Genomic DNA, 72,089 nt, shown 5'->3' with positions numbered 1-72,089 from the left:
TCTTGGAAACTTGCAACCATGTGCCCATTATCACTAGAGTTAATTCCTGAGATTCTTTTTTCTCTCAAATGGTTGTAGTATGTGGAACGCTCTCCCTCAGAAAGAGGTGGAAGATTGGGTCACGCAATACTTCTAAAGCACAAATAGACAGACCTTGATTCACAAGGGAGTCAAAGATTATGTGGTTTGGCAGGAAAGTGGAGTTGAGGCTACAATCAAATCAGTCATAATCTTCTCAAATGACGGAGACCGCAGAAGCAAGTGGTTATTCTTGTCCCTTATTTGTATGGGGACAGGGATGAGGGTGAACAGGTTTTCATGAGAGTTAAGGCATTAATTGAAAAGATTTGAATGGCCTAAAGTTTATGATACATTTAATGTGGAGATCTGGTAAGCATGCATTGGAATCATCAAGTTTGGAGGTATCAAGCAAATGCAAAGATATCCTTGGTCTCTCTACCAAGAAACATTATGTCTGGTTTGATGAAAACAACTAAGAGGTACAGGATCTAGTCAAAACTAAATGCAATACTTCTGCAAATTGAAATCTCACTACACTCCATAGCAGCAGTCCATCGAGAGGATGAAGGTACAGCATAAAACTCACCACAAAGAGAACAAATTGAGGAGTACAAAGAGGACACACAGATTCTCAATAAGATGTGTGGTTTTCTTCAGTGCTATGAAAATGATCTATGGCCCAAGTACTTAATGACTTAACCCAGTGAAAGCCATATACAGGGAACGTCGTCATCAAGTTTAGGAAGGCAGTCAATGTTGACTGAGAAAACATTCTGAAAAACTCTATAATAGAGATTTGTCTTTTTGACTGAATGCCCTAATTACGCCAAATTGGAGTCTTCTTTTTGTCAGAAGCAGGGAAATTATTGCAAGGGTTCTTCTCATTTATCTACCCAAGTAGTATAGAAGGCTGTTGTAGGCTGCAGCGGGACATTGACAGGATGCAGAGATGGGCTGAGAGGTGGCAGATGGAGTTCAACCTGGATAAATGCGAGGTGATGCATTTTGGAAGGTTGAATTTGAAAGCTGAGTACAGGATTAAGGATAGGATTCTTGGCAGTGTGGAGGAACAGAGGGATCTTGGCGTGCAGATACATAGATCCCTTAAAATGGCCACCCAAGTAGACAGGGTTGTTAAGAAAGCATATGGTGTTTTGGCTTTCATCAACAGGGGGATTGAGTTGAAGAGTCGTGAGATCTTGTTGCAGCTCTATAAAACTTTGGTTAGACCGCACTTGGAATACTGCGTCCAGTTCTGGTCGCCCTATTATAGGAAAGATGTGGATGCTCTGGAGAGGGTTCAGAGGTGGTTTACCAGGATGCTGCCTGGACTGGAGGGGCTTATCTTATGAAGAGAGGTTGACTGAGCTCGGACTCTTTTCATTGGAGAAAAGGAGGAGGAGAGGGGATCTAATTGAGGTACACAAGATAATGAGAGGCATAGCCAGAGACTATTTCCCAGGGCAGAAAAGGCTAACAAGAGGGGTCATAGTTTTAAGCTGGTTGGAGGAAAGTATAGAAGGGATGTCAGAGGCGGGTTCTTTACACAGAGTTGAGAGAGCATGGAATGCGTTGCCAGCAGCAGTTGTGGAAGCAAGGTCATTGGGGACATTTAAGAGACTGCTGGACATGCATATGATCATAGAAATTTGAGGGTGCATACATGAGGATCAATGGTCGGCACAACATCGTGGGCTGAAGGGCCTGTTCTGTGCTGTACTATGTTCTATGTTCTAGCCAAAAAGAGGTGGTATAATTTTCATATGGAGGAGCACCAAAAACATGTGCTCCACTGCACAACAAGAAAAATGCACACAACAGCATTAATATGTACACATTACTCAACCTTACCAAAGCCTTAGACAGTCCAACATGTAGACTCAAAGTTGGCTGCCTTCAGAAATTTGTCACAATGTTCCAGCAACTCCATGATGGCATGCAAGCTGTAACCCCTAGCAAAGACACCACCACAAACCCAACCTTGTGCAGACTTGCTTTTTTTTGAGGGGGAAAGAGGTGTCAAACAAGTCTTTAACATCACAGCATCCTTGTCCTCCATCATCCTTGCTGAAGTACAACCTCCCTCCTCCAACAAATTACTACAGGTATGGAGATAACTCATTTGAATTACCCAGGGAAAAGAAACTTAACAATCTGCACCATCTTCAATCCAGAATCACTCAAATTCAATCACTGAGCTTCACTACACAAATTATGCTTGCATACGTTCATTCATACAAACAAGGAACAAGAATAAGCCACTCGCTCTTAATGGCTGATCTGACTTCAAATTCAACTCTACACTGCCACATATCTCCATAAATATTCTGGCTCCTTGATCATCAAGAATTTATCTACCACCAGCTTAAAAGTATTTAAAGCTGTTGTTTCCACTGCCTTTTGATGAAGGAAATTCCAACGTCCTTTATCCGTCTGAGCAAAAGTGTTTCTTTATCTTTGACTTGAATGAAGTAGCTCTTATTTTCAAACAATGACAGCTTCTATGACAGAAACTGCTCCTGATCACTCTTTCTGAAGTTCTGCACTTCTGAAGTTTTCTGAAGAAGGGTCTAGGCCCAAAACGTCAGCCTTCCTGCTCCTCTGATGCTGCTTGGCCTGCTGTGCGCATCCAGCTCTACACCTTGTTATCTCAGATTCTCCAGCATCTGCGGTTCCAACTATCCCAGATCACTCTTGATTGCTCAGCCAGAGTACGTGCAAAACAGGCCGGAATAGAAAGGTTCAACTGCAACCAGCTTGCGCAGGACGACACTTTCCTGAAAACCAACCGAGACCTCCCTCTATGTTTATATAATTGCTCCTGTTCCTGAGCTTCTCATCTCTGTCAGCATTAGCCAATGTTGCAAAGTACTGCCCATTCCACAGGAAGTAGTTTAAACTTTCCCCAGTAATGAGAGCTATACATTCTTGCAAGACCAAATTTTGAAAGATGAAGCCTTGCATTGGTCAATTCCAGTTCAGAATTTTAACAAGACCTTAAGAATTTGAACACTTTCCTGACTGTACAATTTCTCCAGCCATGTGTTAACCCATTTCACCCTTCAATTTCTGAAGTCTTCATTCACTACCACATGGCACCATAGGGTAACGCAGTCTGGTATCTAGGAGGTTCTATTTTTTAAAATTCTTCCCCAGTTTCCAAAACTCTCGAATGAAGAATCTCACTGAAAAGGGCTGTACAGATACACAGAGATTTGGTAAGCTGAAGAAACGGTTATGTCGAAAGAATTCCAGTTATTTTCTGTACTCGCTCAAGTTCGGGAATAAATGAATTGACACCTCAAGTTAATTGCAAATTGTGTCATTATTTCTATTCATCAACAAGATGCTAACAACTGCACGCATATCACCATAACCATTGTTCATTTACATAGCTGATCAATACAAACTGGCACTACATTGTTGAAAATGAACTCAACAGTTGATCAGAGACAAAAATGTAACAGGAAAGAACAATTGAAAGAAAAAGTACAATATAAACTGAGATATCATACGACATCATGAACAAGCCTTATTTTGTTTAAGAGAATATAGATGTTCCTGGAAACTGCTCACTATCCATTTGTCAAAATATACCAGACATGAAAAAAAAATGCAAGTTGTATATTGCTGTAATTTGATCTGACCGGGTTTTGTATGTTGTTTTAATTGAAACAAGCACACAACATTGCAGGCAAATCACTATAATTGAAGATAAATAAACCAAACAACACATTTAAAAACTTCAAAACATACAGTAAAAATACAAATCAAACAATACATTAGTGTACCCCAAACGCCAGAGTGAATCCCCTTGTCTATAAGGATTTGACTGATCTGTGGCTTCAATTACCTGTTTTGGGAATCTGATAACCTCTCCCTGAAGTCTTTGCACAACTAAGGTTAGACTTTCACAGATTCAAACAACCTTTTAGGGTTTTAACCAAAAGCATCTGGTCTGAAATTTTTAACCCAAATTACCCTCATTAAGGTAAACACTTTCTCACCAGTCCCAAACAACCATCTTTCCTCAGCAATAACTACTTACACATCCAGTCTTGGTCAAAACTTCCTCAAACTTCCAATTTGAAACTAAAATGATTTTCTTTGAACTACAGCTATTTCCCAGAGTCAAGTGGCGGTGGGGGAAAAAAAAAAATCAATCTCTGACCCTGTAAAGTGAAATTGTAACATTCAACAGCTAACTTTGAGAAGTTTATAAAGGGTGAACAATGACAAAAATTTCCATTAGCCTCTGTCAGACTGAAAAAAAGTCACAATGACTACAGAAATATCTATAATTAGATCATAAAACTACTTCACACATCTGGCATAAAAGGATGACACATAGTTGTTGGATGTCAGAATCTCAGCTCCAGGACACCTCTGCAGGATTTTTCCTCAGGGTAGTGTCCTAGGCCGAACTGTCTTCAGTTGATTGACCCATAATCTTCCCTCCATCATAAGGTCAGAAGTGGGGAAAGTCGCTGATGATTGCACATCATTCAGCACATTTGTGAATCCTCAGTTACTGAAGCAGCCGATGCTCAAACACAGCAAAACCTAACTAAACACATCCAAGTTTGGGCTAACTAGAGTGTCACGAATATTATAATACATGAGCACCAAGCAATGACCATCTCCAACATGAGAAAATCTAACCATTGTCCCATTAAATATACGTGCTTGATCATCAATGAATCGCCCACTACCGACATCCTGGAGGTTACCACTAACCAGAAACTGAAGTGAATTAGTCACGTTAAAACGTGATCTGATTTGATTTATTATTGTCGTATGTACCTAGATACTGTGAAAAGCTTTGTTTTGCGTGCAGTATAGGCAGATCATACAATACAAAGTGTATTTGAGTAATACAACAGAGTGAGGAATACAATGTTACCATTGCAGAGAAGGGGCACAAAGAGTGAGATCAATGTTAAACTTAACAACAGTGGGGAAGAAGCTGTTCTTGAAACGATTGGTACACGTGTTTAAGCTTTTGTATCATCTGCCCGATGGAAGAGGTTGGAAGACACTATAACCGTGATGGGAGAGTCTTTGATTGTGTTGGAAACCTTCCCAAGGCACGGAGAAGTATAGATGGAGTCAATGGATGGAAGGTTATCTTGCATGATAGACTGGGCTGTGTTCACGACTCTCGCTAGTTTCTTACAGTCCTGGGAACAGCAACTGCCATACCCAGTTGTGATGCATCCAGATAGAACGCTTTCGATGGTGCATCTATGAAAATTGGTGAACCAGGACAGATTGTTGGTGATCATCACTCCAAGGAACTTGACAGCCTCAACCATCTCCACCTTAGCACCACTGATCTTGACAGGGGTGAGCCCTGCATCTTGCTCCCTTAAGTCAATGACCAGCTCTTTTGTTTTGCTGGCTTTGAGGGAGAGACTTATCTTTACACCACGCCAGCAAGCACTCTCTCTCCTTCCTGTATTCTGTCACGTTATTGAGATCTGACCTACAATTGCGATGTCAGTGAGCTACTGTAGCAGCAAGAGGGGTTCAAAGGCTGGGGATCCTGCAGTGAGAAACCCACCTCCTAAATCCCAAAACCTGTCCATCATCTACAAGATACAGGTCAGAAATGTGATAGAAAGAATACTACCCATTTGCCTGGATAGATGCAGCTCCAACAACATTTAAGAAGCTCAACATCAACCAGGAAAAAAACAACTTTGTTTCACAACACATGCACGAATAAAGCTCAGTAACAGCAGGTACCTTCTTCAAGATGCACTGTAGAAATTCACAATATCACCTTAAACAGTACCTTTCAAACCCACAAACACTACTACCTAGAAGGACAAAGGCACAAACACATGAGAATACCATCACCTGCAAGTTCCTTTCCAAGACACTCCCCGTCCTGACTTGAAAATTTCTCATTCTTGTTGCTGGGTCAAAATCCTACAGCAGCATAGTAGATATCACCTCAACCAAAAGGACTGCAGTGATTCAAGGCAGCAGTTCACCATCACCTTCTGCAGGGCAACTCGGGGTGACCATTAAATGCTTACTTAGCCAGACTTGGCCACATCACACCAGTGAAATTTTAAAAACATATATGCCACTTGTTCAAAACAAATATTAATATTTTGATAAATCACATAAGAATATCACAAAGTTATCCAGTCAATTTGTCTCTAGAGCATCAGTAATTCCAATGGCTCCCTACTATCTGTTCACCAGTTTTGCCAGTGTTTTGAAATCACAAAGGAAGAAAATGGAATAAACAAACTGATTATGTCAAAAGCAGGCTGCCTTATATTTGACTTTTGACAAATTTGCCTGTACTTCACACTCAAGAAAAAAATTCCCAACAATGAATTTCTACCATAATACATCATCCTGGTGATATCACCAATTCAATAGTAACATAATTTCTTGGAACTTTAATTCGACTGGAATAATTCTGTGTTACCCGGTTATTAAGCTGATCATCCAGACTTCCGTTATTCACAGCACAGTTGTGATCTTCAATACTTTCCTCGAACAAAGGATCACCACCAGTTGCCATCTTCAATTACTAGAAACAAGAGAGTTGGCATACTTTTTAGTGCAATGTTTGAACATAGAACATTACAGCACAGTACAGACCCTTCGGCACTCGAAGTTGTGCCGACCTGTCATACCGATCTCAAGCCCATCTAACCTACACTATTCCATGTACGTCCATATGCTTATCCAATGACGACTTAAATGTACCTAAAGTTGGCGAATCTACTACCGTTGCAGGCAAAGCTTTCCATTCTCTTACTACGCTCTGAGTAAAGAAACCACCTCTGACATCTGTCCTATATCTTTCACCCCTCAATTTAAAGCTATGCCCCCTCGTGCTCGCCATCACCATCCTAGGAAACCTATCCACCCTATCTAACCCTCTGATTATCTTATATGTCTCAATTAAGTCACCTCTCAACCTTCTTCTCACTAATGAAAACAGCCTCAAGTCCCTCAGTCTTTCCTCGTAAGACCTTCCCTCCATACCGGCAACATCCTAGTAAATCTCCTCTGCACCCTTTGCAAAGCTTCCACATCCTTCTTATAAATGCGGTGACCAGAACTGTACACAGTACTCCAAGTGCAGCCGCACCAGAGTTTTGTACAGCTGCAGCATAAAGATCAAACTGTCTATTTTGTCACTTAAGTAAGAAACATTTAATCAAAAATGCCCTGTAACACAGTACACCATTTAATGCCTCCTCTATTGGCTTCAACTGTGGCTAAATTGCTGCACCCTCACCTGAATCAGAAGGCTATATGCTGAAGTCCAATCCAGACTTCGGGACCAAATCTAGCACAAGAAAAGGAAGGGTGCCTTCTCATAGGAATTAAACTGTGGCTTTGTATCCCTATCAGGTAGGCATAATATATTACAATGCACTTATTATGCAAAAGAAAAGTTCACTTCTCATTCACCAGCAAAAACGTCTTACAAACAAAAACAGAAATTATTGGAGAAACACAGCAGGTTTGGGACCTTCCATAGAGGGAAAAGAGCATTAATGCTTTGAGTTTATACACTACATGGGTATTTGTTAGTTTACCACGCTACTGTTTATCAGACTTTAGAGTTTGTAAATTGACTGCCAACCTGCCTGAATAACAAGCTCTGAATACTTTGATTGATACTCATGTGCTTCAAGGCATCCTGACATAGTTAAAGGTACGATCATTCTCTTCATTTCCATCGCAGAATCTGCTCATGCAGGGATCCCGTTGGATAAAAAAATGTACAACCAACTAACTAGAAACAAGCAACTTAATGTGTTATTTTTTGCAAGTTTGGCAGCTGAAGAAACAGAAACACGAGATTCCGAATAACAACAACTCACCTTGCGTCTCCTTCCCTGTTGAAACAGCCAACTTGCCACCCGAAAGATAAAGCAAACCGTGGAACTCGATCTTCAAAACCGGGATAAAAATTTTGAAACAGCAAGGTGTGGGGGGGTGGGAAAGAGCTAAGAATTTATGTCCACGAGTTGTCCAATGTAGATCAATCGGGGTGGTGGGAATTGCGGCAGGTCGGCGGGCCCCTCACCGCGGGCAACGGGGAGCCCCAGGGCGAAGCGGAGGCCTTGAAACGACGAGGCGATCCGCACCGGGAGCGGCAGCTGCAGGAGCATAAACCCTTCCCCACTCCCCGCCGGCCCAGCTCGCAGTCCGCTCGCTCCTCACCCACCTCTCACGGGGAAGCGGCTCCCTGGCTCTGGGAAGGGGGAAAGGTCGGGCTCAGTAACGGATCGTCGCCCCGCGCCCCGCGGGCTCGAGCGCGCTCTCCCGCCAAACCAACCCGCCGCGAGCGCCGCCGCAGCCGTTACCGAAACCATAGAGATGGGGCCGGAAGTGACGCACACGCAGGACGACAACAACAACCACCACCAACCTGAGCAAGAACGGGTCCGCTACCGCTGCCACTTCCGCTTCCGGGTAAATAGATCGTGATCAATTCTGACCGCCCGGCAAAGTCAAATATTTCAACAAAACTGCAGAAAGTAACTTCAGTGTGATGTGTGGTGAAGGCAGTGTAACTGTGTCGATGATTTCAAAGAAGGCCTGTTCACTTGACCTTGGCTTCTCAAGTCAACATGATTTCGTGACAGGGAAACTGAGGACCAACTGTCCTTTATTTTCAGGGATTTTCCCTTGATTTTGATTGTCCTCCAAGGAGGCCTCATGCTCCTTATTTCTAGGCAACACATCCACCAAGACAAAGAGCCGGGGAGTTATCCTGCCTCTGACTGGTTGTATCTTTTCGTGAGCGTGCGAGCGGCGATCACAATATCCGTCCCCACCCACCCAACTCTCCGCGCGGTTGGCACAGCTTCCCCCTGCTCTGTGCCCACCAGAATATACTGTCTGACAGACCAAGCGTTCCTAAAGTCACAAGGGTTAAGTTGATTATAAGGTCGAAGAAGGAATTCTTTACCCCACAGAGTTGTGGACTGTAGATCACTAGGAAATCTGATCGGCACATCTGTTTTTGTTCTGACTATATGACTCTAAACAGTTCGAGGAGGTAGATGGATTTTTGTAAGATCAAGGGTTGTGGCCTGGAGGAGATCAGACATGATCTTGTTGAATGGCAGGCCAGACTTGGGAGGTTGAATGGTCTACTCCTGCTCCTGTTTAGGTTCTTACTTTAAGGTTCTGTGATCATTATCTAATCCCAGTTCTGCTCTGAAATCCCTACTCTGCCACATGCAGAAGTAATTGTCTCAGTTCCCAAAGTCATGTTTCCAAACCACCAAAAATGGTGGTGCCCCAATCTTACAAATGGAGGCCAGGATCACCACCTTAAAGTCCAGAATGTTTTCTACACAGAATAGGCGAAGGCACTGGAATACGTATATGTAGGAGATTGCTGATCTGATATTTGAAATGTTTGGGCAAGGAAGAAAAGTTCACCTCATTTCATCTAAGCAACAATGTCAAATATTAGCTCAAAAATCCCCCAGCCCAGATATGCCTCAACTTACCTTGATGAGATTTTTTTTCTCAGTATAAAACTTGCTTTAAGAAGGAAGATTTGTATTTAAACTGTGGACATCATCTCAAAGACTAAGCTGTTTTTCATTGAAGCCAGAATTCAAAGCCTCATTCAGCCACATAGTTCATCTTCAGCAATCAACCACAGCCTCTCTGTTGAGACCACACACATTCCATCAGGTACAAGGGACTTATCAGTCCTTGGCTGTATTAGTTTCCTGAACACTTTTTCTCTCATGATCATTATTATTTTGTTTCCTCTCCTCCTTTTGGCCTTGATTGTTTTGTAATTTTGGAATGCTATTAGAGTTTTTTACTATGAAGACACGTGCAAAATATTCATTAAACTCCTGCCATTTCCTGGTTTCCTATTATTTCTCCAGCATTGTTGTCTAAGGGGCCCCATTAACTTTAGCCTCTGTCTTCCTTTTTATATATTTAAAGAAGCTCTTGCTGTCTGGATCTTGATACTACTTGAAATTTTACCTTTGTTTTGGTTGTCATTTGTTGATCTATAAATCTTTGTCAGTGTTCTGGCTTACCAGGAATCTTTGCCATATTGTACGGTTTTTCTTTCAATTTGATGCTATTCTTAACTCATTAACCATGATTGGCATGTCAACTTTCTAGAGTCATTCTTCTACACACATGGAAAGGTACGCAGGCATGTCCACACACACACGAACGCACACACAGTTTCAACATCTTTGTCCACAGCTCAAACAAAGCCACAGTATAAATACAACTCATTATGAGTTCCAATAGCTTGCTTTTATAAATCCAGCAAATTCTTCCACAGTCCTTCAGTTAAAGAGGTCCTTTTCCAATTTTGTTCCACAATCCAACATAAAGAAAAATAAAAATGTCATCTTTATAGTAGCAGAATAAAGCAACATCACTTAAGCTCAGAAAAATAATTTCAAGAGGAGAGCCCACAGACTCTTCAACCAGTGTACACAATATTAATTTACCCAGGCATCTTAGTATGTATCAGGTAAGGACTACACAGCATGAGTCTGCAGTCGGTGAATCAGGTCACAATTTTATTCAAAGACAACAAAGGTGAAGGTTAAATTTTACACTCCTAACAAATCTGTTGTTTACTAACCGATTCTTTATGAACTTAAAATACTTCCCGTATATTTGTAACTTTGCTGGTCTAATGAATTATTCAGAGGGAGATAGTGAGAACTGCAGATGCTGGAGTCAACGATTACACAGTGTGGAACACAGCAAGTCAAGCAACATCAGATGCGCAGGAAAGCTGATGTTTCAGGCCTGGACCCTTCACGGGCACAGTGGCTCACTAGTTAGCACTGCTGTCTCAAAGCACCAGGAACCGGGGTTTGATCCCAGCCTTGGGTGACTGTCGGTGTGGAGTTTGCACATTCTCCCCATGTCTACATGGGTTTGCTGCAGGTGCTCCGGTTTCCTCCCACAGTCTGATGTTGTGCAGCTTAGGTGGATTGACCATGCTAAATTGCCCATAGTGCCCAGGGACGTTTAAGTTATGTGGGTTAGACTTGGGAAGTGCAGAGGTAAGGGAATGGGTCTGGCTGGGAACCTCTTTGGAGAGGTGATGTAGACTTGCTGGGCTGAATGACCTGTTACCACACTGTATGGATTCTATGATGATATGCAAAGGTGCTTATTCTCATCTGAAAATTTAAAAAGTATTTAGGATAAAAACAACATGCTTAGCACTTAAATTGCAAGTCTGTTGTGGCTTAGACTCGGATATACCTATACTCTGGTTCTACATCTCATTCCCATTCAAACCATCTCAGAAGGGTTTACTCAGGGTGGGGAGCATTATTGTTCTTAATTTTTAGGTTTCAAGCCCTTGTTGCTGAAGTGAAAATACTATGGACAGTCTTCAACAGGTGCCAATTTCATAATTGAAAGAAAAATTTCAGTGGGTTCTTTTGGGCTGGGCAAGTGGCTTATATTTTAGTTTTTCAGATCCCTGAATCCTGAAGCTCGAGGTCAGTGACTTAAAAGTTATTCTCCATGATCTCAAGTACCTTTGTACAACAACATTATCTGTAAGCTGCTACTGTTGTGTGAACATAATGTGCATGAATGAGGTAGTGTTGGCATTTTGTATCTTGCGCTTATGAGGCTGTCATTATAGTATTCCATTCACCACGTACTGTAGAATTTTTGTTCGAAGAGGTTGTGCTGTGTTGAGGTGTTTGTTTCTGTTCAATTCAGGATGTGTATTACGAAACATTGTAATACAATCAATGGACTACATAGATGTTTCATCATGGGTTGGTGATAGCTGGCTTATTAAAAGGGTCTCCACTTTAGGATTGCAACTATTGTTTGGGATTTTTCAGGCTCTCCAAAGCAGATTGTTTGAATGTTTCTCTGATGCTACCCTTCCTCAGAAGGGTCACTAGACCCAAAATGTTAAATCTGATTTTTTTTCACAGATGCTGCCAGACCTGCTGAGCTTTTCCAGCAATTTCTGTTTTTGTCCCTGATTTACAACATCTGCAGTTCTTTCGGTTTTTATTTAGCTGAGGGAAGGTCCCATCCTGGATTAGCGATGAACAGCTCAAATATTTGTTCCAGGTGTGAACCCTGCTGTGTAGTCCTTTCCTGACACATACTAAGGTGCCTGGGTAAATTAATATTGCGTACGCTGGTTGAAGAGTCAGCGTGATCTCCTCTTGAAATTATTTTTCTGAGCTTTAAGTGATGTTGTTTTATTGGTAATGATTCTGCTACTCTAAAGAACATCTCTAGCTGTCAGTTGCGGCATCTCACCAAGGTGTGGTATAATGGCAACTGCAAGAACACCTTTGGCAAGGCATTGGACTTGGTGCTAGGGATTCCAGTTATCTCTAGTGACAAAGTTGGGTTGAGCTCCTTTGAAGTCAAAAATATTGGAATTATAAAACAGGTATTTGGATGGGTTGCCATGATACCCTCCCGAATGCTGTGGTAGGACAGCGACATTATTAGGGACCACTTTAAGTTAATGTGAACAAACAGACCATATCATCATCTGCCCGTATCCTGGGTATCCCAATAACACGCTCTCTGTGGTTGTAAAACAAACAGTGATTTAAACTGCACTGTTGAATCTCAGAGTCCGAGGACTGATGTCATCTGCGTCTCATACAGGGGGAGGGGAGAATACTGTGTAACAACCTCACTTCATAGCTATCAGTATGGGGATTAGAGATAATGGGAACTGCAGATGCTGGAGAATCTGAGATAAGAAAGTGTGAAGCTGGATGAACACAGCAGGCCAAGCAGCATCTTAGGAGTACAAAAGCTGACATTTCGCTCCTAGACCCTTCTTCAGAAAAGGGGGATAGGGAGAGGATTCTGAAATAAATAGGGAGAGAGGGGGAGGCAGACTGCAGGTGGATAGAGGAGAAGATAGGTGGAGAGGAGAGTATGGGTGAGGAGGTAGGGAGAGGATTAGTCAGTCCGGGGTGGACAGACAGGTCAAGGGGGCAGGATGAGGTTAGTAGGTAGGAAGTGGAGGTGCAGCTTGAGGTGGGAGGAGGGGAAAGATGAGAGGAAGAGCAGGGGATTCCACCTGCAACACCATGTATATCACCTTTGTTTCACATTCCTGGACATATAGGCTTAATAGGGCTAATTGACATACATCAGAGACAAGTGACACTCACCAATAATACTGATGAACTGAGAGATTCCCTCTGGAAATTCTTTGAGAAATATGACACAGGGATAAAACTCCCACCAGAGGAGCTAAATGAGGCTCAACCACAATTAACAAGTGCCCAGAGATAGTAAGAACTGCTGATGCTGGAGTCAGATCACACTGGAAAAGGGCAGGTGGGGTGGTGATAAGTGTGTGCAGGTAGGCGGTGATGGGGATTGTCAATAAGGTGGGAGAAGTGGATAGCTGGGAGGGGAGACAGACAGGTCAAGGAGACGGGGATAAGAGGGAGGGTTGGTCATGGGATGAGGCCAGGATGGGGAGATTTTGAAACTGGTAAAGTCCACACTGAGACCATTAGGTTGTAGGCTTCCAAGGGGGAATATGAGGTGCTGCTCCTCCAGCTTCTGGGTGATGTCAATGTGACACAGGAGGAGGCCCAGGATGGACATGTCGTCCAGGGAGTGGGAGGGGGAGTTGAAGTGGTTTGCGACTGAAAGGTGTTGTTGTTTGTCACGAACCAAGCGTAGGTGCTCTGCAAAGCAGTCTCCAAGCCTCCACTTGGTCTTACAAATGTAGAGGAGGCCACTTCCTCCTGCAGCCCCCTCAATCATGACCCCACCTCTGAACACCAAAACATCATCTCCCAGACCATCCATAACCTCATCATCTCAGGTGACCTCCCGCTCACAGCCTCCAACCTCATCGTTCCCCAACCCTACACCGCCTGATTCTATCTCCTTCCCAAAGTCCACAAATTCGATTGTCCCAGCTGACCCACTGTCTCTGCCTGCCTCCTGCCTTCCCTAGCCGCACTGCTCCTCTCTCTGTTTATTTCAGAGCTCCCTTCCCCTCCCCCATTTCTGAAGAAAGGTCCCGACCTGAAACATCAGCTTTCCTCCTCCTCTGATGCTGCCTGGTCTGCTGTGTTCCTCCAACTCCACACTGTGTTCAACAAGTGCCCAACAAATTCTCACTTATATGGTACAGCATACCAAAAAGCCACAGAATGGAAGAGATGGGATTAAGTTTACTAATTGGTGGGATGACTTTCAGAACTGGAGTACAAATATTCAGATCCATGAGTTGATCCTTCTCCTCTTCCATCTTGGTTGTCATCACAATCAGATTTACTCTAGTGTATGTCACTGTGATAACTCTTAAGATCAGGAGTTGGAAAAAACAGAGATCCTAACAACTTGTAACAATCGCCATGGGCAATGCACATGCCTGTGCTAGAGATCCATAAGACACAGGGAACTCTCAGGGTGTTTTCTGTTTTATGCACATATGCTGTAATGACACTTAAAGTATCTGTACTTAGGTACCCTGTACCTCAGGGCACTGAGAATTAACAAACTTTGCACTCATTTGAATGCATGTGTCAATAAAGCCTGTTCTATTCTATTCTATTCGAATTGTTTGATTTACTTATGTAATTCTTCCTGTAGTGCTAAGGCTTTTTTTAATTCTAGACTATGTTTACCACATTGAATTCCCTTATGAGTACTGAAATATTGTCATGTACAGGGTGACAACTATTTACTACTCTTTGTAACCATGTAAACACAGTGTAATTACAACATGCTGGGCTTTACCACCTTGACTTGCATGTTCATTTAAGTACCTGATCTGTATTCACAATGGCTTTTTCTATAGGAGAGATAATGGGAACTGCAGATGCTGGAGAATTCCAAGATAATAAAATGTGAGGCTGGATGAACACAGCAGGCCAAGCAGCATCTCAGGAGCACAAAAGCTGACGTTTCGGGCCTAGACCCTTCATCAGAGAGGGTCTAGGCCCGAAACGTCAGCTTTTGTGCTCCTGAGATGCTGCTTGGCCTGCTGTGTTCATCCAGCCTCACATTTTATTATCTTGGCTTTTTCTATAGGTTGCCTTTATAGCACATCCAACCCATGATGGGCCGATCTTAGCTTTGTAGCTTTACAGTGAACAATACTTGCAAATGCTTTTTTTCTTTCAAGAGGAGAGATGTAGCAGCCTGTGACTGCTCAAGTGAAATAAACATCATTAAGGCAGGCCAGAAATACAGGCACAGCAACTGAAATAAACAGGGCATCAAAATTGGCTGAAAAGCAAAGTATGCTGGGAATGCATGAGCCAAGACAGACACAAGAGACAATTCTGCCTGGGCACAAGTCCTTGCAAATCCAATCCTGGATAACTAAAACCAGAAAGGCATCAGAACACTTCAGAAGAGGTAGTAGGAACTGCTGATGTTGGAGTCTGAGATAACAAGGTGTGGAGCTGGATGAACTCAGCAGGCCAGGCAGCATCAGAGGAGGAAAGCTGACGTTTCAGGTCTAGATCCTTCCGACCCAAAACGTCAGCTTTCCTGCTCCTCTGATGCTGCCTGGTCTGCTGTGTTCATCCAGCTCCTCACCTTGTTATGTCAGAACAGTTCAGGAAGTATGACAGGCTATTTCAACCCTCCCTGACAAACAAACAGCACTAGATGCATGGAGCAGACATGCCTCACTATGACAAAAGACCGAGTGTATATTCTGGAATGAAACCAGACTTCTCGGCCTCAAGAGCAGATACATTAAAGGGGTTGCTGTTAAGCAAACCTTCAAGAGCCAACAGCAGCATTTCAAGGTGGTAAAGCTAATGAATTCAATACCTCTGAGTGGTCAATGGAGAGAAGGAAAAATGTGTCTGATGGTGTCATCCCACTGGAAATGGTGACTTATGTTCATTTGGAAAGGGAGCCTCATGGGGTGGAAAATGAGGATCAGGAGGACCCTATTGCTGTTGTGGAAGGGAAGAGAAGCACTGAGGGTAGAAGTGGCTTAGACATGGCTGAGGGCCCAGGATGACCAGGAATCCAGAACCTCCTCTGTGGAAGATGACATCATTAGAACAGATACAAGAAGCAGGAGAAAATGGGAGAATGAAATGGAGACTACAGAAAGCAGGGTGTGAGGATGTACAGTTACGGTAATTGTGAAAGTTAGTGGGTTTGCCGTGATCCCAGAAATCCTATTTGTCCCAATCAGTGGTGGTGTTTATGTGCCAGTTGAGCCCCTCTATTCCCTTCTCTGTTTACCTTTAGTAATCCTTTCATAGCCAGATCAAAATTGTCACAACTCTTTGTGTGAAGAAATTCCTTCTGGATTCTCTTTTGGATTTCTTACTGACTATCTCTTATTGATAGTCTATGGTTACGCCCTTCCCCATAAAGGAAACCTTCCACTTACTCAAACCTTCCATTATTTAAAAAAAAGCATTACAAAGTTTTCCCTCAACTGTTTTTGTCAAGGGAAAAGAGACTCAGCCTGTCAATCCTTTCTGGTATTTCTGGAATTCCTCTTGAAAAAAATGTTTACACCCTTTCTAGTGCTTTTATATCTTTTTTAAAATGGCAAATCAGAACTGCATGCAATAGTCTAAACATGGTCTAACCTGGTTTTCGACAAGGGTTTAGCATAACTTCCCCACTTTTAAATTTTACCTTTCATGGTAAGTGTGGTGTAGTTGGTTTGCAGCTTTTTAAAAACATTCCCTAGTGTTTCAAGTGGTTAGGTCTGCCACATACACATTTTACAGTCAATCACCTGATGGTGTCTCACCAAGTTTTCTACTCCTGGAATTGTTCTGACTGTGGTGTATAGGCTCCATTCAGGTATCATGTTTCGCACTTCCATTATTGGCAGCTTGGTTGCTGAGGGAGAACGGTTTCTGTTTCATGTTACTGAAATCAAAGAACAATCAAGGAGTAATGAGGTTGCTGCTTTATTGTTAAAGTTTTCAAAGAATAATGCTATGTCCATAAAAAGACTGAAAGTAGTTCCACTAGAATGACTGAAGATGAACACAGATTAAATTCTTGATCAGAGAGGGGGATGGGGAGAGAGTTCTGAAATAAATAGGGAGAGAGGGCGAGGCAGACCGAAGATGGATAGAGGAGAAGACAGGTGGAGAGGAGAGTATAGGTGAGTCCGGCGAGGACGGACAGGTCAAGGAGGCGGGATGAGGTTAGTAGGTGGGAAATGGAGGTGCGACTTGAGGTGGGAGGAGGGGATAGGTGAGAGGAAGAACAGGTTAGGGAGGCAGAGACAGGCTCGGCTGGTTTTGGGATGCAGTGGGAGAGGGGGAGATTTTCAAGCTGGTGAAGTCCACATTGATACCATTAATACCATTGATACCAACTCATATTCTGCTTGGGAACCCTGCAGCCCAATGGTATCTTCTTCCTCCCACCTATCCCCTCCTCCCACCTCAAGCCGCACCTCCATTTCCCACCTACTAACCTCATCCCGCCTCCTTGACCTGTCCGTCCTCCCCGGACTGACCTATCCCCTCTCTACCTCCCCACGTATACTCTCCTCTCCACCTATCTTCTCCTCTATCCATCTTCGGTCCGCCTCCCCCTCTCTCCCTATTTATTTCAGAAACCTCTCCCCATCCCCCTCTCTGATGAAGGGTCTAGGCCCGAAACGTCAGCTTTTGTGCTCCTGAGATGCTGCTTGGCCTGCTGTGTTCATCCAGCTCCACACTTTGTTATCTTGGATTCTCCAGCATCTGCAGTTCCCATTATCTCTGATCACAGATTAAATTCTTGTAGGGTGCAATACTGCAACATTTTCACTAGATGGCACTACACCATGAATTACACTGCCGCACATTAATACGCCTAGAGACCAAAGGACGTCGGAGCAGAAATTAGGCCATTCAGCCCATTGAGTCTGCTCTGCCATTCAGTCATGGCTGATAAGTTCCTCAACCCCATTCTCCCACTTTCTCCCTGTAACCCTTGATCCCCTTGATAATAAGACCATAAGACATCGGAGCAGAAATTAGAGCTTTCATATATTTACATATTTACAATACATTTTACTATAAAGACAGCATCCTGAGATACTAAATTATGAAATAATTTGGAAATTGAGCAATTAAATGGGAGCCTTAGGAAAGTATATTTATAATTCTTTTGAAAGTGAGGTAAATTTCTAGCAAATAAGATTTTAAAAGGTTTCACAAAAGTAATACAGAATAAAGGAATGAAAAATGCTTATCACTGAGTAGGGTCACAGGAATCAATTAATAATTTGGTGAGAGGAATGGCAGCTGAATGCAGGAGCAGAAGAAATTTGATAATTATTTTAAAATCATTTCACAAAATTTCATAAGAATTATTACAGCACAGCAGGAGTATGTCTGTCCCAGTGTGTTTGTATTGGCTCTCCTCTCTCGCTGCGTTTCACTGATTTCCAATCTTCTGCATTCCTCCAATAACCCCGTACATTGTTCCTTTTTAATCATAGGCTGAACTTGTTTTTGAATGCACTGATTGAATCTACTTCCACTGCATTCTGAAGTGGTGTATTCTAGATATTAACCACTTACTGCATGAAAGACATTTTTTTCATATTACTTTTGCTTCTTTGCTAACAACTTTAAATCCATGTGGTCTCATTTTTGATCCTTTCACAGTTGGGAAATGTTTCTTCTTATCTGTTCCATCCAGATTTCTTATGACTGTAACAGCTCCATCAGATCTCCTCTGTACTGTACATTTATTTCCAAGGAAAAAGTTTAAACTTGTAGCAAAAAAAAGAAGAAACAGAATTAATTTGGAAGCATTGAAACAGCAACCAAAGCAGGTATTTACAGTGAAGAGGTATTAAACAAAATTTCCTACCCTGGAAAAAAACTGCAATTGGGAGAATTCACGTAAATATGAGAAGAACATGGAATACATTCGGGCGGTCTGAATAAAAATAAGTAATTCTAAGATTCATGAAGTGCAAGAGAAGTAAGCTGCGAGAAGTAAAAATTGAAACAGAGTGTGTAATATACATAGATATAAACCATTCTGATTGGTGAATAGGTGTCAATGTTGTTTAAAAACCAAAAGAACTCTGGATGCTGTAAATCAGGCACAAAAACAAAGTTGCTGGAAAAGCCCAACGGTTCTGGCAGCATCTGTGACGGAAAAAACAGTTAACATTTCGGGTCTGGTGATCCTTCCACAGAACTGAAGGAAGGGTAACCAGACCCAAAACGTTCACTTTGTTTTCTCCTTCACAGATGCTGTCAGACCTGCTGAGCTTTTCCAGCAACTTTGTTTTTGTTCAGAGATAATGGGAACTGCAGATGCTGGAGAATTCCAAGATAATAAAATGTGAGGCTGGATGAACACAGCAGGCCAAGCAGCATCTCAGGAGCACAAAAGCTGACGTTTCGGGCCTAGACCCTCACCTTGTTTCAGTTCCTTACATGCAATTAAATGCTCCAGTGTTGACTACTGGTTCAAATGAGTTGTTTCAATTTACCTTTAAATGTTAATTCTCCTTATTGTAACAGAACTGAGGGCTCAACCAAAAGCTAACATCCACAGACTGATGTATTAGTTATTGTTTCAGCTAACAAGATTTCATGGTGAGGTTTTATTGTACTTTGAGAAAAACAGAATGGTGTTAACAATCTTCTTCCTAAGTGAAAAAGGTTTATTCCTGATTGATTTGTAACAATTGATCAAGATTTGGTTGAAAGCATTCACAGAAATGAGAGAGGGGTTGTCTCAACACTTATAACTTAAGGAGCCAAAATTGAACTTGCTTGTCGTGGATTACATTGAAAGGTAGAAGTCATAAGAATTTTCATTTCTTTCTGTGTGGAGGAGTTACCTATACCTCATGTCATTGTTCCACTGTTTTAGAGGTATAGGGTTGAACTTTTGCCAGAAATTGGTTAAGTGTCAATTTCAGTGTGTTTCGCAGAAGGTTTCTTTCTGTAAGACTGAGTAGGTTTTCTGATATTATTTTCAGTACCTCACCTCATTAGACTTGTACCCAACTTGATGTTCACTACTCGCCCACAGTGAGTACTCGTCACTACCAGGACCTCCTGAGGTTCCAGCACTGTATTTAAAATATATAAATAAGAAATAATTTGTTAGTATATTGGGGAAAACATTGTCAGTCAGACCTACCAATGCAGTTCCTGTTTCTCATGAATTGTCCCAATTTTAGCTAGATTTAGAGTGGAGAGCACAGTTTGGTGACCACATCTTCGCAGTTGGTCAAGGAAGAAACACCATAAATCACTGGCACTGGAGAACTGAAAAAGCCCAAGCACCTGCTCCACTCTGGGCAGGAGATGACCCTATGGTGTCAGCCATTGACAACGTTATTCAAATGCACAGGCAGACACAGGAGTAGGGGACAGTTTCAGCAGAGGCACTGGCCAGAGTTAGAAGGATACACCAATGCTATAAGTTTCATGCGAGCATCTGGCTGCCTCCATGAACAGGTTGGCAGCTGCAATGGATAGCCAAGTCCTGGACAGTCAGTGCCTACAGCACAGTCCTACACTCCAGCTAAGTACGAATGGATGCCAGGAGTGCACCCATTTGTAGTGGAATGGAAAGGAAGACTACACCTTCTAAGGAGGACATAGACAGCATAAGAGGCACCTCATTGTAAACACTTCTTCATAATTGTAAATACATATTCACATTTCATCAACAGTTAGACAATAGGTGCTGGAGTAGGCCATTCGGCCCTTCAAGCCAGCACTACCATTCATTATGATCATGGCTGATCATCCACAATCAGTATCCTGTTCCTGCCTTATCCCCATAACCCTTGATTCCACTACCTTTAAGAGCTCTGTCTATCTCTTTCTTGAAAGTATCCAGAGAGTTGGCCTCCACTGCCTTCTGGGGCAGAGCATTCCATATATCCACCACTCTCTGGGTGAAGAAGTTTTTCCTCAACTCTGTTCTAAATGGCCTACCCCTTATTTTTAAACTGTGTCCTCTGGTTCTGGGCTCACCCATCAGCGGAAAACAGTTGTATGGGTGAATATCATTTTCGTTGCAACTGTATGAATGAAGCTAGTGAAACTAGCCCCCCTTTAGCACAGCACGGTTTTCTAATCCCATCTGAAGATGCTGTTGCTTCTGAAGAATATCACTACTTTGTCGCAATTGTCACTGTTCTTTATTGACTATCCGATATCAAGGTGCATCTTCTAGTTATTGTGAGCAAAAATTACCTCTGTCTGGGCAGCACAGATACAAAGCCCTATGCATGACCTGCATGGAGACCTGATGTAAAGGGGTCATCGTTTGTCCCTTACTGACAAAAGTGGAAAGACATGTGACATTGTAGATGTGCTGGACAGTAATTATATGGTGTTCAGATCCACACATCTGCATCAAAAATAGCACCAATACCCCTCACTCATTGGCATAGCATTCAATGGAATCTGTGGCTATACTGCATCTCCAACTGATTTGTGGGCACCTATGGCTGGAGGCTCCACAGTTGCGGTCAGCTCCACATCAGTTGACGGCTGACACTCCTAGGCTAGTCGATGCACATGTGATCCTTTTGTGCAATAGTCCTTAGTGCAGTGGACACAGCTCAACCACTGCCTCTATGCCTGGATCCATTGGTGATGATTCTAATGAGCTTATGTGGGCAATATCAGTAACAAAGCAGCTTCTCAGTAATGCCCAATTAATAGACAGAACACAGACAAATAACATCAAAAAGGCATCCTCCAAACATGGAGCTATTCAACAGACAGATGACTGGAATGCCACTATATGGACATAGCACATCATTGCCCTGATTCAGCCGTCTGTTGCTTTAGCCTTTTGGGCACATACAGTAACAAATTGCACGTGACATTGTATATAGAGTCATAGAGATTTCCAGCACAGAAACACCCTTCAGTGCAACTCATCCAAGCCGACCAGATATCCTAAATGCATCTAAATATAAACCAAAAGAATTGCGGATGCTGTAAATCAGGAACAAAAATAAAGTTGCTGGAAAAGCTCAGCAGGTCTAGCAGCATCTGTGGGCAGAAATCAGAGTTAACGTTTCAGATCCGGTGACCCTTCCTGAAACATTAACTCTTTTATCTCCTCCACAGATGCTGCCAGACCTGCTGAGCTTTTCCAGCAACTTTGTTTTTGTTCCTAAATGAATCTAGCTGGATTTGCCATATCCCTCTAAACCCTTTCTAATCATAAACCCATCCAGATGCCTTTTAAATGCTATAATTATACTAGTATCTACCACTTCACCTAGCAGTTCATTCCATAAATGCACCACCCTCTGCATGAAAATGTTGCCCCTTAGGTCCCTTTTAAATCTTTCCTCTCTCACCTTAAACCTATTCCCTCTAGTTTTGGACTCCCTTACCCTGGGGAAAGACCTTGTCTGTTTACCCTATCCATGCCTCTTATGATCTTATAAACTTCTATAAGGTCACGTCTCAGCCTCCAACACTCCAGCCTATTCAGTCTCTCCCTATAGCTTAAACCATCAAAATCTGGAAACATCCTTACAAATCTTTTCTAAATCCTTTCAAGTTTCACAATGTCCTTCTTATAGCTGGGAGACCAGAATTGAATGCAGTATTTCAAAAGTGGCCTTATCAATGTCTGAGACTGAGATGCAGCACACTAAGAGTGATGACAGCACAGTATAGGAGAGCAATCTCTCAGCAGTGTAAGACAGAACCCAAACCACCACGGAAACCTAACCCATGACGAGTGATTGACTAAGAAACATATCAATAAAAGTAGTAGTGCCCTGAAATTCCCCATTCAAACACAAGCTTTGAAAACACATTTGAAAACACAAGCTTTTATGTAGTATGGTATAACTTTTGGCTAAGTCATCCTTGTAACTCATCGTCAGATCACCACTGAGGGGCTTTACTCGTTCAGCAAACATATTTTCATCTGGACTCCAGATTGTTAGCTTGGCACATAACTTGTATTTTCCATGCATCTTTTTGGAAGAATGTAACCGGACTTTGTAATGATGAAATGGAAAGAATCATTACTTTGGAGAAAAACAAAATGTTTGTCTTTCTTTTGCTGCAAAGCAATTGTTATACAAAAATTATAAATATTGTGCCAGAACAATTCTGTTACGTGATCAGAAGCTAATATACAGTGCCAAGTAATTTGTTGAATCTGACTGAATTTCCAACTGAATAAACAAGAGACCAAATAAAAACTGAAGAACTGCAGATGCTGTAAATCAGGGACAAAAACAGAAGTTGCTGGAAAAGGTCAGCAGGTCTGGCAGCATCTGTGAAGAAAAATCAGAGTTAACATTTTTGGTCCAGTGAACCTTCCTCAGAAGAAGAGCCCAATTTCTGCAGCCTTTGGAATGTAAAAAAGGCAAAGTGGTCAGGCAACAGTGGAATTTGGAGCTGAATGGGAATGCATCAACTCGTCGCTACACTTTCTGCTTGGTTTTAATTTTGGTAACTGTAGATGAGTGCATTGTATCTGTGGGTTCAGGGTGACAAATTGAACCATGATGACATACTATAGAGAAAAGGTTGATTTCCTTTAGTATCTTGTCGCTAAGCCACTTACAGCCATTTCTACATTTTATGGTTTCCCAGTGAAACTCCAAAATAAACTGAGCACAATTGATTTTGAAACTGCAGTGACAACCAAGTAACAGTCTCCACTGCTATGCCTTTCCCATTCATTTCACATCTTTGTATTCATGGTTATATAATTTCTGTGTACATTTCAATTAGCCTTGAAGGGATTTCACTATCAAATTACCAGGGTGATATCTGGGCTGAAACCTCACTTATTCACTTGTGAGGAGAGGAAGCACAAACTATGTGACACTATATCTTTGAATTCTAAAGGCTGAACTTTGCCAAATATCAGCCAAGTTAATTTTGGTAAGTTGTATGGAGGATTTCTCTCCAAAAAACCTTCATGAGATTTCTCCGCCTATTCTGCAAAACCTGCCTCATCACCTATGTCCCATTACCCAATGACACTGCTTGTTCTATCTTCCCTTTCATCAGTGGTGGAAATATTTGCCACTGATGGAATTTACTGGCATTCCTGGCAGCAGTGCCATTTTTAAAGTCCAGCCATACATCCACCAAGTATTTCCAGCCAAGGAGTTGCCCTTCATTGTTCACATAATCAGAGTGGAATCAAAGAGTAATGTTTCTCAGGCCACACAGGTAGCACCACTGATGCTTCATTGCAAATACAGTCGCATGTTTGTTAAAGTATTGCTATTTTGGGTCCAAGCCACACAGGTTTACTACATTTTAGTATCACCCATATTAGAATGCTCATAATGCCCAGTGTGGATTAACATCTGCACATTGTTCAATATCAGACCACTGCATGCTGGAAAGTCTTTAAATGTTTGTAAAAAGGAGTTGTCAGCCTTGGTTGTGGAAGGTAGCCTTTGTCTTCTGGAAAGTATCCTTGTAAGGCATCTAACCCGTTCACAAAAAGAATACTCCTCTACCCAATGGAACATGGTGGACTCCAATCTGATGGCAATAGAATGTATGTACATAGAACTTTGACCAGGGCTCCTTACTCTGATGAATGAAGCACAACTATGTAGACGGTTTTAACTGCTGTACGAGTGCTATTACCTTGTCCCCGCTCCCACTTAATCCAAGAAAGTCAGCACTGCATGTAGGAACATGTTGGCAAATATCTACAGTTCACGGTCTTGAGATATTAGACAAAAAGAAATGAACTGCAGATGCTGAAAATCAGAAACAAGATCAGAAAGTCCTGGAGGAGCTCAGCAGATCTGACAGCATTTGAGGACAGAAAGGTGAGTTAATGTTCTGTGTCCAATGACTCTTCTTCAAAAGCAATTCTTCAATCGCAATTCCTGAATTTGTCCTTGAGATATTGGATTGTCTTTATGAATTGTGGCAAGCAGGTGATACTTTTAAAGTTGCCTGTGATTACTTCTGCTTCACAGTATTAACTGTATTTAATCATGGTCAAGACTGATCAGGATTTGTAAGCCTATCACATGCAGGGTAATATGATCACTGTCGACTTTAACCTATACAGTGGAAGTGCGTGATTAACACAGTTATCCATTAATGGCGTCACATCTCGCACATGTAGAACCCTTGTGCTCAGATAGTGAAAACAAACCTACTCCATTCTTTCCATCTGTGATTGCAGCCATTTTCTATTTCAAGTATGCGGTCATGATTCTCCGAGAAGTTTGGCAACAAAAATGAAAAAGAAATGCAGGCTGTGCTTGGCACTGTGAGTTGCAGGCTTAGCCTGAAAATCAAGGACCTCCTCCCCCAGTTCCAAACCTCCGGGTTCCTTTCTTCTTTGCATTCCCTTTGAGCCCAACTGTACTGAGCTATGACACATTTCCACACACCTCTTTGAACTATGAATAAAATAGTTATTTATTGTCATTTGTACTTCTTATTTTAAAAAATGTGAAAATTGTTTAAGTTGTCATACCATGGTGCCTGTATTAAAAACAGAAGGCACAGATAAGAATAAAAAATGAAGTCCAGCTTAGTTCAATTCCCAGTTCCCAGGTTGGGAAAAAAACAGTGCCAGGGCAAAATTTCCACACTGGACCCATTGGAATCCTGAGCTGCTGAAGCCATCTGTAGGGCTCTGGTTTGTAACAGTAATTTGCTGATTTTATGTGGTTCACATCACCCATGGATCCCTGATTCTCAACACCGGACTTATTTAGGAATGTGAAATTAAGAAAGAAATAGACAGGTGTTTCAGGGCAAAAGAATCTCTGCATTTATTTAAATACAAAAAGGTAAATATAATACAAGAAATAAAGATAAATGCAACAAACAGTGAAATTAACACTCTCAACTATACTGAGGGCAGTAATTAAATATGCTATTAAATTAACCACAGATTAAACACTATTCGAACCTAAAACATTGAAAACATTTTGAAGAGAAGGGAATTATACTTATTAGCGTTAAAGGGATCAAAGGTATGTGGACAAAAGCGGTGCATGGTACCGAGTATGATAATATTGCGTGACTAAGCACGTTGAAAGGCCAAATGGCCTATTCCAGCCCTATTTTTGGTGTTTCCAAGTTTCCCATTCACAATTATTGTCTTCTTTGGATGTTAGAATGTTGCCTTCAAACCCCAGAATTGACTTCCCTAACTTCGCTACCATAGCAGTAGGCCCTGACAAATGCCTTGACTTTGAATGAGCTGACCCACAGGACTAACACCGGCCCACTCCCTTGATCAACTTGGATGAACCATCCTGACTGATGACTGACTAAGTTCAATGTAGCCGTCTGACTGACTTAGTGTCATTTCACAGACTGGTTACACTGGACTTGCAGCACTGACCCATGGCCCAGTGCAGCAACAGTAATGATATGGACCCCTGATCCTGGGTGCTCTAAGCAGTAAACTGATTGTGTTCAAGCCCCTAGATTGATAGTAGATGCTGCGTTTAACTTACAGTGCCAGGATTCCCTGACAAGAGACATCACTGTTGGCCTAGCTGAAGACTGCTCCCCTTGGACTTGAAGATATGGCCATTTGGTTGATGACAATGCAGTGTGTTTACTTAGAGTCAAACAGCACGGAAGAGGACCCATTGGTCCAACTTGTCCTTGCCAACCAAGTTTCCCAATAAACTAAAGTAGTCCCATTTGCCTGTGTTTGGCCCAACTCCCTCTAAATATTTCCTATTCAAGTACCAGTCCTAATGATTTAAATGTTATAACTGTACCTGCATCTACCACTTCCTCTGCAGATTGTTCCATATGTGCACCACCCTTTCTGTGAAAAAGTTGTCCATCAGGCCCCTTTTAAGTCTTTCCCCTCTCACCCTAAAACTGTGCCCTCTAATTTTGAATTCCCCTACTCTAGAGAAAAGATTATTGTTGCTCACCTTAACTATGCCTTTCATGATTTTATAAACCTCTATAAGGTTACCCCTCAACCTCCTATGCACCATGGGAAGAAGTGCCTGCCTATCCAGCCTCTCCTAATAACTCAAACCCTCCAGTCCTGGTAACATCCTTGCAAAGCTTTTCTGAACCCTTTCCATTTAGTGATACCCTTCCTATAGCAGGAAGATCAGAACTGTATACAGTACTCCAAAAGTGGCTTCACTGACGCTCTGTATAAATGCAACATGATGTCTGAACTTCAATGCGCTGACGAATGAAGATAAGTGTGCCAATTGCCTTCATCACTGCCTTGTCACCATGTGACACCACTTCCAAGGAAATATGTACCTGATACCCCAGGTCTCTAAGTTCAAAAACACTCCCCAGGGCTCTACAACGAACGTGCAACGCCTCGCATTAATCTATATGAAACTCCATTTGTTACTCCTCGGCCCATTGTCCATATGCTATCTGCATATAGTGCAGACGTAGATAGACGCAACACATTATCATACATCAGTATTCAGAGAGGCAATGGCCTAGTGTATTGTCACTGGACTGTTAATCCAGAGATCCAAATAACATTCTGGGGACCTGGGTTCGAATCCTGCCATGGCAGATGGTGCAATTTGAATTCAATAAATGTCTGGAATGAAAAATCATTAAGAATCTAACAATGACCATGAATGCATTGCTGATTGTCAGGAAAACACCATCTAGTTGACCAATAACCTTTAGGGAAGAAAATTGCCATCCTTACCTGGTCTGGCCTACATGTGACTCCAACCCCCAGCAATGTGGTTGACTCTTAGCTGCCCTCTGGGCAATACATGCTGCCTAGCCAGTGACACCCTCATTCTGTGAATGAATAAAAGAATGTATGTTCATTGCATATCTGATGACTGCTGGCAACAATGCCAAGCTGCTTGGCTTTTGTCTGCTCTAAACAGTAGCTCCAAGCAAAAGTATTGTGAGCATTTAAGCTCTAGCTGAGGAGAAAAGTGCAATAAAGCAAGGCAAACCTGCTGTTAGCCTTCATATAGATGCAAAGCAAGAGTGTAAAAAGAGCCGCAAGAAGCCCTGGGATGCATCTTGTACAATCTGTGAGAAAGATGCATGGTCCTGCATGCAAAGTGTCCCATCAGTAGTGCTGCTATTAAAGGTGCCAGTGTGCTCTAAAATGCAGCATTGAAGTGGAGAACCATATTGTAAGTAGACAGGAGATACGTTATAATGATGCATACAGGCTAGTACATGTTCAGTGCCCACATTCTTGGAAGTGGGTTGCAGCCAGTCATTCCCATCTGAGATGCTTTGGACTGCTGTCCAAAGGGTCACTAAACAGGAAGCAGTGCGCTGGAGTTGCCGGTACTTGCTCTGCCTTCAATTTTCTTTTAACCACTATGAGCATGATTCTTGTCTCACTGTTCAAAGGTTTGTTGCAGAATTTGACGTTCTCTCTCCACATCAAGTATTTTATTTCTGCCAATGGCACAGTGTGTTCCTGATTGACCTGGCCAGTGCCTACTTCATTCAGGGGTGGGAAGGCTCTGCCCAAAATGTTTGAAATGATTTGATAAACCTCTCAAATTGTAAGTACGGACAGATGGTTTAGATAGCAAGAAACTAATACTGCTGCTAGCTGGGATGTCATTCAATGAAAGAACAGCCTTGAGAGGCTGAGTGATCTATTCTTCTTCCTACATTCCTATTGTACATTAGTGATAGAAATCACGCATCGTGCTTATTTTGTGCCTTTAAATTATGCTGTCTTTCTATTTAAAAGCAAGGGGAAAATCTTGATGATGAACCATATAGTTTCCAGTTTTAAAAATGGTAATTTTTCTAATGTGAATCAATAACTTCATTCAAATTGAATAAACTGAACCATACTAAAGAAGGGAGACATGGTCAATCTGGTATTTGTTGATCTTGCCAGAGGCAATTGTCATGGTTCTAAAATTGGCCTCGGAAACCTAAAAGTGAAGGGAATATTGATGAGGATTTCTGCTCCTGATTATTTTCCAGGAACCCCTGCTGGAGGTGAGCACAGACGTCTTGCCCATATAGGATGTGATGCATTAAAAATGATTTCTCGGGTCACTGTCAAAGCTTAAATTGTCACTTGAATGAGCTACTTGTGGAACTTAAAATGTAGGATGTAGTAAATAACATATGGAGCAGAGTGATGACAGAAATTTGGCAAAGAAAAAGACTATAAAACCTGTTCTTTAAAATAAATAGTATTCCTGATAGGGTGGAATGTATCTGTTTATGAAATTTGAAGTTTTCAGTAAACTTCTACGACTGTTCATAATTTAAGCAAATAATTCATTTTACATCCACTGTTTTGAAATTGTTTTCTTCACATAGAATAAACCACCAAAGGAATAGAGGATGAACAGCACGCAGAATGATCTTGTCTGGAATGACATAAACATCGATGAAAACACTCAAGTTAATTCAAAACAGCTGGCTCGAACTGTGGTCAGGACTAAGATGTTTTATTTTCTAACTGGAATATCTTGTGAAGACAGAGTAGTGTTTTGCAGACTTCACTGTGGAAGAAAGCTCATTGTGTTAGTGTTAATAACAAATAGCTTCTTTAGAAAGGTTAGCTAAAAGAATCAAAGAACACCTCTCCAAGAAGACATTTTCAAACTTTCTATTCATAAATCAAAACGCAACCTTAAGGAAACCCATTGTGTGGGGTCTAACAGTCAGAGTCAAGTAAAGTCAATAAACCAAAGATTTATTAATAAATCTGACGGAGATATTAGCACCTAGCTGCCCTTGAGCTGAGGCTGAATGGGCAACATTTCCAGTTCTGTATGTCAATCCTGGTATTTAAGCATAATGCAAAAGCTCATTATTAGACAGGCTCAGGTTACTGTGTTTTAAAGTTGCCTTAAAAAACTGTGATTGGCATTTAATTAAAAAAATGCCCAGCCAAGTACAGCTCATTGAATCCAGCTGGAAATTGAAATGATCAGATCCTAATAGAGTTTTCCATTGAAGAAAGCTGAAAAAGTAACTCTTTAGAAAATTGAACAAAGTCTTATCAATTGTTTCTAGTGAGGTTTTTCAATAGCTGACTGGAAGATTCCATTTACTGTACATGAACAGTACAATTGCATTTCTTCAAATAGCCTCTTTTCATTAGGAAAAATGCATGACCCATCATCTACAGAGAGACACTTTATAAGTTATACAGTATACATGGTCACGAAGAAAAATCTCATTCACTCAGAAAAACATGTTAACTCTAGTCAGTTCCATACTGTCAGTATTTGCACATGCATTACATCATATTCTTTAAATTGTGCAGGTACCCTACTTGTACATGTGTGCTGTCATTGGCCGTTATTCTGATGTTATCTCGATAGTGGGGTGGTATTCCTTGTCCTTCAGAATAGTTCCTGTGGAAAATGTTGTTTTCAGTAATTAGTGTTGATCCGTTTCTGTAACTGAGCAACAGTGGATCCATGACAAGTGTCCGACACATTTTGAAGGTGGTGAAATCACTTCTTCTTGATCTATTGCCTGCACGATAGGAACTGCTTTTCTATTTGTTTATATATGTCTCTGGGTATGATAATATATCTGGTCATTTACATTGACCACATATGAAGAAGGTTACAACTGCTGTCCACAGATCCTAAGTTGCCACATGATCCGACTTTTGTTGATAGTGAAGATTTGCACCCTTATAGGCTGTCCAGTTCTCGGCTCTGGTAATGACTCTGGTAATGGTAGTTCAGTGGTTAGCACTGCTGCCTAACAACACAGGGATCCAGGTTTGATTCCACCATCGGGCGACTGTGTGTGTGGAGTTTGCATATTCTCCCTGTGTCTGCATGGCTTTGTTTTGGTTTACTCCACAGTCCATAGATGTGCAGGTTAGATGGATTAGCCATGTTAAATTGCCCATACAGTCTGGGCATATGCAAGCTAGCTGGATTAGCCATGGGAAATACAAGGTTACAGGAATAGGGTATGTCTGGTGGGATGGTCTTCGGAGGGTTGATATGGAGTCGATGGGCTGAATGGCCTGCTTCCACATTGTAGGGATACAATAACTTCCCAGTTTTATCAAGGTAAAATTTATTTTTTGACATTTCATCTTGGTTTTGTTCATCACACGAATAATGACTCCTAGTTTAGTAGTTTTCTACTATTCAAATGATTTTGATGCCTTCAGTTGGTCTATTTCCCCACCAAAGGATTGCCTCATCCAAGTCCACACAGGATTTGCTCGATTTCTCTAGGATTCCTTTGCTGATTTTCACTGCTGCTTTATCCATTCCATTTGACTGGAGAAAATATGGAGAGGTTGTATGGCATTGAATTTCCTAATCCTTAATGAAGTCACTGAATTCTTCACTTGTGCTTTGAGTGTTGTTGTCACTCATCACAATGTCTTGTTATGATGCTCCCTGAAGTGATTTCTGGACAAGTCATGTCCCAGACTGAAATCTGGATTGATAGATTGTATTTTTTTTTAACTCAGTAGTTTTTGAGTGAACCAAAATGCCACAGAATTAAACAAATTATTTACATATTACACAAATTTAAAGATTTGAAACACTGCAAAATACAATACCATTAATCACCAAAACACGCCTGCACAGCACTCACTCCAGAGTGAGTTCCCTTCCGTTGTACTTAGAGGATTTAATTAAACTGTGGCTTCAATTTCCTCGTCTTAAGGAACCTGATCACCTCTTCCTTGATTTGTCTCATTACTGAGCTTAGACTTCTTCAGCTTCACATAACTCTTTCAACATTTTAACCAAACAATTCTACCTGGAACTTGAAAACTGAATCCCTTTCAAATCAGGTCACCACTTTCTTAGCAACCTTAACCTACCTCATTTCTCAGGAGCAACTGTTTTACACATACAGTTTCAGTCAAGTCTTCTGCAAACTGCCCAGACAGAAACAAAAGAATGTTTTTTCCAAGTTTTAGGTGTTTCCCCTCAAATCCCTAAACCCCCAAAACTTCCAGCATCTTCTATAGAACATAGAACAGCTCAGCACAGTACAGGACCTTTGGCCCACGATGTTGTGTCAAACTTTTACCTTAATCCGAAGGTCTATGTAACCTCCACCCCTACCTTATACTATCATCCATGTGCCTATCTAATAACCGCTTAAATGCTGCTAATGAGGCCAACTCCACTACCCTCTCCAACAATGCATTCCACACCCTGAACACTCTCTGAGTAAAGAACCAATATCTGACGTCTCCCCTATATCTACCTCCACTCACTTTAAAACTATGCCCCCTCGTAATAGCTACCTCCACCCTAGGAAAAAGTCTGTGGCTGTCTACTCTATACTTCTGATCATATTGTACACCTCTATCAAGTCAGCTGTCATCCTTCAATCTTTTGAAAGAGAAAAGCCCTGGCTCTCTCAACCTTTCCTCGTAAGACCTTCCTTCCATTCCAAGCAACAACCTGGTAAATCTCCTCTGCACCTTTTCCAATGCTTGCACATCTTTCCTGTAATGAGGCAACCAGAACTGGACAGAATACTCCAGATGTGACCAAACCAAGGCTTTTGTATAGCTGGACCATAATTTCATGGCTCTTGAACTCAGTCCCTATATTAAGGAAAGCTAACACACCAGACACCTCTTAACAACTCCATCCACTTGGGTGGCAGTTTTCACAGAACTGTGAACGTGAACACCAAGATCCCTCTGCTCCTCCACACTGCCAAGAATCTTTCCGTGAGTCCTGTATTCTACCTTCAATTTGTCCTTCCAAAATGAATCACCTCACACTTTTCAGGGATAAACTCCATCTGCCACTTCTCAGCCCAGCTCTGCATCCTATCAATGTCCATTTGTAACCGAAAACAGCCCTCTGCACAGTCCACAATGCGACTCACCTTCGTATCGTCTGCAAACAGGCTAATCCACCCTTCCACTCCTTCATCCAAATCATTTACAAAAATCACAAATAGAAGAGGACCCAGGACAGATCCTTGTGGTACACCACTCGTAACTGAGCACCACGTTAAATATTTTCCGTCTACTACTACCCTTTGTCTTCTAAGGATCAGCCAATTCTGAACCCAATCCATTTCCCCCGGTCCCATACCTCCTTATCTGCCGCATGAACCTACCATGAGGAACCTTATCAAATGCCTTACTTAAATCCATGTATACCACATCCACTACTCTACCTTCATCCACGTGTTTGGTCACCTCTTCAAAGAATTCTAAAAGCATCTAAATTCTGAAACTTCCAACAACCATTCCTCTCCCTGAGTTACCCAAGTTTCTGTAATGGTTACAACATCGTAGTCCAAGTACTGACCCATGTTTTAAGTTCATGCACCTTATTTCTGATACTTGTAGCACTGAAGTATACACACCTCAAACCATCTCTGTGTCCAAAATTATGCTCCATCGACCGCATTTCTTTATAAACAACCTCACTCTCTGTGGTAATGGCTTCCTCTACATTGGAGAAACCAAGCGGAGGCTTGGAGACCGCTTTGCAGAACACCTCCGCTCAGTTCGCAACAAACTACTGCACCTCCCAGTCGCAAACCATTTCCACTCCCCCTCCCATTCTTTAGATGACATGTCCATCATGGGCCTCCTGCAGTGCCACAATGATGCCACGCGAAGGTAGCAGGAACAGCAACTCATATACCGCCTGGGAACCCTGCAGCCTAATGGTATCAATGTGGACTTCACCAGTTTCAAAATCACCCCTTCCCCAACTGCATCCCTAAACCAGCCCAGTTCGTCCCCTCCCCCCACTGCACCACACAACCAGCCCAGCTCCTCCACTCCACCCACTGCATCCCAAAACCAGTCCAACCTGTCTCCGCCTCCCTAACCTGTTCTTCCTCTCACCCATCCCTTCCTCCCACCCCAAGCCGCACCCCCATCTACCTACTACCTCATCCCACCTCCTTGACCTGTCCTTCTTCCCTGGACTGACCTATCCCCTCCCTACCTCCCCACCTACACTCTCTCCACCTATCTTCTTTACTCTCCATCTTCGGTCCGCCTCCCCCTCTCTCCCTATTTATTCTAGTTCCCTCTCCCCATCCCCCTCTCTGATGAAGGGTCTAGGCCCGAAACGTCAGCTTTTGTGCTCCTGAGATGCTGCTTGGCCTGCTCTGTTCATCCAGCCTCACATTTTGTTGCCTCACTCTCTGTGGTATCTGTTGGAAAGCTGAATACCTCATCCTCTGAATTACAAATTCCGTTCCCCACTCCCTGCCAATCTAGTTTAAACCATCCCATATAGCACGAGAAAACCTCCCTCCAAGGATATTTGTGCCCTTCTGGTTCAGGTGCAACCCGTCCTTTCTGTACAGGTCCCACCTTCCCCAGAATATGCTTTAATTACCCACATAATGGAAGCCCTCCATCCTACATCAGCCCTGTCGCCACATGTTTAACTGCAATCTCTCCCTATTTCTTACCTCGTTATCACGTGGCACTGGTAGTAATCCAGAGATAACTACCCTGTTTGTCCTGGACTTCAGCTTCCAACCTAACTCCCTGTACACGTTTTTCCCATTCTCTGTCCTTTCCCTACCTATGCCATTGGTACCGATGTGTACCATGACTGCTGGTTGCTCATCCTCCCCCATAAGGATCTTGAAGACACGATCTGAGAGATCACGGATCCTGACACCCGCGAGGCAACATACCATCCGTTCATCTCATTTGCGTCCACAGAACCGCCTGTCTGTGCCTCTTGCTATTGAATCCCCGACTACAATTGCTCTCCTATTCTCCCCCCTTCCCTTCCATGCCACAGGGCCAGGCTCAGTGCCAGAGACCTGCCCGCAATGGCCTTCGCCTGGTAGGTCATCCCCCGCAACAGCATCCAAAACGGTATACTTATTATTGAGGGGAATGGCCACAGGGGATCCCTGCACTGTCTGCCTATTCCATTTCCCCTTCCTGACAGTCACCCAGCTACCTTTTTCCTGTGCTTTGGGTGTGACCACCTCCTTATAACTCCTCTCTATCACCCCCTCAGCCTCCCGAATGATCCAGAGTTCATCCAACTCCAGCTCTAGTTCCCTAACGCGGCTTTTGAGGAGCTGGAGTTGGGTGCACTTCTCGAAGGTGAAGTCAGAGGGGACACCAGCAGTGACCCTTCACTCCCACATCCCTCAAGATGATCCAATCTAAAATCCTAATGCACTGCACTATTTGATTTGTTCACTTGTGAACTTCCCCACTATTACCAAAACTCCATTTCTCTCCAGAAAGTCTCTCTAATTCTGTGCATTAAAAGAAATCAGCACCATCACCATGAAATCACTATGGGCTACAGAAACATTTACAAGTTAATCATTAAAATCAGACACAAAGACCAATAACCACATGTCACTATTTCAAGCACTAAAATAAATGATATTAAAATATAGATAAGTCACAAACCTTACATCATAGTCTTGAATGCTGTAATGACTGAAATGTGCTTTCAGACACTCAAAAACAACATTGGCAGCTGTTCCTGTCAACTCCCAGTAGTCAGAATATTAGCCACTGATGACAAGATAATCAGTTCCTGTGAGAAGGAAGAAGTCTACTCCAAGTTTCAACTGTGGTCTGTCTGGGATATCATAGTTCCTCATCAGCTCTGTAGCTTACTTAGCTTGATATTTGTTACAAGCACTGTACTGACTGATGTGGTACTTAATCCAATTGCTTATATTTGGCCAATAGAACACTTCATTTACATTCCACAAAATGGATTCAATTTCTTGATAGCTCATGTGGATGCTCTTCAGTATCTCTTTATTAACTTTCTTCAGGATAAAGAATCAAATTTATTTTTACCAGTTGTCATCTTCAACTACCATTTCATCTCTGTCTCCCCGAAACTCTTTTATAGTAAAAAATATGTCCTGGATGTTTACGGTCCATTCTTTCATCACTATCTCCTGTGGCACTTGGAGAGTTGCATCTTGTGCATAATTTGTTGATTTGAACAACATGCTTGTCCAAACAGGACATCAACACAAATGCATTGACCCTACATAACTGCAGCTCAGCTAATGAAGAAGTTAGTGAAAATGAAAAGAGAGCCCCTGCAAATGAAAATCTCTTCTGATTCACAGGCTACAATTAATGTAAACACGCACTTCTTGATTGTTGTTTATACCACGTGTGGATGGCTGTGCTCAATCTCCTCAATATGATGTAGGCCAAAGGGTACATAAACTACTGAAGCCATGTTTGGAAGCAAATAGTTTATGCAGAAAGTTTGATATAAGAGCAAAATTTTCAAATGTGTTCCATAACACTCCCTGTAGACTTCAATAACTTTAAACAATTCAGAAATCACCAACCATTCCCACAATTGCAGCAACAGCCAGTAAACAGCAATTATAATCTCATCTGCAATGGGTTGGTGATTCATTTTGAAAGCATTGTTATGGTGAAGGTCTAAGCTGTTGTTTAAGACAGGATGATAGCTCAAATATTGAGTTCCAAAACGGCAGCACCATTTGCAAAGCATCCATCTAATTTTACGTTCCATCTAATTTCACAATCAACCACTCTGCATAATTCTGGTGGATATTCCTGACCCAATCACTAATACAAGGCAAAATCAGAAATATATGCTCATGTGAAAAATCTTGTAAGAGATGCCCACAGTTGGTACTCGGTAGTGGTAGGATCTTCCTAGTTCTGTCTCTCCAGCCCTTCTTCTAATACTAGCACACAAACTTACTAACATTAAGTAGTAAAGGATTAACAATTAAATACAATTAAGCCTTTTGGCAGAGAAAAAAACTCATACTTGAATAAGTAGTTTATTACATAATAGCGAGAAAACAGATTTTATTACCTGAAGACTCATTCACAACATGAACAGAAGATAAGGGACATTGTTATTTATTCAGAGGTGGTAACTAGATCTACTCTACACATAAGCCATAGAACTGACTAACAGCAAGCTAGTGTGACTGACCAGCCCTCCCAGGGTTGGTTGTTTATTTATCAGTGGACCAAGTTATTTCAGAGCTTCCGAGTTAACATTTTGAGGCCAAGTGTTTTGTATACAAACATAGATTCGGGAGGCTTAGTGAACCTATGCTGGACTGTTAATCCAGCAACCCAAGTAATGTTCTGAGTGTTGTTGGTAAATCACCACAAGTTACCTTCAATGTGGCTACTTGTTAAGAAATTTCACAATCAAGTACTCAAACAATGATTTCAGCATTATTACATGTAGCAACCGAAAAAGACCCATGAAGTAAGCAAATTAAATCTCACAACTCAACTTGGCAATTAGTCGATTAATAATGAAATTTATCTACAATTCGAATGAACAGCATCTGTCTCTGGATGAGTCCAGTATTCAATCCTTGTGTAGTGTTGTTCTTCAAAGTGCTGCTGCTGAGTTGTTCTGCTGTTGGATTCTTAGGCAAATTTTCATCCTTCAGGTCCATGATGTAATATTATTGATTATTCTTTAAATTATTTTATCCAAAATATTGAAAGTCTGCAGCTTGCCTTCTAATCAGAAGTAGCTTCTTTTTTCCTTGTTACATTTGGCCTTAACTGTCTGTTTGAAGATGTGATTTTCCTGTGATTAACTCCTTAACTTCTTCTGCAGGGCAATCATTCATCCTTGTAGCATATGGCAGCCGTTATCATCAAGCAGTTGATAAAACAGTTTTGTTTCTGTAACATTGACTCCTTCTTTTCCCAGACATGGCTAAATGCTTTCAATTTCTGTACAGGTTTGTCCTCATCCCTTAATAATTTATTCCCGATGGAGTTATTGCTGCTTCATTGTGTGCAACAGTTTATCTTTGTTGACTCTTTCAGTCCATAAACAGCTATTAAATTTCTGAAGTTTACGCTATCACATGGGGACCCAAGTTCAAATTCTGCAATTGCAGGTGGAATTTGAATTCAATGCTAAACTAGAGTTAAGAGTCTAAAGATGACCATGAATTTGGAACCCACCCAGATTGTTGGTGAAAAAACCCATCTGGTTCAATAATGTCCTTTAAGGAAGGAAACTGCCATCCTTACCTGGTCTGGCCTACATGTGACTCCAGACTCACAGAAGTGTGGTTAAAATTGTATCAGAGATAATGGGAACTGCAGATGCTGGAGATTCCAAGCTAATAAAATGTGAGGCTGGACGAACACAGCAGGCCAAGCAGCATCTCAGGACCACAAAAGCTGACGTTTCGGGCCTAGACCCTTCATCAGAGAGGGGGATGGGGGGAGGGAACTGGAATAAATAGGGAGAGAGGGGGAGGCGGACCGAAGATGGAGAGTAAAGAAGATAGGTGGAGAGAGTGTAGGTGGGGAGGTAGGGAGGGGATAGGTCAGTCCGGGGAAGACGGACAGGTCAAGGAGGTGGGATGAGGTTAGTAGGTAGCGGGGGGTGCGGCTTGGGGTGGGAGGAAGGGATGGGTGAGAGGAAGAACCGGTTAGGGAGGCAGAGACAGGTTGGACTGGTTTTGGGATGCAGTGGGTGGGGGGGAAGAGCTGGGCTGGTTGTGTGGTGCAGTGGGGGGAGGGGACGAACTGGGCTGGTTGAGGGATGCAGTGGGGGAAGGGGAGATTTTGAAACTGGTGAATATGGTATCAATGTGGACTTCACCAGTTTCAAAATCTCCCCTTCCCCTACTGCATCCCTCAACCAGCCCAGTTCGTCCCCTCCCCCCACTGCACCACACAACCAGCCCAGCTCTTCCCCCCCACCCACTGCATCCCAAAACCAGTCCAACCTGTCTCTGCCTCCCTAACCGGTTCTTCCTCTCACCCATCCCTTCCTCCCACCCCAAGCCGCACCCCCCGCTACCTACTAACCTCATCCCACCTCCTTGACCTGTCCGTCTTCCCCGGACTGACCTATCCCCTCCCTACCTCCCCACCTACACTCTCTCCACCTATCTTCTTTACTCTCCATCTTCGGTCCGCCTCCCCCTCTCTCCCTATTTATTCCAGTTCCCTCCCCCCATCCCCCTCTCTGATGAAGGGTCTAGGCCCGAAACGTCAGCTTTTGTGCTCCTGAGATGCTGCTTGGCCTGCTGTGTTCGTCCAGCCTCACATTTTATTAGCTATCACAGAAGTGTGGCTGACTTTTAACTGCCCTCTGGGGGCAATTTGGAATGGGCAATACATGCTGGCCCCGCCAGTAACGGCCACATCCATGAATAAAAAAAAACATTTTGGAGGCAAAGCACTATCCATCACATCAAAGAATCGAGTGATATGCATACACATTTTCCAACCAACATCTCCAGATAATGGAATGAAATTTGACTTTCCACCACTGTCATATCTATGCATTTCATGTTTCTACATTTTGATAGAGAATGTTTTTGATTCAGCTTTGAAATGAGGTCAATTTGTCAAGTCAACTTTCAAGATAACAGGACAACATTGATGTGGCCTGAAGAACTGGAATCCAACTTCTGTGGGGAACTGCCCAGCAGCTTTTAATTAACTAATTTGCTTTCTGCCAGTACAAAATGAATTTACATTCTCAACTTTGTCCTATTTTCTAATTATGGCTTCTTTGCAATTTCTAGGTGTTTGTCAATACAAGTCTCCCTTCTGCAAGCTCTTCATCCTGCTTTTTAAAATTTTATTTGCAACTTTGTAAAATGCTCACCTGCAGAATTTTCAGCTGTCAAGTGTAATGATTTGGGCTTAGTGAACACCATTTCTCTTTAAACCGTTGTACTGGGCTACTGACGAGTTGACTGTGCTCTTCGTAATCAGGTATCACATGTAATTTGCTTCATGCCTCAAGGCAATTACCCAATTTAATGGCAAGATTGCTCACTGAAATTTGTATAATATTCTCACTCCAGTTCCTATCAAACTGGAATCAGACACTATGCATATTAGGGAGACTGCATCCTGAGAAAACTAAAAATTAGATTTAAATCACTTTATGAAAGTGAGGGGGGAATACCATACTGTAAGAATCCATGAATATTTCTTGTAGCTTTATAAAATGACTTTTGGTGGTAGAAAAATTTCATAAGATCAAATATATGAACATGTTCCTCACCCTTACTGAACAATAAAAATAAGTCATTCTTATGAAAAGCTTTTATTGTCACAACCAGCACAAAAAATGCTCCACTGAAAGGTAATCAGACCAAATAATGCTGAGCCATGAAAGACACTACTGATAAAGGTAACCAAAAGACATCCTTGAAATTAAAATAAAAGCAGAATTTGACGAAGGTACTCATCAAGTCAGGTAGCATTTGTGGAAAATGAAAGAGTTAACCTTTCAGGTCAGTAACTATATGGTTAAGACAAAGCCTCCCAAGATACTAAAGGGATGTGGAGAGAGAGGCAGAGTATTTGTAGGAGTGTTAGAGTGATAGAGAGAACAGAGGCTATAAATAAATAGAAACATAAATATCATATTAAATTGGGAGGACTGGGGAGCCTGGTACTAATTTAAATTGAATAGACTTTGCAGTTCAACAGATAGAATAGAATAGCATTTTATGGTCACATGTATTTTCACAAAAAAATACAGTGAAAAGTTTTAAAAGTGCCAAACCACAGTGTCTAAATTAATGACAGAAAAGAAAATAGAAGTTCATCACAGTTCAATTAATGGCTCCTGGGTTTGGGGTACGCTGGAAAACTGGACTGAAATGCCATGCAGGGCTGGATCAAGACTGCCACACTACGCCGAGACCACTCCACCATGCCAAGATGAAATCTTGATGCAGGGATTACACCTCCATCCTGGGCTGCTTGGAGACCTGGAAGTTACCTCCTAAGTAAGGACAAGACTTCCAAGCCAAGATGAGACCTCTGCACCAGGACTAGGCCTTCAAACTGGGCTGCTGAAATAATGGAAGCCAGCAAAGAAGACCTCCACGCTGGGATGAGATGTCCACACTGTGACAAGACTGCCATACCAGGCCAAGACAACCCCGACTGGATAAGACCGCCACATCAGGAAACTGCCCCACCAGGTGCCAGGTGTACACTACCACTCCAAGCTGCTGGAAGCCACCTTGTCGCTGGGCCTGGGCTGGGAGAAGATGCCTTCTGCTGAAGTCCTTAAAGGCAGGTAAGGTGCCATAATAGGTGGAAACATGTCCACACTATTTGTACAAAAGCCTTCTCTAATTTTAATCCATTTCACACAGCCGACATATTTCTCTGTACCATTCTCATTTGCACACTCACCTAACACATTTTACAGTGTAATAAAATGTGAGGCTGGATGAACACAGCAGGCCAAGCAGCATCTTATCTTGGAATTCTCCAGCATCTGCAGTTCCCATTATCTCTGATACATTTTACAGTGTAACTTATTTCATGAATTACTATGTGATAGTGAACTTCACTTTGCCACAACAGTTTGGGCAGGTTTTTTTCCACAAAGAATGGGGTGATGCTGAGTCCAAGTTGATAGGGATAGGAGTTGGACAGCAGAGTTTTGACATGGGCAATCTCTATTGACTGGTGGTAAAGGAGTAAGGCAAGGGCAATGTCCCATTCTACAGACCTTGCTAAGAATTGTAGAAGCAGAGCATTTTACAGGACAGAAGGAGGCCATTCAACCCATTGTGTCTACATTGGCTTTCGAAAGAACCACTCAGGTAGTCCCACTTTCCAGCCCTTCTCCGCAGTGCTCTAACTTACAAGAACTGTTACAAGAAGTTGTAAGCATGGTTAGAAGTTTGACCTGCCATTTTGCAAACCTGCTAATCTCATTCTGAGGTGGTGCCTGACTGGGGCACTCAAGCTAGCCTACGCTGGCCTGGCATTGGTAGGTGAGAGTGAGACACTGCCCCTTATTGAGCTAATTACACTCTTAAAAATCCTCACCATTTTAGTATAAATTCGTCAGAATTATTTGTTTTAATTTCTTAATTTTGTTTTAAATGTCATGATTCAGCCGCAGATGTTCTCCTGTTTACCTTAACCTCCCATTTGACGAAGCACAGAGGTCGAGCACCAGCAGTAATTGTAAAGCCTAATTCATTCCATGGAGTGTAAAGCTGTGTTGCCGTTTTTCTTCTTTAAAAAAAAACCCATCACATCAGCTCCGGCTATCTGTGCACTGGGATATGTTCCTAATTTTATTTTCCTGTGGTTACCCTCGAGTTTCCTTGGCTCTGCTGATGAGTGTTTTCTTTTGACAACGGTCTTGGGAAAGATTCCTGCACACTGAGTCACCAGAGATAAAATCAAAAACACAAAGCAGCTGAAGCTAAAACTCTGTTCCCCGTGCCTTGGAGCTAGAGGAGTTCTCTTGCTTCCATTGTCAGAAACAAAGTAGGTGTTTGTTCTTTGAATAGTTATTCAGTATATTTTGATTGTTACCATAGAATAAAGGTAAAGTCTTTGTCTCGTGATAATGGTGAGCTGGGGCTAATGTATTTCTCTCTTAATGTTGTGTTTACCAACAGAAGTTGAAAAATGCAGCGAGTCTCAGTTTGTGTGTGTTCCCTCTTTGTCTGTATCTTGTTGCTGGGCTGCAGTCGCGCGGTAAGTGAGCACAACCTGAGGGAAATGGTTGCATGCTACAGTTCTCGTTTCCGAGAGACTTTAAACTCAAGCGTTGCAATCGGAAAGCAAAATACACTGCTCACAACTTATTAATTGTATTTATTGGTTAGTCCATAAAACGTCTATGATACTAAAACGAAGTTGCGTTGGAAAGCCTTCTCATAACAGTGAGAGAAAAAAAACTGGGCCAGATGTTTTTTATTGTATTTCTGACCTCGGCCCTGCCTCCACCCCCAACCTTGTCCCATCTCACAACTTATGTGAACTTTGCACTTGTGAGAAACAGTGATGAAGCTGCAGTGAATGATTCACTCCTGAAAGAACTGGCAAGACAGCAACATTTCTGTTGAGGAATTGTAAGTACTGGGCGGGGGCGGGGGGCGGGGAGGAGGAGGAGAGCTGCCCAAGTGTCAATTTTGTTTTAATGACCAAGTCATTGAAAGGAGCCAATCTGATTTCAGGTCACTTTGCTGTGTTGTCTACTCCGGGTTGCTATTTTGACAGAAAATTGCATACATTCTGAGATATTTTTATCAGTTTAGTACATTGATTCTGGCAATGCTCTTTTCTAAGTTCTAAAATTTTATTTTTCTCGGCAACACTTAGATCAAGAAAGGAATGGTAAATTAAGGTTGGAGAAACTCCACGATGACTCTCCCCTAAAATCGCCTTTTCCTGTTACATCGGGAGTCCATGTAATTACAAAGGGAGAACTTCGCAAAGTTAACATGAGGTTTACAGCTATTTGAAATTACATTTAAAAGTAGTAATATAGACAATTTAGAAAAATATTCCAAAGCATTGACAGAGACTCGAACATAATATCAAACTGTTCAATCAAATTTTTGCATTTATGATCTATGAGCAATTAATTCAACATTCGGAATTACAAGATGTAAGATAACTATAGCTGCGCAAAGTAGTTCGCTTATTATCTATTTCAATTAAAATTAAATCTGAAGATAAAAACAGATGACAAAGAATTTATTGTCCTTTATGGCACTTACAAATTTTGATTTTGGAATGTAAGTGAACATGTTTTGTAGCACACATACACACATTACAGTTTTATTTTACCTGTGATGTGATGTGGCATCATTTGTGTTTCCAGATGTTAGCACAGTCTGCTCTTATGTCAGCACTGATATTTCTGCATAAAGGTTGACTGATTTGGTAGTAAAAACTAAGGCAAAAATCTGGTTGTGGTAGGAATTTAGTGCAAGAAAGCGGCCTTTGATTTAAAAGGAGTAGACAATGTTCCAGATTTAGCGTTCAAAATATGTTTCCGTCTACTTGATAATTTCCTGTGGCAATTTGAGCACGGAAATATTTCACAATTTTCTTGGGAGATTGTTTTGAAGGTGCATATTCTGAAAAAGCTTATTTGATTCCACAGACTCCAGTTGACTGTCAACAGGAACAAGAACGACTGAGAGCTCAGGTGAAAGCTCTGGAATTACAGATTAAAAGGCAGCAACTACAGATTCAGCGGCTCTTAAATGAAAGGGAAAATATTCATGACACCAGTGCTTCAGAAGATGGTGCTACTAATGATGTCGGAGGAAGAAATCTCTTTGCAGGTCACACATAATTTAGTTTTAACCCTAACATTTCTACAAGCATGAAGCTACTTTCACAATCACCAAGATGACAAAACACAGATGTTTAAAGTCACGGTAATAAAATGTGAGGCTGGATGAACACAGCAGGCCAAGCAGCATCTCAGGAGCACAAAAGCTGATGTTTCGGGCCTAGACCCTGCTCTCTGATGAAGGGTCTAGGCCCAAAACGTCAGCTTTTGTGCTCCTGAGATGCTGCTTGGCCTGCTGTGTTCATCCAGCCTCACATTTTATTATCTTGGAATTCTCCAGCATCTGCAGTTCCCATTATCTCTGTTTAAAGTCACAGTGATTTTGAAAGATGCACGAACCTTGAAAAGAGACAAACAGAAAAATACTAGAAATGCACAAAGCAGTCAGAAACAAATGAAAATACCAGTATGTTTTACATCAAGCTTGTCATCAATTTACTAACATCTGGGCACAGAATTAGTAATCTGTTTAAAATTTCCTTGGGCCATCTAATTAAAATATGTTAGAATTTGAGGACTCAATCAGTACACTTTCTTTCCATATATATTGAAACTCTTAGGTAAAATCCATTTCTTAGTGAACATTTGTCTGTTACACATAGTAACATTACAGAACATTTAATTGAATAAGCTTATGTATAAGAGATTTTTAAACAGTTGACTGAGACATATAAGAATGAGGTGGTTACGTTATATTTGTAATAATCACTGGTTAGATCAGAACTAGAGGACCACATACAGCATTAGTCACACACCTTATAGAAAGGATGTGATCACGTAAGAAATTTATCATGGAAAAAAAACCAAAAAACTGCAGATACTAGAAATCAGAAACAAAAACAGAAATTGCTGGGAAAGCTCAGCAGGTTGGGCAGCATCTGTGGAGAGAAAGCAGGGTTAGCTTTCTGAAGAAGTATCAACGGACCCGAAGCGTTAACTCTGCTTCCTCTCCACAAATTCACAATAAAATTGCCAAGTCTGGAGAATGTTAGCTTGGATAGGTTGCAATTGTTTGGAAAAGTGGAGGTTGAGAGGGGAATAAAATTCTGATCAGCCTGGGGAGACTGGATTGGAAGGATCAACTCTCCCTAGCAAAGCAATTAATAATAGGGGCATAGTGAATGTTTAAAGGGAATTGAAAAAAAAATTACCTAGACCATTGTGAAGTCTGGAACTTACTGTCTGTGAGGTTGGTGATGGCAAAAAATGCTTGTTACTTTTTTTTAAAAAAAAGCTGCTTTAATACACTGTAATGTTCAAAGCTAGAATGCAGGAGTCACTGGAGCTCTTTTGCAGCAGACAGACACAATTGGTCGATGTTTCTCTGTTTCTAGATGTTAACCTGCAACCTACTGTAAGTTAAAAGAATTAAAATGTTCCCTCTGGACATTCTTAATACAAGTCAGATTGCATTTTCCCACCATACTAACCAACATCTTCTAAAATCTTCCAATATCTAAGTAACATTTTGCTCTGTGGGACACAGGGAGACTGGATTTAAAGCTTTTATCATAGCAATAAGAATTAGCACATACATAAATAACATTAGATGCCAATTGTAGAGAAAGATTCAGTATTGAATGATACAAGGTGTCAGACAGAAGATAATGTAATGGAATCGTAGTGTAATGCTAGTGTTACTGAGAATAATAATCCCAACACTCCAGACTGTTATTTTAAAGACACAAGTTCACCACAGGAGTTGGTGGAATGTAAATTTAATCAATAATTCAATCTGGAATAAAAAGACTCCTAGTAATGACCATGAAACTACTCAACAGTTAGGAAAGAAAATCGAGGATTCTCACAGATCCTGTCTTGCATGTACTCCAGACTCACAACAATATACTGGATTCGCACTCACCTTTTGAAATTGGCTAGCAAGACAATTCATATCAAACGGTGTCAGAAAAGTCAAATAAGAATAAAGTTGTATGAAGTGCCGAGCATCAAATGATACACTGACAACGACAAATGCAAACACCTGCCCATTGCCCCCTGAAGAAGTGGTTTCAGACTGATATAGATAGGTTGAGTGAGTGGGCAAGAATCTGGCATATGGAGTAAATGTGGGGAAATCTGAAGTTTTTTTTAATTTGGCTAGAAAACTGAGTACCCAGTTATCACTTAAATTGAGAATGACTGTTGAGTTCTGAAATGCAGAGGAATTTAGGTGTTCTTGTGCTAAAGTCACAATAAGTTAGCATACAAGTATACATGTCACAAAAAGGCAAATAGGATGCTATTCTTTTATACAAGAGAAATTTAACATAGTTCTGAGAATGCTATGCTACAATGATACAGGACATTGGTAAGGTTATACTCAAATACTTTGCGATGCTTTAGTCTCCTTATTTAAAAAAGATGTTAGTACATAGGAGGAAATTTTGGAAAGGTTTACAAGATTGATATCTGGATTGAGTAGGTTATCTCATGAGGATCAGTTGGACAGACTGGATTTGTTTCTGCTGGAAGAGTCACAGGTGACTTTGTTTTAAGTGAATAAGATCCTGAATCGTCTTGACAAGGTGGACATGGAAAGATGTTTTCTTTTGTGGGGGAGTCCAGAATTCAGGTGCATTATTTTGAAATTAGGGGTTCTCTTCTCAGGACACAGGAGAGGGGGAATATTTTTCTCTCAGCAGATTGTGCAACTTCAAAACTCTCTGCTTCAGAATGTAGCAGAGGCAGGGTTATAAAATATTTTAAAGACAGAGACAGATTGATTCTTGCCAGGAAGGGGAATCAGGGTTATTGCGGCATAGATGGGATAAGGAAAATCAAAATGAAAATCAAATGGATCAGTCATGATGTAATTAAATGTTCTAGTTAGCCTACTTCTGCTCCCACTTTGTATTTTCACATGTACTTCCTACTAATTCTCATCATGTGGAATACCATTTGGAAGAAGAAATAAACATAGCATCATGACTGACTGAACTGACCAAGCCCTGAAAGACATACCTGCCAGAAGCTAGGCCAGCAGCAGATGGGAAGAAAGAAATTGCTACCCTCCCCATCATCATTTGCCTGTCCATTTTCCATGTCAGACATGGAAGGAATGTTCACTACAATATTCTTGTAGTGTATTCTAGTCTCCATGTCTCCTACAGAGCCACTGTCTTCACACTGATGATACTGCCCATCACATTGTACGGCATTACTTAAATGGTTCAGTCCTCCACTGTTACTAGGTCAGAATTCACCTAATGATGGGATCAACCCTGGTTTCAATGAGAAATGTAGGAAAGCATACCAGAGAAGTACCAGTAAAAGCTGGCAAAGCCACTGCACAGAATTACACGCAAGCTAAACAGCAAGAGAAGCGTGCAAACACAATCCTGGAATAGATCAAAGTTCTGCAGTTCAGCTATATCCAGTTGAGAATGGTGGTGGACAATTAAGCAACAGGAGGAGGAGACGCCAAAATCATCCCCGTTCTTAATGAGGTGGGAGCCCAGCACATTAGTGCAAAAGATAATACTAAAGCCTTGGAACTACCTACCTCAAAAAGTGTCAATAGACATTCCATCTCAGTGTCATCCTGAAATCCCCTGCATTATAGGTACCAGTCTTTTACATTAAGTCAATCAATTTGTTAATCAAATCACAATGGAGGACATTGGATATTGCAAAGGCTGTGGGTGCTGACAGCATCCTAGTTGTGGTACAAAACATTGCAGAACTTCAACATAATAAAGTTTGAAGCTGTATGAACACAGCAGGCCAACTAGCATCTCAGGAGCATATTGCCATGAGGCAAGCTGTTCCAGTGCAACTATAACACAGCTATCAACCTGACAATGTCGAAACTTGCCTATCTACCAAAAGGAGTACCAATCAAATTCAGCAAATTACCACCCCATTACTTTTCTGATCATCAGCAAAATGACGGGCAGTGTAATTGACAGTGCAGTTAACCAAGCCCAAGGAAGGAGGGTGTCCAAGTTCAATCACCAGGGTCAGTATTTTTAACAGGACCCAGGCTTAACCAACCAGAACAAGGTCAACCCTACTCACCAGAAGAACAAAATTAGTGAGGAGTTTCTCTGATGATCAAAGATTCTGTGTCTCTCATTCTCCTCCTATCACAGGATATCTATCTCCCACATTTGCTGCTGCTAGGCTCAAATGAGACAGAACCAGCCTGCAATTGCAGCAGCAAATTGGAAGGTAAATTATGGTGATGAGCCAGTCACTGAGTTTGCTGTTGGCTGGCTTGGGCCTTGGGGGTGCTCTGCATGGATCTAGGACTGGGAGGTTGCTGTTAGCTGAGTTCAGGGGTGCTGTCTGTACATGGATGGGGGCGAAGCTGTAAGGAAAAGGCTTCAAGGGCCGGTGAAGAAAGGAATAGGCTGCAAGGGAGAAGGAGAAGAATGAGGCTGCCATGTAGGAGAGAAGAAAGAACCTGTTGTGTGATACAGGAAGGGGAAGGAGGGGACTGGAAAACGGTGGGCAGAGGAGGAGGCTGCAAAGAGAGAACTTTCAGCAGTGGAATACTCAACTACTTACGGACCACAAAAGGCTTGAAATCACTAAGGTAATTAATTGCTGGAAAAATAAATATGGAATGTCTAAACTAAATCTGTATTAACTCAGCTTGCACAAGGGGGCATAGCTACAAATTGAGGGGTGATAGATTTAAGACAGATGTCAGAGGCACGTTCTTTACTCAGAGAGCGATAAGGGCGTGGAATGCCTTGCCTGCCAATGTAGTTAACTCAGCCACATTAGGGGCATTTAAACAGTCCTTGGATAAGCATATGGATAATGATGGGATAGTGTAGGGGGAGGGGTTTAGATTAATTCACAGGTCGGCGCAACATAAAGGGCCGAGGGGCCTGTTCTGCGCTGTATTGTTCTATGTTCTATGTTCTATAATATTTGTAGAAATATTTACTGGATGCTATTATAATTAGCCCTGTTATTTGTTAAATTTAATTCTGCAGTTGAGACATGAGATGCAGTAAATGCCTGGGTAAAATATACCAAAGTTAAGCACATGTGATGGAATGGCTTTATCTATGACCTCACTGGTTTGCAGAGGAGTGTTGAGGATGATGGTTTTATTTGTACAGAAGTATCTGTGAGTTACTTTAACAAAAAATATCTTTCTTGCTAACTCATGTCTTTGCCGATTTAAACATTGTACTGTCAAGGAAATCAATGCTTTTTTGTGTGTTGTTCTAAGTTTAATAGAGGATTAATAATTGTTCTAATTTGGGTTTCTGTGTGAGTCAAGTACAGAAAACATTGTTATTATATGACTGCCTCACCAAAGAAATGAATCAGTGAGAGTGAAGCCCCTGCAAATCAAGAATTAGCCTCCCCAGATTATAAGGATAATCTTACGAAGAGCACTCGATTCAGGATTCTGCTTAAAGCCATATTGAAAGAATTGGTTGCATAATATGAATGACCATGTTGTATGCAATTGTCGAACAAAGAGATGGTAGAGTTGGTTGTACGAAACCCTGAGCTTTCAATGGGCATTATAAATAAAGGAATAAGAACAAAGTTGCTGGAAAAGCTCAACAGGCCTGGCAGCATCTTTGAAGGAAAAAACAGAGTTAACGTTTTGGGTCCGGTGACCCTTTGTCAGAACCTGAAACCGGACACCAGACCCAAAACGTTAACTCTATTTTCTCCTTCACAGATGCTGCCAGACCTACTGAGCTTTTCCAGAAACGTTCTTTTTGTTCCTGATTTACAGCATCCGCAGTTCTTCTGGTTTTTATTATACATAAAGGCTTGGAGTGAAAATATAAAGATGTTTTTCTGAACTTATATGAACAGTTTGACTCCACTGTGACTGTGGTTTCCAATTCTGGGTACTGGAAGAATGCTATAGCTTTATAGAAGATTCAGAAGAGATTTTCTAGAATGCCTAAAGGAATGAGGGATTACACAGAAGCTGAGTTTGTTCTCTGAGCCAAGAGGTCTGTGTGGAGTTGTTGGAGGTATATAAAATTATGAAGGATTGAGATAAGGTAGAGGGCAGAGACTCTTTCGAAAGGGCGAGGGTTTGATAAACAGACGGCCTAGATTTAAATTCACTTACATTTGTTGGCAAATGAGCCAAAGGCAACACATGGAAGAAATTTTACACAAGCAGTGATGATGTGGAGGTGCCAGCATTGGACTAAGTTGGACAAGGTCAACAATCACACGACACCAGGTTGTAGGCCAACATGTTTATTTGAACACAGAAGCTTTTGGAGCATTGCCTCTTCCTCACGTGTAATGAGGGAGGAAGTAAAAGATCAAAGGATTGTATAACTGATGTAAATATATTTAATAACGCTAAATTGGCCAGCTGACTCCATCCTGTTAAATCCTTAATCAGTTAGAAAGGAGATGCATGCTTGAATTGAATAATATGCAACTATCGAATTTATTTTTAGTCACTGTCCTGCGATAACTAAAGGTTTTATCAATGAATGCAAGAGGTGACATCTTAGGTCAAACAATGCCTTCTGGTGTGCGGCCTTGTTTAGTAACTGCCCGTGTTTTAGTGTGGAGTCAGACTGGTTTTATTTCCCAATCAGAAATTCAGAAAATGCCCCACTGATGTCCATAAATTGTGTACATCTTGAACAAAGTGTATCTGAAAATACAAATCTGCAAATGCAAATTCACCCCATAGATTTATAGGTCTGCATCTGCACGTGTGCGGGTGTGTGTGTGTGCGTGTATGCACACATGAAAGAAAGAGAGAGAGAGAGAGAGTGTGTGAGAGAGATAGAGAATGTATAGTGTAGTGGGGTCACCTATAGGGTGACATGAACCCAGTATCAATGTTGAGGCTGTCCTCATGGGTACCACACCTGGTTATCAGCCTCAGCACAATGACTGTGCGTTATTGTGTATCCCGAAGTCCACCTTGTAGGACATTTACCTGAAGATCCAAGGCAAAATTCTCCTGTCTGCTAAAATGTTCCCCCACTGGCAAATGCAAAAGAAAATCGTTATAGTTGTTCAAGGCCCATCATCTCAGCTCCAGGATATCTCTGCAGGAGTTCCTCAGGGGAATTCCCAGCATTTGCAACTGTGTTCTCAATGACCTTCTGCCCATCAGAAGATCAGAAATGAGAATTTCTGCAGTTGGTAGTACAATGTTTGGTATCATTTGCACTTCCTCAAATACCAAAACAGTTTTGCCCACATGCACAAGACCATCTGCAAGACACAAGTCAGGAATGTGTTATTTTCCATGTGCCTGGATGATTACAGCTCGATCAAAACTCAAGAAGTTAACCATGAGAAACCAGACTGCTTTATTGGTATTCCATGAACAGCCTTAAAAATTAATTCCCATGTCATAGAAGACAGTGACTGCTGTCTGATTCACACATGTCCTTCAGGGAACGAAGTTTGCCATCCTTACCTGGTTTAGTCTCCATGTGACTCCAGATCTATAGCAAGATAGCTGACTCTTAACTGCCCTCTGTCATGTTGCTAGCAAGTTACTCACTTCAAGGGCAATTAGGCATGGACAACAAATGCTGGCCTTGACAATGAAGCCCACATCCCATGAAAGAATAACTTTCAGAACGAAAACTAAATGTTGGTTTGTTCGCAATGCCCATATTCCATAAATGAATAAAAATAACAAATAAGGCACTTAGGCTTTTGAGCATGTATTATCTCAAACCACTGTAATCAGATTCACCCCGTAAACATTCAAGCCCTTTGCAGGTTATGCACAATGAAGTTGTGATTAAGTAGATTACTACTTCCCTTTCAGGAATGAATCCTGTCTAATCCCCCCACTGGGAGACTTTCTCTGCTCTTGCCACCCCTTCAACTCCAACTGTTCCAACTGTCTTTCCTGTTACCTATTTTCTGTCCTTCTCCCTATTCTCCTATACTCACTACTCTATCCTTCAACCTCCTCCTTGGGTGTAATGTCAACTGATGAAATTTTGAAATTTTATTTTTCATAAAGACTGTGCAGAGATCTACAGCAGTGGGGCCAGATGGAGTAAGTTTTACAGAATTCAGCCATTGTCATCTCCCACAAGCTTCAAGGTGTACTGTGATATGACAGATGGTGGTGGCTGGACTGTCATCCAGAGACGGACTGATGGCAGTGAAAACTTTGACAGGTTTGGTATTATTTTAAACTAACAACATTTACATACAAATCTTGAACATGATTGAACAAATTAATCTGATGCAAAAAAGATTTCAAAAGAATGAATAAATAATAAAATCTGCATATGGTCACTGTATTCAATGAATAGAGGACAATGCTCATAATCCTGCTGAGTCTACCCTTTAGAAAAAAAACTCAAATACCATTGCCCCGTCCTTTGGTAGAAGCTTTCAAAATTCTTTCCATAATTATGACAATTCAATTTTCCATCGAAACTTGCTTCAGCATGATGCCGCTGTTCTCAGAAATTGATGTTTGCATCTATTGCTAAACACACTCAATCTTTCATAGCTCATAGGAGTAAATTTTTTCTTACAATGTGTTGCTTTGACATAGCAACCTCTTGAACAAATTACAACTGTTTTTGTAAAAAGGATGTAAGCATTTGAAATTTACTGAAAATTTGACTGACATTAAAATTCAGTACTCAAAACATAGGACTGGATTTTATGGGGTCCCTTGTGATAGAAACTTACTCTGAAAAGTCAGACAAAGGTCTTCTTACTGACAGAAACACATTGACAGAACCTCCTCACACAGAGAGCTAGCTGCCCTGTGTTAATGTGGTGTTTGTCGTCTGGAGGAAATCTTGCCTCAGAGCTGACATTCTAATTGGTCAGCAGCAGCGCTAAAAATCCATCAATGACAGTGTTACTACATGAAGAAGAGGAACTAATGCAGGCTAGGCCATGGCTAATTCCTGGGTATCGCCAGGGAAAAGGCAGCAGATTCAAAGGGATGAGGAAGGTAGGGTACTCAGTTTGAAAGCTTGGTGAGGGTGTGTTAAGTAGGGGAGGGGGTTGCATGCGATTCCCAAAGGATTCCCTTATACAACACCAGCCATGCAATAAAAATTGCTGGGTTATCCACTTAGATTTGATCCCCTCCTGCAATGAGAAAGGAAACAACAGGAGTGGGATGAGGCATTTAATTGGCCCTGAATTAACCACAAAACGGTTGATGCATCCACAAGTCCTATGAAATACGTTAGCGGGCCTGGACATATACTGCATTTTACAGACCACCTTGTCTTCAAACACACTGGTAAGGAATGTAATATCAACCCATAGAATCGCTTGTTAACTTGCACAAAATTACTTTTCGTTGAAGTGTAACAATTCAACAATTGAAATCTCTACAAAGATATAACTTCTGTGAATTTTGTAGCAGATATTGCAATGGGAAAATCCTCTACCAAATAATTAGAGCTTTTAATAATAAAAATCGTGATAAATTATTACCTTTCACTTCCACACTATTGGTATTATATGAGATGTGTGCTTTATGATGGAAAGTCAGAAATAAATGAAAAACACTCTGCTGAACACTAAACAAATGTTGTCTGATTTGATCTTAAAGAATATCATTCATCCATTTTTACCAATGCCTGTCTGAAGGTAAGCCATTCAAATTTATCCTGCTGAACTCTGATCATCATGTGAATAGTGCAATTCTTTAATAATTGCTGGGTCAAAATCCTGGAATGTTCTAACCAGTAGCACAGTGGATGTAGCTTTATCACACGGATCACAGAAATTCACGAAGATAGTTCACTGTCATCAGCACCTTCTCCAAGCCAATTAAAAGTGGCAACAGTGCCACATTCTGTAAATACAAGACTATTTACGAAAATGGTACCTCTGAAACTGGCAGTTACACATACTGGATCCTTAGAGATTAGAAATAAAAAAAATTTCAGACCACTGCGATCTGTCAAGACAACCGCAGAAAATATACATCTGAATTTATGTAGTCAACGGTGGGGTTTCAACAAATATATATTATTTGTACTGAAGAAACAACACAGTAAAGACAGGTGACTCTACACATTTGATTGTTTAATCTGCCAGTGAATCTGTGTTTGGCATTACTATTGGACCTTAGAATGGCAGAAGTCAAAATGGCCAATTAAAATTCTCTTTTATGGGTGTATTGGCATTTTTAAATGCACTGACATCAATTACTTTGTTTACTTTAAAGTATCAATTTATGTGAAAGCATCAGCCAAGTTTAATGATTGTACTGGTACATTTGAATCAGCTTCTAGCTTTGAAAATGCTTCTAGATAATAGCTCCTAACATTGAAAACTTGAAGAAATTAACAAAAATAAATGTGTACATTTCTTTCCAATGTTTTTTAATAATTAATTTCTATAGAACGCTTGAGTCACCTTTTAAGCCAAATAGTTGACACCTAAAATTATAATATTTATGTTTGGTGCTTTATTTTCTTCAGAAAGTGTTCATCATTACCACCAGTGAAGCTCCTGGCGACACAACCCTGCAGCACTCTTGAAGATAGCAATCTACTACACTCTGCTCAACTACCACACTCCCCCCACCTCTGTAGCTGCAATAAAAGGGGCACTGTAAATAGCCCAGAATTGTAAACAAACCCCCAAGTCCCAGTGTTTATTCTCCAAATTCCCACCTTCCTTACGAAAATTGTATTTGTATTCCCAAGCATATGATTTTTAAAAATGTGTGCATTTTTTCTAGGATGTTACTTTTCCAGGCAATTATTCAGTTGATGAGGTGTTTCCATTTCTAGTGAATTATGGATATTCAGGATGATGAATAATGGATGTTGGTGTATATTTAATAATGGATTTGCTTAGATCAAATTAATAATACATGCATATTGTTGTCAAGATTGGAGAAATCCAAAACCATCAACGGCAATTGAGCTCATCAGCATTTGGTTACATAATCATTATTTTGTACTAAATAATTTTTCACAATTTACATTAGGTTTGCTTTATGGTCCTTAGCATGTAGATTTTAGAGAAATTAATCAATGCCATTTTAAAGTATCCTCAGATGAGGAATTCATCAATGGCTTCTATTCCTGGTTACTTCATTCTTATACATACTTGTGTACTTATTTCTCAAAAAAATGAAATATAATACATTGCTTCTTTTTTAAATCAAGAGTCTGGTCTGATTACAAGGAGGGCTTCGGAAACTTTCAATCTGCCAATGGAGAATACTGGATTGGAAATGATAACTTGAATCACCTTACATCACAGGGTGAGTATTCCAATATCTTTTTATATAGTGAGCTGTACTATTTTCTAGCTGAAACATAAATTGATCTGCGATAATAAGGTGTAGAGCTGGATGAACACACAAAGAAGAAGGGTCTAGGCCTGAAATGTCAGCTTTTCTGCTTCTCTGATGCTGCTTGACCTGCTGTGTTCATCCAGCTCTACACCTTGTTATCTCAGATTCTCCAGCATCGGCAGTCTCTACTATCTCATAAATTGAACTGACAGGTTACAATGGCTGCATTGACCTCCTGCCAGCTATTTCATGAGAACAGAAATAAATTTTATGTCTTCAGAGTCCAAAGCAAAGGGAAGACTCCGCACAAAAGATGCCTCTTTGATTCTTGGTCCCATCATTGCTGAAGGATTGAGAGGCATTTAGAAATTTAAAAGCTAGTCTTGATGTTGCAGATTTTTATTTTTAAAACAGATGGTGCAGAAAAACTGAAACCATTATTGCTGCAGTTGATGCACTGCAGCTGTGCCACAAAATGGCAGAAGCACCTACTCAAAGTATTTGAAGATCTTATCCCTGAAAGGTGTGCTATGGTCAGAGTGGCTTCTATGGGGCTGGCATAAATTATTGCATGCCTTTTTTAAAAATTCCTTAATGGGGTGAGGGCATCACTGGCTAGCCAGCATTTATTGCTCATCCCTAATTGCCCAGATGGCAGTTCAGAGTCAACTACATTGTTGTGGGCCTGGAGTCACGTGTAGCCCTCCGATGAAGGGTCTAGGCCCGAAACGTCAGCTTTTGTGCTCCTGAGATGCTGCTTGGCCTGCTGTGTTCATCCAGCTTCAGACTTTGTTATCAAGGATGGCAGTTTCCTTCCCTAAAGGACATTAGTGAACCAGATGGGTTTTTCCTAACAATTGTCAATGGATTCATGGTCATCATTAGATCCTGAATTCCAGATTTTTTTTATTGAATTAAGATATCACCATCTGCCATGCCGGGATTCAACCCCAGGTCCCCAGAACATTACCTGGGTCTCTGGATTAACTGTCCAGTGATAATACCACTAGGCCATTGCCTCCCCTACTTTGTACCCTAAAGTTCTCCTGTGCAACATTAAGCTGAGCACATTATAAAATTATCAAGTGCTGAATGTTCACACATTTTCAGTACAGTGGTAGGAAGAAGTCTCATACTTAATTCATTCTTTTTCAGCATTTCTAAATTTTCAGATTCCTTACCATCTTGAGGTTCATTTTCTCTTCACATTATGAAGAATATTAATGCCTCATCTTGGAGTCACAAGAAAATACCTCCTGAAAATCCTTTTCCTATACTTTTTTGAATATTGGTCTTTGTGCCAAACTGATTAAATTGTGTTAATTTTTCAAAAAAGCATCATTTATCCATTTTCAAAATTATTTCTGTGATGTGGGCTTCACTAACCAAACTAGTATTCTTTTTCGCCCATTTCTAGTTGCCTTAAGGAAGTGGTGATTGATCTGAGTCAGTGCAATCCAGCAATTTGACACAATTGAATTGATTTATTGATTATTTCAGAAAGTAGCTAAAAACAAACCATGGCGGTGTGAGACTAGATCACTTGTAAGCCAGGCTGAGTTAAGTAAACATATTTCCTTCCACGAGGATCAATACTAAACCAGATAGGTTTTTATCTCAAACAGACAGCTTCATGAACACTTTTGCTCAATGCTGTTTTTATTTGCCATATTTATTTTTAGATTGACCTTAAATCCATGTTACAATAATTTGTTACAAAAAATCTGAGTTCGGATGATTTGCATTATTAGTAGAATGATATAGTCATGACAGGACTATTCTCCTGTGGTCTCTAGCATCATTAGGCACCAGGATGCAAAGGCACATTTTACATGTTGTTGGGATATAAATAGAAAAAAAAATGTAGAAACATAGAAAATAGGAGCAGGAGTAGGCCACTTGCTCCTTCAAGCCTGCTCTGTTATTCAACATGATCATTCAACTCAGCATCCTGTTCACTCTTTCTCCCTGTACCCTTTGATTCCTTTAGTCCTAAGAACTATATCGAACTCCTTGAAACTTGCATCATTTTGGTCTCTAACTCTTGTTATGTCATAGAATTATACAGGCTGACCTCATTCTTGGTGAGGAAATTTCTCCACATCAAAGCCCTAAATGGATACCCAAATGCTTACAGTATGACCCTGGTTCTGGACTCCCTGGTCATCAGAAACATCTTTCCTGTATTTAACCTGTGTAGACCTGTATGAATTTAATAGGTTTCAACGAGATCCCCCTCATTTTTCTCAATTTCAATGAATATAGTGCTAACCAATCCAGTCCTAATTTGGAAAGTTACAATTTGGACCAAACTTTTGCATCCAATTACAATTCACCTATCTGTACCTGTTTAGACAATAACATAGCTGAGGCAGGAAACCAGCAATATGCACTGATCAGAAGCACAGGTGTTTCTGCTGTGTCTGGTTGATATTCACCCCTGGATTTCATTTACATTGTCTGTGCAGCAAGCAGAAAGAGGCAACTGGTAGGATTTTAGCTGGGGGAGATTCCATACCCAGGAAAATTACAGTGCATTTGCTGAGGTTTTGGGCTTGGGAAATGGAAAGGCAAATTGCAAAGGACAGAGGCCTGGACATTGGTTGTGGTGCCTTTGTGTTCCTGCACCAAACCAAAGAGTTTAAACCTTGCAGCTTAGGACCTCTGTACCTTCATGGAAAGACTCTACTGGGCATGCCTTTCATTGTGCAACAACAATGACTTTGGGCAGATATTAATCACAGGATTCCAATCCAGATTTATTCACAACATGTCCATTTGTATCAAATAACTGCCTTTGTCATCGAAAGAAACATAAACACTAATTCTACTGCAAGACAGGAACAGAACAATAGATACAGTTGCTCAACTTTAACTTCCAATCATTCCCCAGCACCCCATGCTTTTCATTGTCAATTTAGGTGGAAATTACAATGGATGAAATTTATTTTCCACTGCTTGCCAGAAACTATGTAGATTGAGTCAACATATATTAATGATTTTCTTTCAATATTTTCATTCATTTTCTATTTAAAACATCTTAATTATAAGAATGTAGGAACAGGAGTTGACTAGTCCAACTCTCACTTTGGCTGCACATCCCCAAGTATACTTTGTTGTGATATGTCTCATTGTCGGTATATCTATATACCTTTTAAGAGACACGGTATGTAAGTATGTCTTTGAGAGACATGCACATGATGTTATCAATGCATCATAACATGTGACCTGAGGGTGTAAAGATCTCAGACTCCATCTCAACTGGGTTCATTTGAAAGATAGCACAACTTGTAAACAAACAGCTGAATGTTAGAGACACTGAAGTTTCTGTGAACTTGATATTTATATATATCAGTGAGTTGTAATGATCATCTATTGGATTTTTCAATACTTGGGATCTGTTACTGAGTTGTAATGGATAACACAAATATCACTGAATCATTTAAAGATACCATGCTGGATGTAAAGTGTACATCATCCTTGGGGATCAAATGTTTATGAATCTCAGATTTAAAATAATGTATAATGCATTGTGAGACCCCAAAGGAGACTTCGCAAAAAGGAACTAGAGATGGGGAAACTATAAATTATTGGAGGAGATTGGAGATACCTGGTCCAAGAAATTGATAATAGCTGCAAATGGGCCTGGGGATTATGACGTGTATTTGATCTACACCCATTCCTTGTGATGCAGCCATAAGGACATGATAAATAAAAGCAAGTGTAGACTATTTGGCCTCTTTAGATTGCTCCACCAACATAGAACATAGAACAATACAGAGCAGAACAGGCCCTTCAGCCCTCAATGTTGCACCGACCTGTGAACTAATCTAAGCCCATCCCCCTTTACTATCCCATCATTATTCATATGCTTATCCAAGGACTGTTTAAATGCCCCTAATGTGGCTGAGTTAACTACATTGGCAGGCAGGGCGTTCCACGCCCTTACCACTCTCTGAGTAAAGAACCTGCCTCTGACATCTGTCTTAAATCTATCACCCCTCAATTTGTAGCTATGACCCCTTGTACAAGCTGAAGTCATCATCCTCGGAAAAAGACTCTCACTGTCCACCGGATCATCTTGTATGTCTCTATTAAATCCCCTCTTAGCCTCCTTCTCTCCAATGAGAACAGACCCAAGTCACTCAGCCTTTTCTCATAGGGCCTGCGCTCCAGACCAGACAACATCCTGGTAAATCTCCTCTGCATCTTTTCCAATGCTTCCACATCCTTCCTGTAATGGGGCGACCAGAACTGCACGCAATATTCCAAATGAGACCGCACTAACGTTTTGTACGGTTGCAGCGTGACATCACAGCTCCGGAACTCAATCCCTCTACCAACAAAACCTAACACACCGTAAGCCTTCTTAACAGCACTATCAACCTGGGTGGCAACTTTCAGGGATCTATGTACATGGACACCAAGATCCCACTGCACATCCACACTAGCAAGAATCTTTCCATTGACCCGGTATTCTGCCTTCCTATTATTCCTCCCAAAGTGAATCATCTCACATTTATCCGCATTGAACTCCATTTGCCACCTTTCGGTCCAATTCTGCAGTTTATCCAAGTCTCCCTGCAACCTGCAACATTCTTCCACACTGTCCACCACTCCACCAACATTAGTGTCATCTGCAAACTTACTAACCCATCCACCTATGCCTGCGTCCAAGTATTTATAAAAATGACAAACAGCAGTGGTCCCAAAACAGATCCTTGACGCACACCACTAGTGACCTGACTCCAGGCTGAATATTTTCTATCAACCACCACTCATTGCCTTCTTACAGAAAGCCAGTTTCTAATCCAAACTGCGAAATCTCCCTCAATCCTGAGCCTCTGTATTTTCTCCAATAGCCTACGATGTGGAACCTTATCAAAGGCTTTACTGAAGTCCACGTACACCACGTCAACTGCCCTTCCTTCATCCACATGCTTGGTCACCTTCTCAAAAAACTTAATGAGGTTTGTGAGACACGACCTGCCCTTGACGAATCCATGCTGACTGTCTCTAATCAAATTGTTGCTTGCTAGAGGATTATAAATCCTATCTCTTATAATCCTTTCTAAAACTTTTCCTACAACAGAAGTAAGGCTCACAGGTCTATAATTACCTGGGTCATCTCTACTGCCCTTCTTGAACAAGGGCACATTTGCAATCCTCCAGTCCTCTGGTACTAAACATGTAGACAATGAGGACTCACTGATCAAGGCCAAAGGCTCCGCCACCTCCTCCCTAGCTTCCCAGAGAATCCTCTGAAAAATCCCATCTGGCCCAGGGAATTTATCTACCTTCACACCTTCTAGAATTGATAACACCTCCTCCTTACTAACTTTAATCCTTTCAATTCTAGTAGCCCGTAATTCAGTCATCTCCTCTACAATATTCTCCTGTTCCTCAATGAAAACAAATGAGAAATAATCATTTAGCACCTCTCCAATCTCCACAGGGTCCACACACCACTTCCCACTTCTGTCTTTGACTGGCCCTATTCCTACCCTAGTCATCCTCTTATTCCTCACATACCTACATCGTGCTGCCCATTAATTTGTAAAATTTCTGCGCACAGCTCATTGGTTACATGCATGCCTCGCCAGGTACTCAAATTTGTGCCATACTTCAAGCTAACTTGCAATTCATAAGGGAACTGCATCACATTTGCTGGAATTGTTTACAGAGTGACTCTGAGCAGGAAGAAAATTAAATTGTGATGCAACAGTGGAGTTGGGACCTTCCCAAATGTTCCAACACTGAGACTACACTGGAGCCTTAATGGAAAAAGCAGACTGAAAGAGGGAAGTTTTCTTTCTGTAGGGCACCATTCATACAAAATTTCAGAAGACAGTGAGACAGAATATCTGTGACAGTCAATATCAGGAGTCAAGCTCTAAGGAGCTGGATGTGAGAAATACTTCAATAACTTCACAGGAATGATCAAGGTTTGTGAATGTACTTTCAAATGCATTTCGTTCAGCTACACCTCCTGCGTCTACCACTGCTCATTGCATCAATCTGTCAGCTATAAATCTTTTCAATCACAACCCATCTAATCTTCAAAGCTTTTCCTCGCCCTCACAAACCTAGCAGGCTTCATGCTCACCTCACATCTGGCATACACTGCCAGCTATTCAACATTGACAAAGCCCAAACACATCACGCTCATTGAATCATTCCTCTCTCTCTTGAAGAGTCAGAAGCATGTCATCAAGGCAGTGGAATATAAACACATACAGCAATATGATTGCGCCTCCATGGAAGAAATAGTGCTGAACAGATCAGACCATCCATTGCTGAAGCCACTCCTAATGATAGAGTTGAATCCCTTGAGATAACTGTATTCTCACATCCCAGGTAGCTTAAACCCAAACTTGTTTCTGATAACGGTTTCAGCATGCATTTCTCGCTTTCGCACACCGCCCCCCCACCTCGCCTGACTACAAACCTACCGTGGGCCTTTCTCCTCTCAGATATTAAAGGACTGACATCTGATTGTGCTAAGGAAGAATAGCAACTGGTGAAAGACTAACAAAACACTGATGAAGAAAAATCACCCGAATTTACACTTGGGAGTCACCAGGTAAGTACTGCAAGGATAATCAAGAGTTGTCCACAGTTGAAGTTTTACTTTAGCGCGTTGGATGCCACAGAGCAGATCATTAATTTGGCAGCATGGTATTCATTCCGTACATGCTGCTCCCAGAAATGTGGGTTAAACACCAGATTTTATTGCACAGCAGCCACTTTTTACAGTGTCATGGTGGCTCAAATGCAAATGGCACAACGGGATTGTTGCTGATTGAAGGCATTATGACTTCCCTCGGGAACCTGACAATAGACCAGCCTGACACGATCTTGTGGCCTCAATTGTAAATCAGGCATAGAAGGGAATTGAGATTTTTAAAATGAGGATTTTCCCAAAGTGGAAGCAGTGAGACTATCCTCTCTAAGTGGAATAATCAGTGATGTTAGATCAATTTAGAATCATCAGTGAACACGAGGTGAGGAAGCATTTCTTTCTGTAAAACAGAGCTTGAAATGGTTGAAATGGAGATCACTTTCAAGTTAATGAAATAAGTACTTGAAACAGAGGAATATAAAACCACTTTTGAGAAAGTGGAACAGTAGATAAAGGCCATTCATATATAGTGGGCCCAACAGCCTCCTTGTGTTACGTTATATTGTTTTCTTCCGTGAAGGTGCTCTAAGGAACTTTTGGCTTGTTCCTGGTCAAACTATCCTGATAGATGGAGGGCACCATTCAGTCATCCTGCTGAAATATCAAGCAGAAAATTGGCTTTTAATAAGGTAATTCATTTGAAAACAAAAATTGGTGCTATCTTGAAGTTGGAAAATATTTCTGTATTGTGGCACCCGAGAATTTTATGAACCTCAAAGGTTGGCAGTACCAACTTGATAAACAGAACCCAAAATGTTGAAAATCCACCAAGATGCCTGTACACATGAACTACGAATAGTAAGGTAGAGGAAAAATCACTGTACTCTGACCAGACGTGCTTTCAGGTTACTCTGTCATTTAGAGAGAGCTCACTGAAGTTGATTTAACCTGAGGGATACCATGCCTCAGGTTAAGCAGCAGTTGCAGAAGCAGAGTTCTTCAGAGTGATCTGGGCCAGTGGTGGAAATTGAACCCACATTCTTGGCACCACTGTGTATTGCAGAGCAGCCATCCACCAACTGAACCAGTAGAGCTATGCATCCACTTGAATGCAGTGGTTGTAATCTTGCAGGATCTCTAATATTCTGGAAAGATTTCAGCAGATTGGAAAACTAGAAATTCAAGACAAGGGAGACAGGAAACCTTATGCTAGTTACCTAACAGCTGTTATTAACTAAATACTAGAATCTATGATGAAGGAGATAGTTATCAGTACACTTAGAACATCATAATAGTCAGGCAGAGTCATAGTTTTGTGAAATGAACTTTGTTCAGATAAATTTATTAGAGTTCTTTGAGAATATTAACAAGCAAAGGTGAATAGAGGGTAACTGTTGCATCAACTAATTTTGGATTTCTGAAAAGTATTTGCTAAGATACCACATGATACAATACTGCACAAGATATGACTTCATGGTATGGCCTGATATACTAGCATGGATAAAGGATAACTACTCCACTATAACTAGTGAACTGCTAAATGTATCAGTGCTGGACCTCAATTATTTATGATCTACAATGGTGAATTTTATGGAAGGAAATACTATATTGTATATACGTTTTTTGAATTATATGAAGTTAGGTATGAAAGAAAGTTTGTGAGTAGAATAGTTTGCAAGGGGATATAGATCAATAAAGTGGACAGGCATTAAATTGGCAGATACTATACTTCCTATACACTCACGATTGTGTGGCCAAATTTCATCCTAACTCCATCTACAAGTTCGCTGATGACGCCAATGTTGTAGGTGGATCTCAAAACAATGACAAGTCAGAATGCTTGGTGGCATGGTATAAAGATAACAAACCCTCCTCCAACATCAGCAAAATGAAAGATCTGGTCATTGACTTCAAGAAGCAAGGGGAAGGGCATGCCCCTGTCTATGTCAAGGGTGCTAAGGTGGAGATAGTCGAGAGCGTCAAGTTCCGAGGAGTGATGATCACCAACAATCTGTCCTGGTCCACACAAGTTGATGCTACAATCAAGAAAGCACAACAGCACCTCTACTTCCTCAGGAAGCTAGGGAAATTTGACACGTCCGTAAAGACTCTTACCAACTTTTACAGATGCATCATAGAAAGCATTCTATCTGGATGCATCACAGCTTGTTATGGCAATTGTTCTTCCCAGAACCATAAGAAACTATGGAGAGTTGTGAACACAGCCTAGTCCATCATGCAAGCCAACCTTCCATCCATTGACTCCATCTGTACTTCTCGCTGCCTCAGGAAGCCAGCCAACAGATACAAAGACTCCTCCCACCCCGGTTATAATTTCTTCCAACCTCTTCCACTGGGGAAGAAGATACAAAAACATACAGACCAACAGATTCAAGAACAGCTTCTTCTATGCTGTTATCAGACTTTTGAATGGACCTCTCAAATTTTAAATTTAAATGCTGGTCTTGCTCTTTGCGCACCTTCTCTGGAGCCGTAACATTGTATTCTTTGCTCTGTTCTATTATTCCAATGCACCTAGTATGGTATGCTCTTCCTGTACTATACACAAAACTTTTCACTGTACCAAGGTACATGCGACAATAATAAATCAGATCAGATCAAATAATATGGGAAAATTTGACATTGAGAGACTGTAGAATGTTAACATATATATGTTTGAGCATCTTTGTGTATGAATCATAATATTTGCTTGGAGGTACAGTACATAATTAGAAAGGCAAATGGAATTTTGGCCTTTATTGTAAGTGGAATGGAGTATAAAAGTACAAATACTAAATAAAAACTGAAAGAACTGCAGATGCTGTAAATCAGGAACAAAAACAGAAGTTGCTGGAAAAACTCAGCAGGACCGGCAACACCTGTGGAGTAAAACAAAACAGTTAATGTTTCAGGTCTGGTGATACTTCCTCAGAACACCTGTGTTTGTGTATAAAAGTGGTAAGTCTGGCTACAGCTGTACATGACATTGGTGAGGCTGCACCTGGAGTACTGGGTACTTGTTGTTTATTATAGGAAGGATAGACAATAACTTTGCACTCAAAGCAACTTACAGAATGTTGATTAGGCTGCTTCTTGGGATGAAGTAACTGTCTTATGAAGGAAGGCTGGGTAGGTTAGGCCTCTGCTCAGTAGAGTTTCTAAGACTGAGAGGTGATCTTATGAAATTTATAAAATTCCAAGGGGGCTTTGCAGGTTGAACCTTGGAAGATATTTCCTCTTTTGAAGAAATCCAGTACTGGGAGCACAGTTTAAACACTGCAACAGATGACAGCAAAGGTAATTCAGCATTCTCATTTGACACACTGATGCTCGACTGATACTTGTAAAAAATTATGTTTATAATTTGTTTTCTATCAGGAGACTACACTTTGAAAATTGATCTTATTGACTGGGATGGTGGAAAACGTTATGCACAATATAGAAGTTTCAGAGTTCAAAATGAGCAGGTGAGGAGTATTAGTTGACTGAACTGAGCAAGATACTGCTGTATCTTTTGATCTTTGCTTTGCTACAATTCATAATGTTGCACCAGTTTGCACAGGTGACTTGAAACTTGCTTTTAGATTGTAAGGGGAAAAAGACCCAATCTTTTAACATCACTTGTTCCTTCTCAAAGTTTGTAATGTGATCAAAACAGATGCCTTGTCAAAAATGTTGCAGCTTTTTTTGTGAATATGAGGAATTCAGATATTATCCAACTAATGTGCCATTTCATGTAATGGTTAAACAGACAGGATCAACAATTTACATTCATAAAATGCTGTCAAAATTGAAAAATTCTCTTCCAATTTAATTAGCCTCCCTCCAGACCAATACTATACTCCCTCAGAGCCCAATCACAGCCCTTCTCAATCTTCTTCTTCACTTACTAGAGGGATGCAGTGATCACATCTTTCATTCCTCTTAATTAGTGAGCTATCTAGGGACACTGAAGTGTCCACAATTTTCATATGTAAATTTAAATAGGTCCATGTCAAGTGAACTTTGAGTCTAATCTTTCAGTGGCAGTGATTATTCTCTGCATCCAATTCTTGATGGCCTGTGAATCAAATGACTTTTTGGTCAGGTGATCAGCTTGACAACCTGCAGTTTTGTTTGTCCTGATATAATCCTGCGATCTGCAGACACACATTGTGCCAAAACTGCTCTTGTTGAATTCTCGTCCTTATTTTTAATCCTTGTTCCGAGAAACAGCATATCTGACAATCTAGGTCAAACTAAGAAGTCTAACTCATGGGCCAACAATGGCACACCTCAACACAGTGCTCTCACATGGCAGAAGGTATCTTCCTTTCTGATGGCCACTGTTTTTGAGGAGCACAGAAATTTAAAACAAGCCCCATTTGGACATTGTTTATTTTTCTTTCACAGAATTCATACCAGTTAAGCTTTGGTGAGTATTCTGGAACTGCAGGAGACTCATTGAGTGGTACATATCATCCAGAAGTTACATGGTGGGCCAACCACAATGGCATGAGGTTCAGCACAAAGGATAGGGATAATGACCGCTATGAGGGAAACTGTGCAAGGGAAGACAAAGCTGGATGGTGGTATAACAGGTTTGTGAAAGGTTTATTTTTCTCACTGAATACATTGGCCTATAGTTCATACATTACTGGCATTAGCGCTAGACTACAACATGAAAGACTTTACAGTCATTTGTTTTTAAAGGAGATCATTTCCATCCATTACAATAATTACAATTGTCCATGCCACACTCGCAGTTAATTTTGCAGGAGACAAATCTGGGAGTCACTCAAACTGAGCCTTTTATTTGAAAGTGTGGAGTTGAACATCTACATGCAAGGTAAAGGTTCCTTCCTCCATTTTGTACTCTCACAGCGGAATGGTGTGAAAATAAAGGTAACTTCTTCCAAAAAAATGATACCAGAGATATCCAACCAGGCAAAGGTGTCTGCAATATATGAGGCACTGACACGATTTTAACTGCTGCTTATGTTCTGAATTCTGAATTATTAGTCATGCATGGTAAAACACTAAATACCGGAAAACCACTCAAACAGCAAAGTTGCAGAACATTTACTGCTGCTTGAAATAGGGCCAAGTACAACTGAATTCTTATTGCAAACAGAAACAATTGTTTCAATGATCAAAACACCATAACAATTTAAGCCATAACTGCATAAAATATAGGAGGAGAATTTTCCTGTGCAGAATTATGCCATTTAGCCCATCGATACTGCTCCACCATTTGATCATGGCTGATATCTTTGTCAACTCCATTCTGCTACCTTCTCCCCATTACCATTGATCCCCTTACTAATTCAAGAACCTGTCTTATCTGTCTTAAATACGCTCGATGATTTGACCTCCAAAGCCTTCTGTGGCAATGAATCCCACAGGTTAACCACCCTCTGGCTGAAGAAATTCCCAATCATCTCCATTCTAAAGGGTTGTCTCTTCACTCTGAGGCCATGCCCTCGATTCCTAGTTTCTCCAATGACCGGAAACATCCTCTCCATGTTGCAATGTTCCAATGACAAACATCCTTCTCATCTTCTAAACTCCATTAAGGAGAGATCCAGAGTCCTCAACCGCTCATATTGCAAGCCCTTCATTCCTGGGATTCAATGCCAATGCACCCTTCCTTTGATATGGGCACCTAAAACTGCTCACCACGTTCCAAATGCAGTATGACCAGAATGAAGTTCATATCAAAGAGTGCTCCATAGACTGATTGATCGCCAACAAGCACAACCATCTTCCTATGTATTAGGTATGACACTAACCACCGGAGAGTTTGCCCCCAATACCCATTGATTCCAGTTTTGCCAGGGCTCCTTCATGCCGCTTGAATGCAGTTCAAACGCAGCCTTAATATCAAGAGCTGTCACTCTCATCTCACCTCTGGAATTCAGCTCTTTTGTCGTTGTTTGAACCAAGGCTGTAATGAGATCAAGAGCTGAGTGGCCCTAGTGGAACCCAAACTAGGCGTCATTGAGCAGATTAATTCTGGAGTAGGTACTGCTTGATAGCACTGTTGATGACACCTTTCATCACTATACTGATGTTTGAGAGTAAACTGATGGGACAGTAATTGTCCAGTTTGGATTTGTCCTGCTGTTTTTCTGCAGGACATACCTGGGCAATTTTCCACATTGTTGAGCAGATACTGGTGTTGTAACTGTACTGGAACAGCCTGGCCAGGTGAACGGCAAGTTCTGGAGCACAAGTCTTCAGTGCTATTGCCGGAATATTGTCAAGGCCCATAGCCTTTGCAGTATCCAAAGTCTCCAACTGTTTCCTGATATCAAGTAGAGTGAATTGAATTGGCTGAGGACTGGTATCTGTAATGCTGGGGACCACTGGAGGAGGCTGAGATGGATCATCCACTCAGCACCTCTGGCTGAAGATTGCTGCAAATATTTCAGCCTTATCATCTGCACTGATGTGCTGGGCTCTTCCATCATTGAGGATGGGGATATTTGTGGAGCCTCCTCCTCCAATGAATTGTTTAATTGTCCACTACTATTCACGAATGGATGTGGCAGGACTGCAGAGCTTATGATCCGTTTGTTGTGGGATCACTTAGCTCTGTCTATCACTTGTTGCTTTTGCTGTTTGCTGTACAAGTAGTCCTGTTTGGTGGCTTCACCAGGTTGATACCTCATCATCAGGTTTGCCTGTTGCTGCTCCTGGCATGCCCTCTTGCACTCTTCATTGAACCAGGGTTGATCCCCTGGCTTGGTGGTAATGGTTGAATGGGGAATATGCTGGACCATGAGGTTACAGATTGTGCTGGAGTACAATTCTGCTGTGGTTGATGGCCCACAGTACCTCATGGATGCCCAGTCTTGAGTTGCGAGATCTGTGTGAAGTCTGTCCCATTTAGCGTGGTGATAGTGCCACACAACACGATGGAGGTTATTCTGAATGTAAAGGCGGGACTTCATCTCCATAAGGACTGTGCGATGATCACTCTTACCAATATGTCATGGACAGATGCAACTGCAGCTGGCAGATTAGTAAGGATGAGGGATAATATGTTTTTGCTTCTTTTGGTTCCCTCACCAACTGCTGCAGACCCAGTCTAGCAGCTATGTCTTTTAGCACCTGACCAGCTCGATCAGTAGTACTTCTGCTGAGCCACTCTTGGTGGTGGACATTGAAATCCCCCACCCAGGTACATTTTGTGTCCTTGCCAACCTCAGTGCTTCCCCTAAGTGTAATTAAACATGGAGGAGTATTGATTCATCAGCTGAAGGAGGACAGTATGTGGCAATCAACAGGAGGTTTCCTTGCCCATGTTTAAACTGAAGCCATGAGATTTCATGGGGTCTGCAGTCAATGTTGAGGACCCCTTCAGCAACACCCTCCCGACTGTATACCACTGTGCTGCCCCCTCTGTTGGGTCTGTCCTGCCAGTGAGACAGGACATATCCAGAGATGGTGAAGGTGATGTCTGGGACATTGTCAATAAGGTATGATTTTGTGAGTGTGACTATGTCAGGCTGTTGCTTAATTAGTCTGTGAGACAGCTCTCCCAATTTTGGCACTAACCCCCAGATGTTAGTGAGGAGGACTTTGCAGGGTTGACAGGGCTGTTTCTGCCGTTGTCTTTTCCAGTGCCTCGGTTGAAGCCAGGTGATCCATCCAGTTTCATTTCTTTAAAACTTTGTAGCAATTGATACAACTGAGCTAGGCCATTTCAGGGGGCAGTTGAGAGTCAACCACATTGCTGTGGATCTGGAATCACATGTAAACCAGACCAGGTGAGGGTGGCAGATTTCCTCCACTAAAGGACATTAGTGAACCAGAAGGGTTGTTCCCGACAATCGGCAATGAGTTCATGGTGACCAGTAGATTCTTAATTCCAGACTTTTTTTTGAATTCAGATTCCATCTGCCATGGTGGGATTCGAACCTGGGTCCCCAGAACATCAGCTGGGTTTCTGGTTTAATAGTCCAGCGATAATATCACCAGGCCATTGCCTAACCCCACAGACTGCAATTAACATGAACATTAGAAAACAGAAATTTGGTCAATCAGAGTTGGGACTTTTAAAGTTTTACTTCAATATTTTTAAAGCTAGATGGAGTGCACAGCTCTGTCCATTGAGGAATGAGATTCACTCATCATAAAAGCAGAAGCTACCGGGGGAGCTGAAAGGTCTGAAGGTAGATAAATCACCCAGACTGGATGGATTACACTCCAAAGTTCTGAAGGAGCTAGCGGACAAAATTATAGAGGCATTCGTGGTAATCTTTCAGAAATCACTAGATTCAGGGAGGGTTTCGGAGGACTGGACGTTGGCTAAAGTAACACCCCTGTTTAAGAAGACAGGGAGGCAGAAAACGGGAAATGATAGACTGATTGACTTGACTTATGTTGTTGGGAAGATTTTAAGAATCCACTATTAATGATGCTACTGCAGAGTGCTTAGAAGTGCATGATAAAATCAGGCTGAGTCAGCACAACTTCGCCACGGGGAAGTCACATCGGAAAAATTTGATAACTCTTTGAGGAAGTAACAAGCAAGGGAGTCAAAGGACAGCTCATGGACATGATCTATTTGGATTTCCAGAGGGCCTTTGACAAGGAGCTACATAGAAGGCCGCTAAATAAGATAAGAACCTATGGTGACAAGGTCAAAGTACTGGCATGGATAGAGGATTGGCTGACTGGCAGAAGGCAGCAAGTAGGGATAACAGAATTATTTTTCAGGATGGCAGCTAGTGACTAATGGAGATCAGCAGGGGCCAGTGTTGGGAACACAACTATTCATGTTATACATTAATGATCTGGACAAACAAGCTGAGGGTATTGTTGCGAAGTTTGCAAATGGCACCAACGATAGATAGAAGAATAGGTAGTGCTGAGGATGCAGGGAGGCTGCAGAAGTATTTGGATGTTCTCAAATGGTGAAAGTGCAGCCAAGCTCCAAAAACTTGAAAACACCATGGCGATATAAAATGCTGTTAATCGAAAAAAATGGTCTTGTGGCGTCAAATCACACCTTCCCTCCACCTGCTATAACATTCCACTGTACTCCAATCACAGACAAAAGTAGGAAATAAAATCAGATAAAAACAGAAATTACACTATATTATACTATTATTATGAATTATATTATTATAAGCAGTAATTTATTGGCTATTAAGTTTTAAGACTGTAACATAGATAGGTATTATGTGTTTGTTGGAAATACAGACTGCACTAGCATTTGTCAGCAAAATATATTTGATCTTCAGTTTTGTACTGTATTTACAGATTAATAGAAATTACTGTCATTAAATGCCAATTTTTAATTTTGAATTTTGCAGATGTCACTCTGCTAACCTGAATGGACATTATTACAAGAGAGGACCTTTCACTTCAAAAACAGATGATGGAATTGTTTGGTATACTTGGCATGGTTGGTGGTATTCACTAAAGTCTACAGTTATGAAGATACGACCTTCTGAATTTGTACCAAGCACAGAATGAGTGTTTCTGTCCTTCATGAAATTAGTGTAAATGTGTATTATTGTATTGCAATCTTTTCTGTGAACAATACCTTCCTCAGTATTCCATTGTATTGCACAATTATTCCTCTGCCAGGTTCAGGACGAACATTATTTGATCAACAGATAATGTCCATTTGTGCTTTTCCATTAGCAGCCCTTGTATAATGTTTGAATTGTGTCAAAGAGTGAAAGTGGCTCACTACTTAAGATTGTGGGGCTTCAATGCATTTTCCATTATCCTAGCAAGATGCAAACAGTATATTGTTACAATTTGACTGAAATATATTTGAAGACAAAACAATCGGTGCCATTTAGTTATTTAATCGGGGCGTGAATTTTGTCCTCAGCATTCCGGTTCAACGATTATGCTATTATACTTTAATGATCATGGAAACTTCTTCACATTCTGCTCCCGTGCACTTGTATCAAATTCAAATTTCCTCAAACATCAAAGCCACGAAAGGCGCATTTGTACAACTGCTCTGTTCATGCACATGGAAATTTTCTGCCTCTGACTACACTTTACATACAAGCTGGTGGGCTGAAGCGAGCCATCAACTTTAATGACTGATTGTAGGCTTTCAAGTAACTTATTCCTTTATTGAATTGAATTAAATTAAATCTCACACACCACCCCACCAACCTCCGGATACAACGCATCATCCTCCGACACTTCCGCCATCTACAATCCGACCCCACCACCCAAGACATTTTTCCATCCCCACCCCTGTCTGCTTTCCGGAGAGACCACTCTCTCCG

The 72,089-nt window shown here is 41.3% G+C and overlaps 2 protein-coding genes across 8 annotated transcripts in view; one reads left to right on the top strand and one right to left on the bottom strand.

The window, feature by feature from the left end:
- Positions 1 to 8,410, bottom strand: part of pcm1 (pericentriolar material 1) — a 173,252-nt gene extending 164,842 nt beyond the window's left edge. For 5 of the 7 annotated variants that reach the window (XM_059648026.1, XM_059648031.1, XM_059648033.1 and 2 more), the window contains exons 1-2: positions 7,884 to 8,212; positions 6,470 to 6,574 (exon numbers count right to left, since the gene is read on the bottom strand). In XM_059648026.1, the coding sequence (XP_059504009.1) occupies positions 6,470 to 6,565 (96 nt within the window). In that variant the 5' untranslated portion in view covers positions 6,566 to 6,574; positions 7,884 to 8,212. The other 2 variants (XM_059648029.1, XM_059648039.1) reach the window with 2 other exon arrangements.
- A 33,535-nt stretch (positions 8,411 to 41,945) lies between these two features.
- fgl1 (fibrinogen-like 1) lies at positions 41,946 to 71,837 on the top strand. The gene is made up of 8 exons (XM_048547122.2): positions 41,946 to 42,174; positions 42,309 to 42,387; positions 43,805 to 43,988; positions 51,948 to 52,107; positions 55,090 to 55,187; positions 65,221 to 65,309; positions 66,235 to 66,422; positions 71,148 to 71,837. Exons 2-8 carry the CDS (start codon positions 42,319 to 42,321, stop codon positions 71,308 to 71,310), a joined length of 951 nt encoding a protein of 316 aa, XP_048403079.1. The 5' UTR covers positions 41,946 to 42,174; positions 42,309 to 42,318; the 3' UTR covers positions 71,311 to 71,837.
- Positions 71,838 to 72,089: the final 252 nt, after the last annotated feature.

The sequence above is a fragment of the Stegostoma tigrinum genome, chromosome 1 (genome assembly GCF_030684315.1).
Source record: "Stegostoma tigrinum isolate sSteTig4 chromosome 1, sSteTig4.hap1, whole genome shotgun sequence".
NCBI lineage: Eukaryota > Metazoa > Chordata > Chondrichthyes > Orectolobiformes > Stegostomatidae > Stegostoma > Stegostoma tigrinum.
The sequence above is the reverse complement of the archived record's forward strand: the minus strand, read 5'-3'. Positions and strand labels throughout refer to the sequence as shown.

What these genes read in the sequence shown, in the direction of transcription:
- fgl1 (XM_048547122.2), top strand. Translation starts at nt 42,319, where the DNA reads ATGCAGCGAGTCTCAGTTTGTGTGTGTTCCCTCTTTGTCTGTATCTTG. An exon ending in TGCTGGGCTGCAGTCGCGCG is followed by an intron (nt 42,388 to 43,804) that starts GTAAGTGAGCAC and finishes TTGATTCCACAG; the next exon opens with ACTCCAGTTGACTGTCAACA. An exon ending in GAATCACCTTACATCACAGG is followed by an intron (nt 55,188 to 65,220) that starts GTGAGTATTCCA and finishes GTTTTCTATCAG; the next exon opens with GAGACTACACTTTGAAAATT.